This window comes from Uloborus diversus, chromosome 2 (assembly GCF_026930045.1).
Source record: "Uloborus diversus isolate 005 chromosome 2, Udiv.v.3.1, whole genome shotgun sequence".
In the NCBI taxonomy this organism is placed as follows: domain Eukaryota; kingdom Metazoa; phylum Arthropoda; class Arachnida; order Araneae; family Uloboridae; genus Uloborus; species Uloborus diversus.
In genome coordinates, this window is record NC_072732.1 from 51153932 (window position 1) to 51226020 (window position 72089).

The following is a 72089-nucleotide window of genomic DNA, read 5'->3' on the forward strand; positions in this document are numbered from 1 at the left end:
ATGACCCCAATGCAAATTCTGTTTGATATATTTTGTTAATCAACCATTTGTTTTAAATGGCATTTTGTGACTTTTATTCTTTTAGTTTTTTATACAAAATAATTTTGTTATTTTGTTTTTATTTTATTTTATTTTCCCCGATTTTGCATTTTTTACACACAAGACCCTTGGAGTCACTGGCGACCCCAGACATAATATTTTGTTTACTTACCAACTCCTCTATTCTTACCAAGACCAGATTTTCAGCAATTGGTCAATGGACACACTAAGTATAAAATACCATTTCCAACGTATATTTTCACTAATACGCCCCTAAGTGAAAAAAAATAGTTTGCTTTTTTAGAAGATTCTGATAGTAATGAAGTCACTTCTGTGGTAAGTGATGCTGATTTTTTTCTATCGAGCTCATTTTTGAATAGTGAATCAATCTTGTCATCATTTGAATCAGACTCTGATTTAAGTGATGACAAGAACCAATTATTTACATCGAACAGTGGTTTGCCTAAATATATCCTTTCAAAAAATAAAAAAATTGTGTCGCGTTGATCGTGATACTCCATACGCAGGACCTGGACGAACTTCGTCGGCAAATATCATAAAACTAAAACTGGGACCAACATCATATGCAACATCAAGAGCAATAGATGTAAAATCTTCTTTTCTGTTGTACTTTCCACTTAACATTGAAAAAGTTATTATAGATATGACGAATATTAAAGGTGCTAAGATAAGTGGCAAAAAATCGATTACAATGAGTTGCATTGCTATTTGGAGCTTCTAATCCTAGCTGGGGTTTTCAAATCACATGGCGAAGCTCTGACAAGTTTGTGAGGTGAAGAGTTTGAACGACCTATTTTTCGAGCTGCTATGTCTCTAAATAGGTTCAAAGTGATATCTAGAGCCGTTCGATTTTTTGACAACAGAGATACTAGAGCAGAAAGGTGACTAAGTGATAAAACGGCTGCTATTCGAGAATTGTAGGACAATTGGGTTGAAATTTTACTTAAGTTATACAATTCAGAAATCATGTTACAATCGACGAACAACTTGTAGGTTTTAGAGGCCGCTGTCCATTCCGGCAGTACATGCCAAAAAAAAGTCTAAGTATGGCATTAAAATATGGATTGTTTGTGACTCTAAAAGTGCATATGCATGGAATATGTTAGTATACGCCTAAAGATAGTCCAAAAGAGAAAAACCAAGCTTCTCGCGTTGTTTTGGATATGACATATGATCTGAGCGGGCATAATGTTACTTTTGATAGCTGGTTTTCCTCTTATGAACTTGGTCCATTACTACTAAAAAGAAAGATAACTATGACAACAATAAGAAAATATGAACAATAAGAAAAAATAAGCCGGAACTTCCCATCGAATTTACTCTCTCGAAGGGAAAGGAGGTGTACACCTCGATATTTGGATTTACAAATGACACTATATTAGTAGCATATACACCGAAGAGAAATAAACGTGTCACTTTAATTAGTACCAGGCACAATGAAGGCGATATAAGTAATAGATCTGATAAAAAACAAACAATGATATTGGATTACAATTCGACAAAAGGGGCTGTTGATACTTTTGATCAAATAGTAGCAACTTACACTTGTAAAAGAGGAACTGCTCGGTGGTCAGTAGTTCTTTTTTACAACATAATTGATGTATCTGCTTTTGTGATTTGGCGTGAAATTAACCCTTCACACCATGAAAACAAAAATAATAGAAGAGGGTATTTTCTGGAAGAAGAAGATTTCTCCCAAGAACTGAAGCAGCCGCAGCAATTGTAAAAAAAATCACAAATAGATCCTACAGCAGATCCAAATATGAGTAGAAGCAAGACTAATGCCAAAAAAAGGACTTTGCAATTTTTGTCCAAGAGAACTGGATAGAAAATGTAGGGAAAATGTCATAAGTGTTCAAAATTCACTTGCAAAAATCATTTGTTTCAGGTCTGTAACAGTTGTAAATAAATTTACAGTTATTGCTCTAAAATTATTATTTTTAATGCATGAACTAAATTTCACTTTAATTGCATTCTTTATATATATTTTTTATCATTAAAAAGTGTGTGAACTTAAAAAATGCATGTTACATTCAATAATCATAATAAATTAATTAAAGGAAACATTGGGGTCATTTATGACCCCAAGGGTCTTGAGTGTAACCGAAATAGGAGGGACCCACGAGGGTTTTTAAAAAAATCGCCAAATTTGTCGCCAAGTTGGTGACAAAACTTGGCGACCAAAGACTGGCGATATATCGCCAAGTATCCGCCAAATTATAACATCACCTGAGTTTACATTGAAATTAACAATGATTTCCCCCCAAAAAGGGGCAAAAGACCCCTTTATAAACACCCGAATTCAACCAAAAGGAGAGATGCACAACTAGATTCCACTAGGAGTCTACGTACTAAATTTCAACTTTCTAGGACATACCTTTCTTGAGTTATGCGACATACGCACATACGTACATACAGACGTCACGAGAAAACTCGTTGTAATTAACTCCGTAATTGTCAAAATGCTTATTTCGCGTGTCTATACGTTCTTAAGCACTTATCCACGTGTGGTCGGGTCGAAAACAAAGCTCAACATTCAGTCGGGGGTGAGCAAAATGGACATTAAGGTCGATTTTTGAGTGAAAATTTTTTCGCGAATACAATACTTCCTTTTTTTTTGTAAAAGGAAGTAAAAAAGAAGAAAGAATCATAAATGGAAGAATTTGCAAAACATGCAGTCTTTCAATTGTATTTATGTAAATGATTTATATATATATGTATATAATAGCTTCTTTTTCCATTAGTGTCCAAGATAACTAAGCGCAGAAAACTCTTTCCAATGAGATAGATGCGGCAACCACCGATTAATGCTGTTACTTTTTTAATAACTCCATTTTCTCAGGTATAACCATCAGAATTTTATGGAACTTTTTTTGCTCATTTATAAAGCATCGACATTGGAAACAATATCGACGGTAAAAACATGGATGCTTCCAATAAATCACATCAATGTCACACCACGATTACGTTTATTTAGCAGATTGCGTGTTCGTTTATTGAAACAAATTTTAAGAAGGAATATTTCATTATCATGAAATTATCAGTGGAAGCTGGTTTATTTTGATATTCAAATATGTTCAATATTGTTGCCTTACTTTTTAACCGACTTCTAAAAGGAGGCGGTTATCAGTTCATACCGTATGTAAGTTTTTTTTTTTTTTTTTTTTTTTTTTTTTTTGTCCACTCACAGCGTCTCACCTAGGTGAACCGATTTTGATGATTCTTTTTGTAATGGATAGGGGATGGCTCAACTTAGGTCCCATTACTTTGTTTGGCCATATTTGTTCTATAGAAAAAAAGTTATGAGCAAAAAAACAGTAAATCTCATGCAATTTCCCTATTAAATGATCTATATGGATAAAAATGGAGTTTGGTAAATTTGTTCCCTAAGATCTCAGAAACTACCCGGCAGATTTGGCGGAAACTTTCACCGTTTGTTCACTTTGGTGCTGGGAAGGTTTATAGACCAGTTCGAAAAAAATCCGATTGATAGTTCCCTTTTTATTCCAATTTTAGTCCCAATTTTCGCATAAATGCCCCAATATGGGGGTGGAAAAAAATGTGCGTATATTAACATTATATGTCCATCGAAAGCGCCAATTTTTCTGCTGAAGATACCATCTGTTCGAAGTTTCTAATTTGTATAAAAAACGAGTTATGAGCTTTTTTGTTCGAAGGCTTTCATCAATCCAAGTCATTATTTAGTGTGTCATCTCAACTCCCAAGAATTGTTGTATTGTTGAATATTTTTGCGTTTCGTCTGACTTTTTGAGGCTTTTCTCAAGTCAAATCTTAAACTAACGTTTTTCCTCAAGATTGGCTGAAAATAAATGGATTTGGCTGATCATTTTACTTTTAAACGGAACTTATGTAATTAATGGTTTATTATTATTATTTATGCTGATTGGGCACTTGCTCACTATATCCAACCAACCAGCAGAAATATCGCCAGAATTTTTTCAGAAAGATTTCAGTAGCTGATGCATTTCATTAAGGTGAAAAAAACAACGTAGTTCTCTCGCAACTTCTGGTTGTGTTGGTGAGCTTTTTGCACTGATGAAGAGGCTCCATTGTAGCCTTGAAATAGCTATATGCTGTATTTTCTCGAATATTTGTGCTTTATTTACGTTGTTTTTTTCACCTTAATCATATTGTAGCACAAAGCTTATATGATAATTTTTCATTTAGCTGATGCATTTGGCAGTTTTTTTTTCCACTGTCGCTGTTTTTGAGCCCAAAGACTACGTAATAATGTTTCTTAGCTTTCACCATATAAACAAAATATCGCCAATCAAAAAAACTTTAAAAAAAAATATTGTGTAAAATAATTCAACAACTAAATTAGGCAAATCCATAAACCGCACAAAAACTTCCTTTTTTTTTTTTTTTTTTTTTTTTTTTTTTTTTTTTTTTTTTTTTTGCACGATTTCAAACAATCGCCAAATTTTACTACTTATTTTGGAAACATTTCGGATGAAACCGTTTAGCGCCTTTTTTTTTTTTTTTTTTTGACCAAAAGTATCTCAGCATCTGGCAACAATATTTCTAGAATAAAAATTAGTAAGGAGGGGGAGTATTATCGAAAGTGTCCCAAAATGATTCTCGCAAATTTGGTAAGATGTTAAACCGCACCAAGTGCCCACACAAATTGAAATTTCTCAAAATAACTAAAGCAAGTGTAAGGGGAACACGGCGGCTACATTTTTTAAAACAGTTCGTACATCAATAGCCATACAGAGAAGGTTTTAGATTTAAAAAAAAAGTACTAACAGATAAATCTTTTTAAACATGTAAAGTTTAGTTTCATCTTTCGGAAATTCTTCTAATTTGTATATGCTTAAATGTCGTGCTTTCGTTTCTAATTTAATACTATTTTGTTCTTTATACTTAGTGCTATTTTAGTTTAATGAGTAAGGAAGAAGCTCGATTTTTAATCACGTCAAAAAGGTTTGTTTTAAATTCTTTCGCTTAAAACAGAAAACAAGGGCAAGTAACGATTGTTTTAACGAACATAATTATTACTGACCCAGGCAACGCCGGGTATTTTTGCTAGTTAAATATAAAACTCATTGTTAAATATAACCCCCCCCCCCAAAAAAAATAATAAAATAAATACATGGTGCAAGAAATGACAAAAAAAAAAACATTACCGCCCTTTATAAGTTGACCACCTGTCTAAGTTGACCGCCAAAGTACTGCACCACGAGGGGTCAATTACACAGGTTTCACTGTATTTGTTCTTTAGAAAAAGTTATGGTCAAAAAACAGTAAATTTCATGCGATTTCCCTATTATATGATCAAATATAAAGCCCATTGTTTCACAAATTTGGTGCCATACAACAGTAACATTAATAGTAATTGTAATGATTATTTTGAATGAAGGCTTCTCTGAAGCAAGCATCAAGTTTCTTCAGTGTCATTGTTTTCTAGTGGGGGTAAACTTAACCTGAAAGCAAGATAATGCTGTAATTAAGATCTGCTTAGGCCTTCACAATGCTAGCAGGTTAAGTTTGCTTCAACTATAGTTTAGTATTTTTATCGTTATCAACTATGCCAAGAACAGATGATCTGGGCTTAAGTAAGGATATACAGGGTTGCATCACAAGCAACTTGTATGCTGTGAAATGTACATTAGTTAGGGAAAACGTAATATTTAAATGGTTATAATTAAATTAACACACGAATGAATTCCAGAGAGGAACAAGGATAAATTTTTAGTGGCAATCGCTTAAAGTTTAAAGGCATGTTTATAATTTATTTTTAGCATGGAGCATTTTTATGAAAAAAATAAGGCGAAGTTTTGAGATGGTAACGCTTACTATTTCTGAAATATTTACACTAAAAAGAATGAAATAAAAAAATTTGGAAAAAATAGAACCGACTTCAGAATTGCTCTAAAAAGTGAAAAATAAATTTATTCTTTAAACACCATCGATAATACTTTTAAATATAATTTTTGAAGTCGGCGCAAAAACAAAAAGTAAAATCCAGTATAACGATGCTTTGTTCATATTTTTTCAGAAAACATCCAAAGTTAGTAACGAAACATTTATATCGTTACTACGTTACTAAAATATTCTGTCATCAATGCATAATGTATAAGTTAGAGAAGAAACTGGGCTTGTTTAAATTTATAGTTGAGCTGAGTTATGGTTATGAATAATTTTGTCAATCGTTTTTGCGCCAACTTCAAAAATTATATTTAAAAGTATTATCGATGGTGTTTAAAGAATAAATTTATTTTTCACTTTTTAGAGCAATTTTGAAGTCGGTTCTATTTTTTTCCTTTTTTTTTTTTCTTTTCAGTTTTTTTCAGCTTTCAAAAAGTTTTAGTTAATCTCTTTTACTTGGTCTGAAACGACTGCCCGTGAGCAAGACTCGTGTTTGTCCCAATCTGATTATCGTTACATAAATCAATCAGGAAATAACACTTGGTAGTACGTGGATTTCATCAGATAAATTTATTCTTTTTGATTATTAAAAAAAACCATTAAATTTGAGCTTCTCTCTTTGGCTTTTATAAATACCTTTTAAAGTTTTAATTTTGAATTTTATCACTTTATTATTGAACATTATATATAATAGTAATGGATCTACTTTTCTTTTTTCAGCAAAGCTTTAAGATTGCTTTGAAAATATGGGCAAAGGCATAGCTTTAAAAGATGCTTTGAAGAAGTGGGCTGAGAAAACAGGCGAATCTCCGGCGGAAGCTACAGTCGTGAAATTGAATGGTTGGATACCCTCCATCGATAAGTTAGATGCATCCTTAGCTACACTATGCAACTGTGAAAAACTATCGCTATCTACTAATATAATCGATAAGTTGACAAATCTTAATTCTCTTACTAACATCAAAATTCTGTCCATTGGAAGAAACAATCTCAAGTCCTTCAATGGAATCGAAAGTATTGCAGAAATTCTGGAAGAGCTCTGGGCTTCTTACAATAACATTGACAAGTTAAAACCTGTCGCTTCTTTGAAAAATTTGAAAGTCCTTTACATGTCCAACAACAATTTGAAAGATATCAACGAGCTGAAACACCTGGCAGAGTTGGAAAATTTGGAAGATTTAGTATTGAAAGGTTGTCCTCTAGAAAACAATCTTGGAGATAATTACAGAATGAAAGTTGCCGAAGTTCTTCCACAACTGAAAAAACTGGATGGAACCTCCTTGATCGCTCGCTCAGAACCTTTGGCGGATTTAGAAAATGAAGAAGTGCCCGACGAAGAACAAACATGACTTTAAACCTGTGTGAGCTGAAATAGATTGGCTCTTTTTCCCCCATCTACACACTATTTCATATTGCACTGACTTTTAAGCCGTTAAATAGTTAAATTGAACGTAAAACAACCCGCCTCAGAAAGTTTGGAATTTATATGAACACTGCATGGATGATGCTGACTTCAGCCTTTTTGCGAAAAATAGTAAACATACGCTTCACAACTCGAAAGTTTGCTTTAGAAAACAACATGACTGACAAGGAAGATAAACATATTTTCAATATTATTTATTCATTGAACGATTACCTTCCATCTTTTCACTTATAAACTGAAGAGTCAAAATGTTTTACCAGTAATATACGGATTTTCTTGCCTCTTGCTTTCAAGTGGAGTTTTTACCCAAAGTAGCTGGGCGAAACCACCTTCTGATACATCATTGCTTTTCACATGACAACTGCAAAATTAGGGGAAATGCAGGACATAAAAGTGCCTTTTGAAAGTGAATACATATTGTGATTCATCGTCCAAGAAGCGCTCTTGCATTGCTCTATTGTACCTACACTTACTATATTTCTGAGCTCAAAGGCAAAATGCCGATGATGCTAATCAGAGGAAGAAGTGAAGGGTTTTTCCTGTGTAGCTCAGCATTCAAGACAGTGCGTTGAAATGTGTGCTCAGAAATATTCCTTTCTTACATCCGTGCTGCATTAGGCTAAAAGCTGACATACTGGCTAAAGTAGAATTTGCTTCACCTTTCTTCTCCGTAGATGATTTGTTAATGTCTTAATGCTTAGCCTCTAGTAACATGTAATATCACCATCATTTACTTACTAAATACACAGCATTCATAACACCCTTCCAAGACGAATTTAATTACATGCCATCCATAGACTTAACCTAAAATCTGCAGCCCTTATCCATCCTTCTTGTAGGTAGACCCTATCTTGACTTTATAACTACCACTAATGCCAATGGAGAAAGAGTTCTCAAAGCTATAAATCAAGTTTTGAATGAAGGTGTTGAACATTTTACTAGTTTGCAGTATTTATTTACTGTGATAACAGAGGAAAATACTGGTTTAGGGTCAGAGCCCGATTCAGCTCTGAAGTGGAGAAAAGCTCCGATTCATTTTAGGGCCCCCAAAATTTTGCTTCAGAAAATTTTTAAAAAATTAAAGGCACATTTAAATAAAACTAATAGGACTCGACCGATGCATCGGCGCCGATGGTTCAACAATTTAGCCATCGGCATCGGCATCGGCGGCCGATGCTAACTTGCAGGAAACATCGGCCCATCGGCCTTAAAAAACATCGAAAGGCCGATGGAATTGGCCGATGTTTTTGAAAAAAAAAAGGACCTTTGTTGTTTTACTTTTTAATACAAAGTAAAGGGCGTTATTGTTTTCATATAAAATTGTTTACTTAAATTTCAGTATGAATTTCTATTTTAATCACCCCTGAAAGAGTTTTTAATACTGCATTCAGGTACTAGACAAGTTAATTATTGCGTTGTTTCTTGCGGCTGGATGCACGTATGGATCTCTCATAAGTCATAACTCGAAAATGGTAAGCTGCAGAACGCTAAATTTTCGCATATGGGATGTGCGTTCGTTCCAGTTGTGCACTTCCCTTTTTGTTTTCGATCGGGTGTTCAAAAAAGCCTATTTACTCATTTTTTGTGGCTATTAATTACTTATTTCAATGGAAAATTAATATAGCGCCTCAGACTGATGATCATTTGGTGATGTATTGTCGAATTGGAGGCCATGGAAAAAATATGAGATGGCGAAACCAGTTTAGTTTTATTTTGTTAGACTCCCGTTAAACCGACGGTAATTTTTAATTTTTCGATATTTGTAATATGAATCACAGTAATGCAGTCTTTTCTGTATCGCTTCGGCAGAGCTACAAGTTTGGGGCCCTATTTCTCTATCACAGAAGTTGTAAAACATTTATCATAAGCATTTTTGTAACTCCTACGGTGCCCCTATGGTTATGGGCCTCTCGCGCAATTGCAACATTTGCTATTTTTTAAATCCGCCACTGCACGTCAAAACAAACTCGGGTGCAAGTTTTAAAAGGGTTTTTCTGCTCAATGTTTATGATTGTTTTGAACTGTATTTTTATGACTATTTTTTGTATTTCCGAGAACACTTGCGTGCCCCTCCTCCCACTCCCTCAATTTCTGAAATTAAACTCTAGGTTGTACTTCTTAGTTGTTTAAAACTAACACCATTCTCAAAATTGGAATTTTTTTTTTCAAGCTTTATATATTGTTTAGGAAGAATTTAGAGCATTAACCCCTTCAGTCGGAATTATGAAATATTGGACCAAAAATGTTGATAATTGGTACACAGTGTACTATGGTAAAGGGTATCTTATTGACAAAATGTTGAGTTTGTAGGAGAAAAATTAAAAGAGTTATGGCACATCCAATATTCCTGACTTATATTTTTGAAATCAATATTTCATATACAAAAACGATAAAATACCGAACAAACTTCATTATAAAATGTTCTACAAACAATTATAAAACATAATATAAGTGTTTGAAACTATTAATTAAAGATTGTATATTTTTAAAAAAATCAGGAAAAAACCTCGCTTTTCAAATGAAAATCCATTGTTGGGCCACTCTCTATCTCTCAATCCTTATACGTCAGTGTTGTCAAACCCAAAACGTAAAATTACTTCAAATTATAATAAGTAGAATGTAAAGAGTCAACTACAAAATAATCAACTAATTAAATCAATCCTTATATATTATTTCTGTAGCATGATTTTGGTTTCTACGCCAGATTTTCCTCAATTCTTGATCGATTTCTTTGATTTACGCCTTATTTTAAAGCTTATGGTGCTGGCTACTGACGAAAAATAGACCCACGGTCTAAAAATTGTTTTTTTCAGCCGAAAAACCTGTTTTAAAGAACCAGAATGAGGTTTTCGGTTAAACTTATAACTTTAATTTGCGCTATGACCGACAGAGCTGAATAGCTTGATCGGCAGAGCGTTCTCTTCGTAACCAGGAGAATGCGCGTTCGGGCCCACGTCCGGACATTCTGCAACAAAAAATTAGAGCAATATCGCGCATTACATGAACACTTAATTAAGTGAATAACGACTATGAAAGAATAGAATAAATGAGAAGGAAACGCTCCTTGCTGATATGGAAACTTGAAGTGACTTTGGCTAAATTACTTCGGAGTTGTACGTTTTTTTTTCTTTTTTTTTAAGCATTGGCTCTGGTAAGAAAATTAAAGCATAATGTAAGCGAAAATATAAGTAACAGGCTTAAGATTTCAGACTACAATAGAATTGTTTTTTGTTCAGAAAAAAATAATAAATCGTGTACTGAAATATATATTCTCCTAATGAGTTTTTGACTCTTTGTACAAATAAAAAAATTACTACCTCAATTTGAAGGGTAAAATCTATATTTTTTCTTCTTTTTGCAAAAAAACAAATAGCTTATCATATTTTTACTACATTCGAAAAGCTACGCTTAAAAAAAGAGCATAGTTCAATTTATTTTGTATTTTAACCGTTCTGTTAAATGATGAACACGTGCTGCCATCTAAGTCATAACGGTTCAAGCAGCCTGCGGTAACAAATTGTAAAAATTTTCAACAATAAAAAAATGTTTCTTCAATATCTTATCTTATATATTATTCCCTTCTCATTTTAAAACTTATCAGGCTGGCTAATGAAGAAAAATAGACTTACGGTCGAAAAATCAAGTTTTCGAAAACGTCCCTTGCTGTTTCAAAACCTTGATGCTGCCTGTAGTTCTTATTTATTTTTTAAAACAAAGTTCTAATGCAGTTTTCCATTTTTTACGTCGCTTTCAGCAAAAAAAAAAAAAAAAGCCTGTGTGTGTGTTCATATTTTAATAAAGCTTAACACATCGTTCAATAAGTCCCAAGACTAACAATGAAAACAACATTTTTTTTAAATCATTTTTATTCGTCAATATAATCTCCTTTTAGAGTGACACAATCTTTCCAGCGCCTTTCCAATATTTCTATTCCATGCTTATAGAAGGATTTCTCCTTTGCCTCAAAATAGGCTTCTGTTTCGGCAATGACCTCCTCATTCGAGCCGAATTTTTTTCCCTGGAGCATTTTTTTCAGATCTGCAAAGAGCCAGTAGTCGCTAGGGGCTAAATCTGGCGAATACGGGGGGTGGGGAAGCAAATCAAAGCCCAACTCATTAATTTTTGCCATTGTTTTCATGGACTTGTGGCATGGCGCATTATCCTGATGAAAAAGGATTTTTTTCTTTTTCATATGCGGTCGTTTCGCCGCAATCTCCTCCTTCAAACGTACCAACAAGTCAACATAATAATCGCTATTGATGGATTTGCCTTTTTCCAGGTAGTCAATGAAAATGACGCCATTTGTATCCCAAAAAACAGACGCCAAGACTTTGCCAGCAGACTGCTGCGTTTTTGGACGCTTTGGGCGGCTTTCTCCAGCCATGCGCCACTCAGATGATTGCCGTTTCGACTCCGGAGTGAAATGGTGTATCCACGTTTCATCCATGGTCACGTATCGGCGCAGGAAATTTTTTTTATCGTGATTGAATATCGATAAACAGCTCTCTGAGTCGTCAATTCGTTGCTGTTTTTGCTCCATTGAAAGCAATCGCGGCACCCACTTTGAAAAAACCTTTTTCATGCTCAATTTTTCATGAAGGATTTTAAACACGCTTCCAGATGATATTTGTATCATTTCTGCAATCTCACGGACCTTCACTTTGCGATTTTTCATTACTATTTTTAACGTTTCACTCACATTTTCCGGTGTAACGGCTTCCAATGGCCTACCCGAACGTTCCGCATCATTTGTGTCCGTACGACCACGTTTAAACTCAGCAAACCAACGACAAATCGTTGATTTGGATGGACAGGAGTCCTGGTAATGTTTTTCAAGCCATTGCTGGGCTTCTACGGTGTTTTTACCCATTAAAAAACAATGTTTAATTAACACGCGAAACTCGCTTTTTTCCATTTTTCAAACTAATAACAAAATCACTTTACTCTAACCTCTATAACTCTGCTGTTTGTTGTTCAATCGACGTGAAATTTTTACACGTTTCATGTAAAGGTTATGTCTCTAGGGAAACGTGGCTAGTTTGGTACTACTAGCGCCATCTATGGGTTAGTCTCGGGACTTATTGAACGATGTGTTAAAAGCACTGGACTTAGTTGTTCGGTTAAATTGATAAGTTTTTTTTCGGTAGAGCGTTCGGCTATAAACTATTCGAACTTCGGGTAAGTTTGGGCTGTCCGAAAGAATATCAAATTTATATTAGTATTACGCATTACATGTACTCATAACATACAAACGTAATAAAATAAATGCAGTGAGATTGCTACTTGGTGTTTCGACTCCTTTATGCAGGCTACAGTTATCATTCGGATAAGTTGACTGTTAATCGAAGAGTGTTCTTCCTTTTTCTAAGCTTTGACTACATCCAGACCACTCAGCATAATGTAAGCATAAAAAAGTATTAGATTTACCAAAAAAATTTGTGCAAAAAAACATTTTCATTGTATGCTGAAATGAAGATGTTTCTAATAGCAGTGTTCGACCTTTTATACAAATGAAAAATACTACGCCAAATTAAAACTACGAGTTTCACCCAGTAAACCTTTAATTTTTTATTCGCGCGAATACGATAGAAAGCATTAAAATTATTATCAACTTCATTAGCAAGAAATCATTTTCTACTCCTCTGCTTTCTCCTGAAAAAAAAAAAAACTTTTTGTCTACGTTCGAAAAATTACACTTAAAAAACGGACTCAGTTCAACTGGTTTTGGTTTTGAATTTTAAGTATTTGATTAAAAGAGAAACATGTGCGGGCATTTAAGCTGTAACTGTTAAAGCAATCTTCTATGTGAAATAGTTCAATATTCAAAGATAAAAACACTTATTTTCAATCTAATTTATTACTTCTCTAGAATGTTCGTTTCAATCGCTACGTGAAATCTTCTTCATTCTTTAATCAAATTCCATGCTTTTCGAATAATTTTAAATTGTATCATGCTGGTTAATGACAAAATATAGAAGCATGATCTTATTATTATTATTATTATTACTATTTTTGGCAAAAAGCTTTTTTGCTGTTTTTTACCACGCATTCCTTCAATGAATAGCTTTCGAAAAGGAAGGCGCAATTGCTAGGTTTGTTGGGGTGTCGGGCTGTTACTCAGAATGGCGCCAATTCGAATCCATGCCAATAAATATCTCTTTAATATTTCTTTTTTCCCGTCAGATGCTCACATGGGCAAGACTCTGTTTGCCACAACCTGTTTTTTTACATGCACAATTATTGCTTTTTCACGAGTCACTACTCAGCCACACTTTTAATGATATTTATGTTTGAATTGAAAATATGTACGACCAAAAGGTGAGCGATGATCAAATTATCACAACGTTGTATTTAACGAGGTTTTGTTACTGATGTCTTTAAATTACATGCCTTCTCTTCTGCGCTTACTTTTTTTTCGGTTCTTCTTCATAATGCTCTTCCTTTGAAATTCTTAAAGAGCGAAATACCTTATGAAACGATTCGAAGCACAGTGCGGAGTTCCAAATGATTAGGAGCTGTTTAAAAGTATGTCCGGTATATCGGACACCAGATCTGAAGGGGTTAATGTAAGAAATTGATTAAAGACGTTTTGAATGGTGACATAATTCGGAAATCAAAAGCACTTTTGAATTTTTCCTTCGGAAGTGCTGAAGTAGATTCAGAAACTCTTCCGAGGCGTTGGTGGTAGCGGTTCTGTACTAAAAAAATGAGGCTGAAGTTGGGGCCGAAGTTTAAATTTGTGAGTTACTCCAAAATCATAGGGTGTCCCCCCAAACCTACCCTCGTCGTTTCAAGCATTTCTTAAATATTTAGCGATTAATTATTTTGGCTAAGAAATGTCATTTTGTGTATTTCTTATACTTGTTTCAATGATCCTTCAAATCCCTGACAATCTTATCAATTTATTTCTGTTAGATTTTTTTTTGAGCAATCACGATTGCTTATTGTTCTCATTTGACTGTCCTTGACGTTAGGCTGATTTTATTTCCTCCCCTCCCCCGCTTCCCTCTGCCGCACTCCCGCCCACCGTCCTCTGCTGGCGCGGCTCCTCCGGTCCTGAGCAATGTCCCCCGAAATTCGCTTCTCCTGGTCAGTGGCCCCTGGTCACACACACGCCCATGTACATACACAAAAGTATGCACACACGAGCCTACACATGCACAAGCACCTACACACAGAGAGACATACACGCCTACGTGTGTGCACAGGTCTACGCACTCACAAGCCTACATATGCATGCGCGCCTACACACACACACACACACACACACACAAACACACAACTATACACGCGTAACCGCTCAGGAGAAGGGCAGGTTTGGGGGGTCAGGAGCAGTTTCTGGAAACAATAACTCCAATAAGTAGGGTCCTGTCGCAACTCGTGATTGCGAAAAACATAATTTGAACTAAACATATCAGAATTCAAATTAATCTTTTTATTTATTTATTTTTTTTTGCCATCGGCCAACGGCATCGGCCATCGGCCATCGGCAATCGGCCATTTGGAGGAAAACTATCGGCCATCGGCCATCTTTGAACAATCGGCCAACAATCGGCATCGGCCCATCGGCCAAAAAATGCCATCGGTCGAGCCCTAAAAACCAACTGATGCTACAAGCGTTATTCTTGATCGCTGTTCAGAAGTGATCTTGCAAAATTCAGATCAATGTTTATCCCCTCCTCCTATCCGACTTAATAGAATTTATGTACATTACATACGTTTGCACTGTAATTCTCAACAATGTAGGGTACAATTCGGCCAAATGTGATTGAATTTGTTCGAATGTTTGCAATCGCTTTAAAAACTGAATCTGGAATTTTTCAGCAGGTTTTCAGTCATTATTTGGATTTCCTGAAAATTCTGAGGGGAAGCTCTAATTTTATGAGCCTTATGGGTAGTCATGCCTTGTCTAGGGCAGATTATAAAGTGATTTTTGGGAGAGCATAAAAAATATACATGTATTAAACATGTTCGAAAAAAACTATCAGGCTATCAGTTTCCCATCCACCTAAAAGCAATGGCGCGCCCCTTCAAAAACTGCTAAGCCTCCGACCCCTCCTAAGAACGGACCATTTCCCTAATAAGCCGTAAGCTCAATGACCCTCAAATTTACCTCCACCCCCAAATGTCAATACCTCAGTTTACGTCACGTAAAGGGAAAAGGGGGCTAGTGGGGACAAGGGATTAGTGTGGACATCTGGAATAATTTTATTATTTGTTTTTTTTAAATTTCTCTGTCAATTTATGCATAATGACAACATCAACATGCACTTCCATGAGTAGTTTCATGACAACACACTTGATAGTTCAGTAGAAAATTACAAAAAAAGGTTTTCATAGAGGAGGAAAATTTAAATTTTTGATTTACTTTTAATTATTAGATTATACTGTTTTAATTTATTATTTCAAGAAAAAAGAGGTAATATATCATAAATAAATGTACTAAACATATATTTCAATATTCAGTTCTGCTATGAATAGTTTTCATTAATAATTAAAAGGCTTTTAAAAGAAAAAAATGTGCGTCCCGGGCCGCTCGGCAGAAGTGATAACTTTCATAGGATTAAATTATTATCATTATTTAATCCTATGAAAGTAACAATTTGCTTATGTTAGCTATAATAAGCAACGAAATTTTTGCATTGTATGTTATCTAAAAATCCTGCGAAGACTGCATCAAATACAGTTCCGTCACTTGTACTGGCTTCTTCTGGCTGATTAATCATTTGTAACTGCAATTTGGATTGTAGAAGCGATACTAAATTTTTAGCTCGATCAGAAGCAAAAGTAACATTAAAATATCCGGTTAAAACTAAAGGAATTGTATAATAATCTTCATTAACTAAAGTAGAACCTTCTTGTGTATAATTTAAAAGCTGTTTTGTTTATGAATAAATTGAATAATACTTGAAATACTTTTGTTTGGAGATATATATATGTTGGCAATAATAATTTGTTGCTTTGCTTCCTTGAGACATTCCACTATACACATTTCACCAATACCGTTTTGTGTAGCCGTATTAAAGCTTGTAGCATTAGTAACATGTAATCCTATATTTGAGGTGACAGTATTTATGCAATCAAGATCATTCTGATAAACTGCTACGCCTCCTACTCTTATATTTTGACGCTTTAATTGCACAGTGCGTTTAAAAGATCAAATAATTTTAGTATCATCATTTTCAAGCCATGCTTCCCATAATAAAAGAATATTACAGCGTTGAGAGACCGAATCAATAAGATCGAGACTATGAGCATTAATCCTTTGATAATTAATTGAAAAAAGTGATATTCCTCTTAGTTAGATTTTTATTTAAAAAAATTTTTGGAAACAAAATAGAACCGACTTCAAAATAGCTCTAAATGAAAAATAATTTCATTTGATCTCCATTCAGACTACTTTTAAACATAAGTTTTGATGTCGGCGCAAAAACAATAGATTCAATGACTCGTCGTTTCTAAATATTTCGTCTATCAGAAAAAACACTTAAACTTAGGAAACATTTCAGATTTTACTCTGTGATGAACAAATTAAATGGTTATTTATTATTTTCGTTTTCTCGGCCGTCCCCAACCCCCGCGTTGCGAAGCCTGCGGGGATGAAGTTCGTTTAAAATATGTACACCTTATCACAGTTCAAAACCCTAAATGAAGCGAGATATTTTTAGTATAACTAATAGCAAAAATAGTTTTGTTTTGAAAATAAATTTAAAGATTAAATGCTGTTTTGGATATATATGTTTTAAATGTTATTGATATTATATTGTATTGTTAAACTCATCTTTCGTTAGGAGATTGCGTTACGTTGCGCCGATCATCCATCTTCCGTTAGTTTCATTACTTTTTCTACAATCACTTAACGCTTAAAGCTGACCCAAAGAGTAAAGAAACAGAATTTCCCCGAGCATGCGCGAACGAAAGGAATGCCAGACGAGAGCTGCGCCGTTACACGTTATATCACAAATCGATTTACCCTCCCATAAAAAGTTATCACTTCAAAAATGCCCTATAGAGTTAAAGTGGACACACGGTGATGGGGCTACTGTGGACACATGGTAATGAGGCTTCTGTGGACTCACGTCCACACTGATCCCTTGCAGCTTTGAGTGAGAAAAAAATAAGGAGTTAAATATAATATATTTTATGTTAATTGCCTGTTTAGATTAATTTTGACAAGTATGCATTTAATGACAAAGGATTTTATGTCCTGTTTTTTCCTATTTTAGGTTTCATTTACAAAACAAGATTGATTCTTGACCCCACCCCCACCCCCACCCCCCTTCAGTGGATTTTAGAAACAAAATGAAATTAGGCATTTTTGCATGTATTTTGTTGTTTTTTCCCTGTAAAACGTATTGAACAAAATCCATTTTAGATGACGGGTCTGGGGCACCCCTGTCTTGTACAAGTCATTTTAGAGGATAAGTATACATCCCATCACACAGTGTAATTGACAGAATGATGCCGTAAGAGAAATCATTAAATATTGATATGCATTCCGTCTTGTTTGTGGTAATTACTAATATAATTAAGTCATAACACTAATTCTACATCTAAAATTCATCCTCATTCATGTAAATTTTCAACTTTTATCTCATCAGTCTTTATCAATTTATCTCGAAGTAATAATATGATGCTGGTACATATAAACAAAATTATGTGTGGAATAACCAATACCTTTTTTTTTCTTCTTTTACCTTTAATTTCCGCAGTTTAGTTCTGTTGGTTTAGTAAATGTGATCGTTGTAGGAAATTTTCTTGTTGTAGGTCTAGAAACATTGATGGCGGAGGTAACTCGGGGCAAAATTACTATTCCAAAATTATTGCGAAAGTCAAAACATTATTACAATTAAAATGTTTCCTTTAGTTTATTTATGTAACAGATAGCGATATCAGACGCGTGCTTTGCGGTTACAATGAAACCCTTTTCCAATACGAATAAACGAGCTTGTGGGTGAAAAGACGATGCGTTTTAAACGTTGTTTTAATGCTTTTAAACAGATGTTAGTCAGTGACAAACAATCGTGATTAGAGAGTGAATATTGAGCTAAAATTAAGTGTATCGTCGGAAATGTTTAGTGAATGAAGATTTCATGTGAGAATTGAACTTGAAAAGAATCACTTGTCTTTTCTCCCTACTCCAACTATTCAATGTTTTCCCCCAAAAGTTGTTCTAATGATCAGGAGGTGCCCAACTAGAGGAGGATTGGGGGCTCATGCCACAGGCAGAGCCACTAAAAAAATTATTTGTGATTTTTTAGTTGTATTTTTCTCTCTTTTTATTGGGTCTTCGTGGTTTTTTGAATTTCATCTTGCTCATGGAAGGGGGAGGGGGAGACACCCTTAAGGAAATTTTTGTTGTTTTTTCCTCCTTGTGTCGTGTCTCACACTGAAAAATATTTTTATTTGGACGCCCGGTAAGAAGAAAAAACATTTGGAGTTTAACATTTTTAACAAAAAATATAAAACATGACTATTTTAAGCGCAGTTTTGTAGTAACGAATTTCTTTAGTTAAATATTTACTCTAAAATAATGAAACATTAGAAAATGTATCCTGATATAATGCTAAAAAAGAATGATAACAATACAAGTGTTTTATTTACAATAAATGTGAGGGGAAGAAACATTTGTGTAAATATTTGTAGACTGGATTTTAAAGAGATAACACATATTTAGAGATTAAAAGATATTGCATATTCTTTGAATTTAAAAGAGATAACACATAAAAATTTGCATTTCTTCAAAAGAAAGAAAACATAAAATCGTCATTTCTCCAAACGAATGTCAACAAGTTCACCACTAAGCTCTTTTCTCCATCCCGTGTTCAACATTCATTCTTAAAAGCAATGATCAAATGAAGTGATTAAAGAAAACAAGTTTATTTGTTATGTTATATTGCAAAACGGTCTCATTACAATCTGCAATTTCTTCCATTGATACCATCGAAAGCCCTTTTATCGTGTGTCATATTTCTTCCTTATACGCTAAAATGTGTCACCTTGGAAACCGTACCCAATCATATAGTAATGAGAAAAACAAACATCTAATCAAAGACAGTTTTGATTTTCGATCAGTGCTTGCACTTATATGGTTGTAAATTGATGATTATTGCTTTTTTACAGCCTCATAAATCCTGTTGTCCTATATTTCGAATGCTAAGTATCCATTTACACATTCAATAGATGAAGTTGACGCTCTCAAGGTAATTTCATCGAAAGGAAATACGTCAAACTCAAGGATATGATTTTTTTTTTTTTTTTTTTTGTTCTCTTTACACTATCAAAAACTAAGCAATTGTTTGATGAGTTTTTGCAAGGAAAATTGTCTTTTTATTTAATTGCATTCTTTTAAACACTGGTACCGTTTTGTTTTCTTTTACGAATTAATTAAACTAGAAAATATGCACACAAATGTGATCCCTCTGTCAAAATTTTTAAAAGTCAAAGGAATGTAACATTAGTATCATTTTTATAGAACTCATAACTAAAGATCATGCACATGTACAGTCAATTATTGTGAAACCTCTCAAAGATATAAAATTACATGTGTGTTGCAAATTTGTAATTTTATTTTGTTTGAAATTAAAGTTTAAAAAAAATCGATTGTGGGTAAAAACGGTTAGGTGCACAAAAACTGATTTAAAGCACCTGAAACGAAAATTTCGCTCCTCAGGTCCTTTCAATGAGTCAATTTGAACTGATATGCTCTCTTGTAAGCATGGATCCAAGGGCGTGTTTATGAGGGCCGTGACCCCTCTTCTTTAAGCGATTAAATGCAACCTAAAGCTGCATTTCGGGAACATATTTTGAAAACTCGCTCCAGATCTCTTATAAGTTATCCAATATAAGTATTAGTATATCCCTAGTTATTAGTTATGACCCCCTTTTCCGATAATGATCTCCTCCAAAACAAGAAACTAGATCCGTCCTTACCCCTTGAAGTTTCGAAAGTAACGCCATTGTATCAAATTTAAAAAAAAATAATAATAAAGTATTATTTAACTTCACAATAGAGAACTTTGGGGGCCCGTAGCAATTCATTTTTGGGGATCGTTAGTCAAACAGAACTGGGTCAACTACTCATCATGTACCTTTTTGATCACTTTTGGGCAGGTCCGTCATTTCGACGTTTTTCAGGGAAAGGGGTCAAAGGATGAATACTCAATGAAAATTGTACCGAAAAACAGCTAAAACCACTTCCGCTTTTTAGAAATTTAGAAATACATTAATTGCTGAAAGCCAAAGGGGTCAGTTGTCCCTTCCAATCCCCCCCCCCTCCAAATGACGGGCCTGCCTTTTGGGCCCATACGGCATGGGGGCTTTCGCAATTTCTACATGGTAAGTCCAACACTAACCAATTTCCGTTAGGAAGAATAATTTTTTGCTTACAAATCATCATCTAATTCTTGACGTATTAGTTTACCCTTTGATTGTCACAAATCTTTCATCGCCTTATTTTTGAGATACTGTTTCAGATAGGAGAGACCACACAACCTAACTTTTTAATTTATTTTTCTTTTCTAAGATTCGATTTCTTTCCTTTCAATTTATTTCTCTCTTCTTTTCTTCCCTTCCAGACGAATAAACTGATCGAAATAGGGCGGAAAGAGGTCATAGGTTTCGTAACGTGACCTTCCTTCCAAGTGTGTGACCTTCGGAATGAACTCTCCAAATTTTAATTACTTCGCTTTTTAACGAAGCGCTTTTAGTTAGTTAATGGCTTTGGATCGCTTAATTTTCGCTTTTGAAGAGGCAGGTTTTCATTGGCGAAATGTTCGTTCATCTTTCGCCAAGTTGGCTCCGTATGAAGACGCAAGCCCGGAAGATTTTATTCGGTTCTACTGATTTCTCTTGAATGGATTGTAAGCAACAGGTGAAACAAGAGTTCGCGGAGTGCTAAAGATGCTATGTTAGGACAAATCGTTTATGAGGAATATTGCAATTGTTTGCTTGAAATGTTCCACGGAATCTTTGGCAATTCACAACGAAACGTGCGACGGAGTGATTTATTGATTTCGTTGTGCAAAAGAGATTATCTGTTGGGTGGATGAAGAATACCGAATCTCTACCCCGAAATAATTTTTAATACTGTATTCGATTTTATTTTTTTTTTCTAACATGAATGCTGTTATCGGCTGGATGCATTAAAGGAAATTCGATATTTTTAAAATTTCGAGCAGCACTAAAAGTTGATATTGCGTTTTAAAGCTCAGTAGTTACTGAAACGTACTTTTACCAGCAGTATTAGTGGTCCTAATCTTGTGTGGCAAATAAAATTTAGGTATTTATGGAAAATTATCTAATTTAATTTAAAAAAATTAATAAAAGTGACAATGTGATTGATTTGCACTATTTCGAAGTGTACTAAGTGTTTCGAAGTGTTTAAATTTGAAACTCTTTTATCTAACTGTTGCAGCGGAAGAAATGTAAAAAAATTTCTAGTTGTGGTGATAGAACACCTAACAAGATTTACAAATGATGCAGTAATATATTACTGGTTCGGATATTTTGTAACATTTGTAGCCTTTAAAAGTTAAAATAAGAAAAGCATATGACTTTGTTTTTTACTTATTTTGTACTTACGAATTCCTTCAGTTGAATAATTGCACTAAAAGTATGAAAACTTAGGAAAGATATCCTGATGTAATGCCGAGAAGGAATAATAACAGTACAAGTGTACATTTACAATTAATATAAAGTAAAGAATAATTTGCGTAAATAATTGCTTACTGCTTCGTTAAAATGTTTAATTATAAACGCTAAACAGGTTTAAAACATATTATTTGGCTTAGAAAATGTTTCAGATTGATATTTTCTTCAAGTAAAAATTGTTTTCCTAATATCTACAAGAGGATCAACGTTTATTATTAACTTATTAGTGCCACAAAAAATGGCATTTACCTGTGTCACAATTTTGATTGACTCGTCAGTGGGATCCTGCAGAGAAAATATGCTTCTAGGAACACAAAGCATTTTTGTCATTGGCTCTACTTTTGATTGAAGATCTGTAAAAAGATGGCTAAGCTTCCGACGTTAGTTCGAATTCCTCTCATGATGATCTTAATTCGTCACATATGGTGCAGTGAGCTTCAAAGGAAAGAGTTGATCGAAGAATCTGTTCGAAAATTCCTGGGTGTGAAATCTAATTCTGAAGGAATACCTTTACAAGGGAAAGATATCTCCCTACCCCCAAGGTATATGATGGATCTGTACGAAAAGTATAGATCAGGAGAGAAGCCAATGCAGGGAAATACCGTTCGAAGCATCTTAGCGATGAAAGGTAAGTCCAATATTGTATTTTTATCAATGAACGAAATGATCAAGAAAAAAATAAAAATAAAAAATTTAAATTAATTTGAATTTTGACATCTTGAATTCAAATTATGTTTTTCGCAATCACGAGTGTGTGTATATATGTAGGCGTGTGTGCTTGTGTGTGTCGGGTATGTGTGTTTGTGTGCAGGGGGTATGTGTATGTGTGTGAAAAGTCAAGTACTTGCGGGGCAAAGTGGACACTGCAATGTGAATTATAGTTCATTTCGTTTACTTATTTTATTTACACACTGTATGCATGTGTGTTTGTGTCTGTGCGCAGGCATGAGTGTGTGGGTAGTTGTGTGTATGAGTGTTTGTGTGTGGGGGGCGGGGTATGTGTATGTGTGTGTAGGTATATGTGTTTGTGTCTGTGTGCATGCATGAATATGTGGGTAGTTGTGTGTGTAGGTGTCTGTATGTATGCGTGTGTGTATGTGTAGGTGTCTGTATGTATGCGTGTGTATGTGTTTGTGTGTGTGTGTGTGTGTGTGTATGCGCGTGTGTGTAGGATATGAACGCAACCTGGAGACGGTTTTCGCTATAGGAGCAGCATCGTGAGGAGCCGGTCGACGGTGGTGCTGGCAGAGGGTGCTGGTGGGAAAATAAAATGATAGCACATCAAAACAGTCAAATGCAATAAGCAATCGTGATTGCTCAAAAATATATATATTTATTTATTTATGAGTCGTAAGTTTGGTAAATTTGCAGTCAATATTTTTTTCTTAAATCATCACAACTTAACAATGCATAACAGATATAGGGTAATGTGGGGCAAAGTGAAATAGCGAGGCAAAGTGGAATGGTAAAATATTCACACTACTTTTAACACTACCTATCTGATAATATTTTAACTGTGTATTAATCTATGTAGCCGATTTCAGTCAGTAAAAAGTTATCTTTGAAGATCAAAGCATATGACTTAACAAGCAATTTTCCAAAATCTACTCATACACAAAAATTTTTGTTTTTGGTGAACTATTTATTTCGTTATTAAAAAGAAACTACTAATGTTCGGTGCAATATTTATTTATTTATTTAATATTAAGTTTATTTTTAGTTAAAATGTTTTGTTTAGTTAAAAAGTCAAGGGCTTGCTGGCAAAGTGGACTGTGAATTATAGTTTATTTCGTTTACTTATTTTATTAATTTTTTTAATCACTTGTGCATTCATTTAAATTAATTAATTTGCATTTCTTCATTTAATACTTATTTATTCATTCATTTATTTATTTTCTTATTTATTCATTACTTTGTTCATTGTTCAATCATCTATTTTTTCTAATACATTAACTAATTCATTTATTTATTCGTTACTTGTTTCATTATTTATTCATTTCTTTATTTACTCATTCATTTGATCAGAAGTAATTTTAATAATCAGCTAGAAAATATTTCAACAGAAAAATATTTTATTTTTCACTTTGACACCATAAAAAAATTTTCCCACTTTATTAAAAGTACAAATTGGTTGCATAAAAAAAAAATCTTCCAATGCAATTTTGATTATAAAATACATCGTTCGTTGTTTCAGTACAGTAATGTCCAATATTTTGATTTTGAAAAACGTTTCACTTAATTCCACATTCCTCTACTGTTTACAATGAAAAATATGATAAAGTATCTGAAACTGGTTTACAAAGAGTTGCTTTGATGATAAGTTTTAGGTGATACAAAGGCCGATTTCAAATTGATCGTTGCAAAAAATCAGTCTTTTTTTTTTTTTTTTTTTCAGACAACTGTTTTTCATTAAAGGGAATTTAAATTAAAGTAACTGCTACTTGAATGCTACTATAACGAACACGGATACTGATTCGACTTAGAGAAGTTAACTCAACAGAAAATGTTATCATTTAAAAAAATATTTTAATGCACAGCTGGGTTTTTAAATAATGCTTAAACAAAAACAGAAAAATGCAGAAAGATATTTAAAAAAAGACAACAATAAACTTACCGCTGCAATTGCAACACACAAAAACACACGCAGAACAACACACGCCCTGAAGTAAAATTTTTGGGAAGTAGGCAATTTTCAATTGACCGAATGAAACTTAGAAACTTTCCCTAACGATGAAATATGAATATAGCATTATTACATTTTTTTATTAAAAAATTGCAATTTTGCCATGCTGTTTCCAAAATTGCCGAATCTTCAGACAAAATTTGCCGAATAAGGAAATTTTTGGGAGGTCAGAGTGACCTTCCATGACTTCCCACCGGGGCACCCTTGAGAACAATTTTTCATTAGTTTTTGAAATTTTCGTAAATACTGACCGTTTTCGTAAGAACCAATAGTCACTGAATTTGCGACAAGTGGCAGCTTCTAGTTTTTTTTTTTTTTTTTTTTTTTTCTTTGGTACTAGTTCGTTAATTCAGAGAGTGGACCTTGTGCTACATGGTGTGGTTACGTTTTGAAATGAATTTTATGAATTGGGTAGGAGATTGAACGGTATGCGCCCTAGACAGGGGCGGCAAATAGGGGGGTCGAGAGGGGGCAGTCGCGCCCCAAATGTTTTGAGAGGAATGATAAAAAACGAGCGAATTCAATTTACGTAAACCGCAAACTAATGTTCATGTAAAAAGAATCTTACTGGTTAAAAAAATATAAACATGAGCAAAAGTAAATATTTCGAATTATTAAAAAAAAATATCGCGGCTATGCATTACTGTAGAGCAAAAATATCCTTGACAGCACACCATGTCGTGGCAAAGTTGTCATTGCAAGTCACAATGGTAGCAGTCACAAAGTGACAGTAGGGACGTCTCACACGATTCACGCTGTGACACATTTGTGACATCAAGCTTCAAGCAGGGGACGCGCTTGCCTGGCCTGCGGGCAAGCGCGTCTTTGCCCTGCGTGCCTGCTAGAGATGCGCTTGCCTGGCCTGCGGGCAAGCGCGTCTTTGCCCTGCGTGCCTGCTAGAGATGCGCTTGCCTGGCCTGCGGGCAAGCGTGTCTTTGCCCTGCGTGCCTGCTAGAGATGAGTTCGGGCTCATTTTTGAGAGCCCGGGCCTGCCCGAGCCCGAGTGATATTGTCTGGGACCAAAATCCGAGCCCGGAGGAAACTTTCTTGTATCAAAAACTGAGCCTTCTACAGTCTGACATGATCTCTCTGTTAATGAAAAATATTACGTCAAATGTTTTCATTAACAGAAGTTTCTAAATTTTCTTTAAATGCTCCACTTCAAATGCATTACTGCATGAAATATTGCAATAGTAATCACAAGAAAACACTATAAATAAGCGTTAATTAATTAATTAATTTTTTTTTGGGGGGGGGAGGTGGGGGGTTGTAAATTTGACATTGATTGAACTGTTTTAAATGTTCCTTTCATTTTCTCACAGTAGGAAAGTGTTTATTTGCTTTGAATTTGTATGGAGATTGGCGATTGACTATCTGTGCTTGAGCCCAATCCCACCCGAAAACGCCCGAACCCGAAACCTATTTTCGGTTCTAGAGCCCGAGCCCAGTTCGGGTCCGGGCTCGGGCTGTCGGGCCCGAGCTGAGCCCGTCTCATCTCTTCCCTTCGTGAGTTTTTTTTTTTTTTTTTTTTTTTCCCTCAAACTAGTCGGGCCATCGCAGATTGACCACTGGTTCTACACTGTTTTGTTGATCTACCCAGTAGTCAACTGCGTACCTAATATGGCTTTTCTAATATTCATCAAATATAATCAAAATAAAGTATTGACACAGCGGCAATTCAGCTGTTTTGAGAGAAAATTCCCTTTCGAACGTTATTTCTTCTAAAGAAAATGTTTAAACTTTCTGCCTAAACTTTTTTTGACAAAAGGGGGTTATTTCGTCATTTTATTGCCTCTAAAGTTGATTTCAACTTAGAATTCTTGAAAACTGGTGCTGTAAATTTAGTCCATCGTTCCGTTTAGAAATAAATGTTCTATTCGTGAAATACACCGCCAGCTCAGTCATTTCCAACCGAGGACTGCAATTTCGTGCTTATTAGCACTCATCAGCCCAGCATAGGAAAGTGACTGAGCTGGAGATGCTTAACAACTTAACATGCCATTACCAAATGGTGATTTATCGTCTTTCTTATCAAACCATCTTACATTTATAGTTTGATTTTACTAAGGCTAATTATTTCAAATGTTGATAGCACTTTTTATTACTGTTTCCATAACCAAATATTTATTTCCTTGGCTTTTCTTCTCTAGGAAATCAAAATTTATTTCTTGTTTAAAATAATGCTGACTTAGCTTCAAAATTGCCTTACGTAGCGCACTAGTTCCATTTTAGTTTATTCATCGTTTACTAATGTTCTTTTTGAAGGATGTATGATTATCTTCATGACACCCCAAATGTCTGAATTTCAATTTACCTACATACAGGCCCGTCATTTGGGCAATCAATGGAGGGGAGGGGCAATTAAATCCCTCTGGATTTTCACAATATAATGCTATCATGCAAATTTGCTTGTATTTTGATGCTTTTTTTCCTTTCAAATCAGCTGAATTCGTACCCTTTGCCCCACCCTCCTCTTCCCGCCGAAAAACTTTGAAAATACGGACGAGCCTACTTAATTCATCTTACTGCAGTTCGTTTACAACGAGGTGCCATTGTTTTTTTTGAAAATTTTTGCTTTAGACGTGACCTTGATTGCTATGTTTTTAAAAGTAAAAGGATTTTTACTTTTATTGTTTTGAGGTGAAATTATTTCCAAAACTACAATTTTATTTTGTGTTCCGTATGCTGAAGTTTCGTTCTAATGAACGTAGACTAGTCAAATATCAATCATATTGATCAATAATCCGCTCTTTATCGGTCATGTGAATTCTATCAACTCTTTCGTTCAGTCTTAATGGTAACATAAACAGCTAACACTGTAACCGTTTTGTGCCAGGGTGTGGGGAGGGGGAGTCAAAATTCTAATGTTTTGGAAGTTTTCAAAATGCCTCCCCCCCTCCCCCATCAAAAAAAATCCTGCTTAACCCGGGTCTTTTCCATTCATCAAATTTCTTTGCTTCTTTCGCAGCATGTGATATCATTTTAGTTAACGACGTAGAACAGGGGTTCTCAAACTTTCAGGCCCTGTAGCCCCTATGAAGACTGACATGTGGTCACCCCCCCCCCTTCCTCCGTACGTGCTTAATACAAGCAATCTAATTAGAAACTGGAGTTAATAAGGATAGCTGAGAACTAATAAATAAGGAAAAATCTAGATAGTTTCACACACAAAATTTAACTTCACTATTAAAATCATTATTTTGAACAGCTTATTCCTGAACATATGAAATCCAAGATGAAAAGAAGTAAATACATTTTTTTGAGGTAATTTAGGATCCAAGTGAGGTTGGCGTACACATTAGTCACTTCCACAATATTAATGAGAGGGTTGATTTTATTTTATCTGATATATCCTAACGCCCTCCCCACACCCCGAACCGCTAATGTAGAAGATAAATAAAAAATATATATATATTGCATGCGCTGCATATTCAAACTGATTGCAGTTTAAAAGATAATATAAAGATAAACGTTATGAAGACATCCAGAATGCAAAATTCTATTGTAATTACTGGAATAATTATTTTTAAGTACACTGCTGTGCTGTAAGTTTCGCATTCAATTTTGTTCAAATTCATTTACTTACACCTCATAAGAGTAGCGGTATGAAACGATCGACTACTGGGCTCATGCATGGCCGAGCACTCTGTTTCTATATGACCGACTACTGTAGCATTTTCTCATATTAACAATATAGTCCAGTCATATTACACATTAAAATCGCAAAGTGCGATGTAGTTCTGATTTTTTAATGTTGTTTGGGTCAGTTAGGGTAGTGTAAACCTAAGTTTGCAGTTTTCAAAAACCTGTGCTAACTGCGTAATTTGCGAAAAACGGAAATTTTCGGACTTTTTTTAGTTTTTCCTTTCGAACTCCTAAACTATCCAATTTTTGATGCTAAATGTTGCTATTTTTTTTTTCTTCCTAACCGGCGTTTTTTCCCAACACAGATAACTTATATAAACACACATTAGAGTCTTATTATATCATTCTTTGCCCCTTTGTTTAGCAGGGCCTGATTAACGCACGGTCCGGCGGGTCCGCGGACCTGGGCACCAAATTTAGGGGCACTAAAATAGACTAAATTAACTTCCTTCCTTCCTTTTTTTTCTGTTAAAGTGAACGTTCCTTTTCAGCTTTGAAAAGAATCAAAAATTGTTTGAGAAGCTGCGTTTCTCAGGATAATTTACAGGCGTTTTTCTTATTGACCATTGAAAATTCTGTGACATCAAAATTAGATTTCGATGATGTGATCGACACATTTGCCTCTGTTAAAGCTAGAAAGAAGCCTCTTTAAAGCTTAATGTCAGAATTATTTTTTTTTTTTTTTTTTGCTATTTTTGCAGTTTTAAATTGTTTTTTAATTCATTTTCACCTTAAGGTAAGGCAATTTTAACTATGATTAGTATGGAGACTATCAAGTGTTTGGTATTCAAATCCCAGGTTTCTGTAGTAATGTGTAGGTTTCTAGTGTATTAGGTTTCTAGTATAAAACATTGATTTTGAAATTGCTGATTTTCTCATGGGGGGAGTGGCACCAAGTTTTACTCAGAACCTGGGCACCAGTTTGTCTTGATCGGGCCTTGTTGTTTAGAATAGAATCTTCCATATTGTCTGGAAAAGTGTTTTGTCTTATTCCTTCAAAATCGAATTTTCTTATTTATTTGTTTGTTTTGCGATTGCGAAAGAACTAATGAAGCTACAGACGTCGCTTTTGGCTTAAAATGAAAGCCAATTAAATTTGCTGTAACTGTCTGTCCAATGTCCATTTTATTTCTTGTAGAGTATGAATTTATGTCGATATTTGGCTTGAAATATGATCAAAGCATATTTTTTATATTTTTCGCCAAAAATGGCCAATTTTTAAAATACGATATCTCCTAAACTATTGGTCGCACAGAGCTCCACTTGAGCTTAAATTGTTCAAATTTTAATGTACTTTAAAACTGGTAATCACATTTAGCATCAAAAATTGGATAGTTTAGGAGTTAAAAAGGAAAAACTTAAAAAAGTCCGACAATTTCGCAGTTTTTCGCGAATTACACAGCAAGCCCAGGTTTTTGAAAACAGCAAACTTTGGTTTATACTACCCTAACTGACCCAAACAACATTAAAAAATCAGAACTACATCGTGCTTTGCAATTTTAGCCCCTTTTTTGTATAATATGACTAGACCCATAGCTTAATTTTTAAAATAAAATTTTTTTTTTTCCAGAAACAAGTTAGTGAATCATTATCAAAAAGGTACAGCCTAAAGGTTTACATTGTTTTTATTGTAGTATTGATAGCTTAAACTTATAGGTAAACAAAACTCAACAACTGATCTCTTAAATGGCCAACTACTGGAGGTTTTACCCTATATTTTTTTCAAATGGGCAGTTTTCAAAAGTGGAAACTTTGGACTCTTTACAAAGTAATCCAGTTACAATTTACAAATGAAATACTATCGAACTGTGAGGAGTGGTAAGAATACAGGTTTAGTGAACGTAATAACAGAGGAAATTATTCAAATAGTTGGTTCTTAAATGAAAAAATAAATAAATAAAAGTAACAGGATAAGGATGCTGTTATAAATTAAGATGACAATTGACAAAATGATTAACGCTCAAGACATATAAAAGTTCAGTGCTCATCAAAGATTCAGCTAAATAGCTATTAAATAACGAAACTAGTGTTTCGATTTCAAAACATGGTTTTTATCAAAAGAGCACTAAAACGCTACCTTTAAAAAAGTAACAGAATTTATTCGGAATGTAACTTTTTTTTTCTAAAATCAAAATGTCTTTTTGGGTAAACGATAACAATAATGAAACAACAAACAAGTTAGCTATTTTTTTTCTTCTGAAAATAAAGATGCCGTCTTATGTGGAGCATACTAACATGCTTGGCATTCGAGACAAATCTCGGCTACACTTAATCTCCTAATTTTCTATCATTATATTTTCCCTTATAAGTCTAACTCAAGTCTACGTCATATTTCCTAAATTCATACCCGTTGCCATTATCAGGAAACGTTTTAAAACTTCAAAGAATGAAAGAGAACATGTTTTAAGAAACTACTAGCTGCGTGCCCGGCGTTGCACGGGCTACCTAAAAAATGTAAGAGCAGTCCAGTTGATGCTTTTGTAGTACACTGACACTAGTTTCTAACGCGTTAAGGAATAAATAAATGCGCGTAAAGCAAGGTTTGCAAAACACCAGTAAAACATATTTTTGCCAAAACACCTCATCAACGTTAATAATCGTTATCAATGATACAAGTTATGAGTACATTTTCAGTCAGCACAAAAGGGGAAAATATATGCATTATCAACTATAATCTTTACTCACGTTAAACTGAATTACATCTGATAGACTATATCGGAAATATTTATGCACAATAACAATCCGCTTTTTACATAAAATAGTCTACTACCCGGCGTTGCCCGGGTGTTTATTAATGCAACATACCACTCAGATAAATATTTGGATGGATTCTATCCACATGGTCGTACAAGAATTACATCAATCCGTTTTCCAGGTACAAACCCTCAAAGAACTCAAATAACTTGTAAATCACTCATTTACTTTACGACGTGCACGGTCCTCCTCGAAAATGAAAGTTATGTCATGTGACGCGTATTTAACAATCAGGCTTGAAACAAAAAAAAAACTAGTATGTTGTGGCCATCACGAAACTTTCTTCTATATTTTTCCTTTTTCTGATCCCTCCCCATGCTTGACGAGGAAGCAATATTCTTAACGAAAATAAAATTACACATGCAAAAACTTGACGACCATCCCAATGTCTGAATTATTGTAAAAACAAAACAAGGAGCGAAAATTGAAAGTTACTTTAAAAGCCTTTTTTTTTGAATTAATTACAAATATTTTATTTATTAACAAACATAAGATGGCAACAGTTAAAAATTTTAAATCATTGAGATAATATTTCCAATCATTTCCATACAATTAAAATCACGAGAAATACGCAGACGACAATCTATTACGATTTATCTTTCTTATTGTTGCATTAATAAAACTATTTTTATTCGCAAAAAAAAATCAACACCTCTTGGAGCGATCGGCGTCAAAATAGAACCAAAGTCTGTTTAGATATGGATTCACATATATTCCAAATTTCAACCAGAACGTAGCATTACTTCTTGAGATAGGGCACTCACAATGGAAAAAAAGAACGGGCGATTGCGCTACCCCCTTTTTAGCTGTTGACACCAAAATAAAATCAGCTCTTATACCCACTAAGGGCTACTTGTCAAAAAAATTTTGTTTGATTCCGTTCGTTATTTCTTGAGATACAGCAGTCACAATTGACGACAAAAAACGTTCTATAACTCAACCCCCATTTGAGCTATTGACACCAAAATTGAATCAGCACCTGCTCCTTTTAGGGGCAACATATGGACCAAATTTTGTTTGATTCCGCCAGTTACTTCCTGAGGAATAGCAAGCACGCGTAACTCAAAAAACGTCCCATTGCTCCACCCCCCTTGGAGGAATTCGCGTCAAAAACCAATGGGCACAAGTTCACATAGGGGCACATATGTGTACCAAATTTCGTTCAATTTCATGCGGTAGTTTTTGCTGTAGAGCGGCCACAAAAAACTGGTCACACACAGACGTGACACACATACACACACACACACACATACACACACACATACAGACAGACAGACATTTTCCAAAAATAGTCGAAATGGACTCAGCACACCTCAAAACGATCGAATCCGTCAAAATTCGAAATTCGAAAATTTGCACGAATCCAATACTTTCTTCTATATATTAGATATAGAAGAAAGTAAAAACAGCAAAATTTTGCTGCAAATTACGGCAAAATAATCGAAAAGTAAACAATTTAAATCCCCTGATTACAGGAAAAGCCTCAAAACAAAAACAAGAATTTTACCTGTTCATATTCGAGAAAAAGAAATGGCAACAGATCTTTCATCTCAATGATTTTCTTCACGCTGTAAATTTTAATAAAAGCGTTCATCCGGAAAGTTGAGTTGAAGCACTGAATAATAATTTGAATGGAGGAAAGCCTTCGAAAAATAGTGATTTGATTTTGAAATCTAAGAGTCATAATTAAAAGTTTTTAATTGATATCTCCGCTAATTATTATCGGAGAATTATGTTAAATAGCCAAACATGAAGACGGGAGGATTACGAATCCATCGATACCTGGTTCGATGGTCAGTTCACTGTCGTTCGGGAGAAGAAGCTTGGACATAGATAGATAGATAGATACTCAGATTTTATATGTATAAGACTAGCTGCGTGCCCGGCGTTGCACGGGCTACCTAAAAAATGTAAGAGCAGTCCAGTTGATGCTTTTGTAGTACACTGACACTAGTTTCTAACGCGTTAAGGAATAAATAAATGCGCGTAAAGCAAGGTTTGCAAAACACCAGTAAAACATCTTTTTGCCAAAACACCTCATCAACGTTAATAATCGTTATCAATGATACAAGTTATGAGTACATTTTCAGTCAGCACAAAAGGGGAAAATATATGCATTATCAACTATAATCTTTACTCACGTTAAACTGAATTACGTCTGATAGACTATATCGGAAATATTTATGCACAATAACAATCCGCTTTTTACATAAAATAGTCTACTACCCGGCGTTGCCCGGGTGTTTATTAATGCAACATACCACTCAGATAAATATTTGGATGGATTCTATCCACATGGTCGTACAAGAATTACATCAATCCGTTTTCCAGGTACAAACCCTCAAAGAACTCAAATAACTTGTAAATCACTCATTTACTTTACGACGTGCACGGTTCTCCTCGAAAATGAAAGTTATGTCATGTGACGCGTATTTAACAATCAGGCTTGAACAAAAAAAAAAAAAAAAAACAGCAAAATTTTGCTGCAGATTACGGCAAAATAATCGAAAAGTAAACAATTTAAACACCCTGATTACAGGAAAAGCCTTAAAACAAAAGCCTAATTTTATTTCTTTATATTCGAGAAAAAGAAATGGCAACAGATCTTTCATCTCAATGATTTTCTTCACGCTGTAAATTTTAATAAAAGCGTTCATCCGGAAAGTTGAGTTGAAGCACTGAATAATAATTTGAATGGAGGAAAGCCTTCGAAAAATAGGGATTTGATTTTGAAATCTAAGAGTCATAATTAATAGTTTTTAATTGATATCTCCGCTAATTATTATCGGAGGATTATGCTAAATAGCCAAACATGAAGACGGGAAGATGACGAATCCATCGATACCTGGTTCGATGGTCAGTTCACTGTCGTTCGGGAGAAGAAGCTTGGACATAGATAGATAGATAGATAGATAGATACTCAGATTTTATATGTATAAGATAGATCCATGAAAAAATAATAACCATGCTCTATTAATTGATAATTGTGAATAAATATACATATTGTGTGTAAATATTATTTAAATTGATCTTTTGTGAATCGCTTGGTAACGTGCCCAAAAGCAGTACTTGAGCAATGAACGATGTACAAAATTAAATTATAAACAGGCGCATCGAACTAAAATTGTGGGGAGTAGGAAAATTCTAATTTAACCGAATGGTAAAATATGAGCTTACACGCATGTCATACATATGTTACATAACATCTAATGAGAAGGAACGTTAGGTATCATTAAAAGTTTTGAAAAAAAAAAAAGAAAAAAGAAACTATTTGCAATATTATCTCCAAATTTTCCGAATCCGGGAGATCGCTTTGACTTCCCATTGGGGTTACCCTGAATGTGAAGCGTCATCTTTTCTTCATAAGCTTGACAGTTGAAATTTCGGGAACACTTTTTTGCGTGTTTTTGAGTTTTTGCTTCTTTTAGGGGGTAGAGGGCGGCAGATTTCAAATCTGCCTAGAGGCGGCATGGGACTAAATTTGGCCCTGAACTGTGCGCTGTTTAAGAGTCAAGATTGTCCCCCTCTTGGGGGAACCAATCCGTCCCTGGTTCATGTGACTTCACTGCGACGTCACTTCAGCTATTAGTTTATGACATTAGGAAACCGTCACCTAATAACGTCGCTGTAGACTGACAGGTATTAGTTGCTGCAACTTGATGAATTTACCCTGACATTTCGTGACCATCACGTGACTTTTACGTAAGAGTTCCATTTTAGTTACTATGCTATTAGAAATGTTAAAAGTCAGTAGAAAAACTAGTCACGAAAATGTGGCAAATGAACTTGCTTCCAAATAAATGCTTAAGCAATTGCACGATCTCTATTAAAAAGCAATTTTTGTCAATAACGTTATGCTCTATAGTTGGGGCAAATCTAACCTGGCAGCATTGTGCAGGCTACGTAGACCCTAATCACAGATTTACGACGCTGTCAGGTTAGGTTTGCCCCACCTATAGTAAATGGTATGGAGTTTGTGATCACTAAAATTTTTAATACCTTATGTAGCAGAATAGCAACGGAACATATCACGCTGTTAAATTTACCATTTATCATCAGATAACTTGACCTTTTTCTGGTTATCAATTTGTTTATTTCGTGTAAGTTGAAGATCACTGTCAAAACGCACTTTGATCCAAACTGACCGTGATTCGCACTTACAGATGGAAACCGAACGGTAGTCTAAAACAATTTTGATGAAAAGTTACATCATTTTTGGGAAAGAAAACAAGAAATTAAATTGTTTTCTAACTTTGAAAATTCACGGCGAAAGATTTCAGAATGTTTCAGTGGAGAAATACTTATGTGTTTCTAGCTGTAAACTACGAACAGTGAAAGACGAAGTTGTTTTTTGGCTTAATGATAGATAAGACTATCTTAGATAGATAGAGATAGATTAAATGAATGATAGATAATAAGTGATAGATAATTAACATGAATAAAGGAAGGAGAATTGAACTGTAAAAGAAGGTGATCTCTATTTCATGTGTTTTTTTTCCTCAAGGGTATGTAGACCATAGAAAAACAATTTTGTCCTGCACGTGAGTGCTATACATGTATATTTCATTTTAAAACGTAGAAAAAATGTTTTTTTTTTGCCTAAGAATTCACACACACACACACACACACACACACACACACACATATATATATATATATATATATATATATATATATATATATATATATATATATATATATATATATATATATATATATATATATATATATATATATTAATTACAGTGAAATCTCGTTACAACGAATAAAATTTGCAGCCCCTTGAAGTTCGTCGTTACGAGATCTCGTCTTATAACTTTTTGAATGAAATATAAACTGTCACGTGCAGCACAGAATGTCTGATGTTTCATGGAATGGCCCGCCATTTGTTTCTTTTTGAAACAAACACTAAAAAACAATGAGTAAGAAAGCAATATTTTTTTTTTTTTTTTTAATTTCAACAATAGACTCGGCGGATGTTTTTTCAAGGATTAAAAACCTGAAATTGGTATCCTAAAGTGTGGGGGGAATCAGTCTTGTACGGAACAAATAAGCATTATTTAAAAAATAACAGTTAAAACAGACATGGGGGAGGGAGAATTTGCTTAACAAAACACTCAAGTAAAGTACTTTCATTAGGTCAGCAAACTTTATAATTTTAGTCCAAAGTAATGGATGCATACGTAAAAATCAAAGAAAAATAGGCGTCCAAAATTGTACCACACGTGACGGTGGAATCACTCAGGCTCAAACTTTACCTTGTGCGCAGGCATGTTTACTATTTATGTGATTGTTGGCACTTGACAGATAGTTGCAAATAGTGATTGCAGTAACAGATCAAAAATGTTATACGATATTTAAAAAATACCGATTGTGATTTTAGGGATTCCGGTATTAGAAATTTCTCGAAAAAAGATTAAAATCATACTTGTTTCATTGCCATTTTTCATAATTTTAAGCAAAAAGTGCATAAATTAAGAAAATGTATTGTGAACAAATATAAAATAGAGGAACAAGTGTTATGTCAAAAAATCAATTAGTAATGTAATAAGAAATATATCGCACCTATTGAATTGTCAGTAAGCCTGGAACCTAGTTAAATGTACCAACTTTCTGCTGCTGTGGTACTATAAATAAGACGTTATATACCTCCTCTAATTGCTCCGAAGCAGTGGCGTACCCAAAAATTAATTTGGGGGGGGGGGGTATATTGCTATTGCAACAAAAGAAACCAATTTTTCAGTTTAGAATTACCATTTGGGAAAAACTAAAGAACACGTTACTTTATTATTTGTAGCTCTTCAAGAATTAATGTAATTTTAATCAAGTTAAAAAAGTTACAAAAATATATATCATTTAAGAACCAGAAGTTCCGTCCAGAACTAAACGAGCCAACTTTCCCGTAGACCAACATTGATTTTCTAGTATCTAATCAACGTTCTATTAACTATAGCTAAGACCTAGCTATGGAGTCGAAGTCAAAGAGCCGGAGTCAGACTGATTTTGGGGTCAAGGGGAGTCATTAGAACACATGCCGACTTCGGACTTCTTTTTGTGTTAAAGTTTCACTGACTCTCCTTACATTTAAAAAACTGACAATCAATTGGTTCGATGACATGTACAAATACATACTAATAAGAAAATAACTGCTATTGGCAAGCAGCTGGATTGATTATTCATCGAACTTTCTGAAACAGTTATTCCGCCGACCCGCGCTAGTTAGCTTGTTGTTTATAACTTTCTTTAACTAATAGCAACTGTCAGTAAACGGTTTTGTTGCGTAATAGTTTCTAAGTAGAAGTAGTTTTTGCATCTGAAGTAATCACTTTTAGATAGAAGAATTAAATGTTTATTTTTTTTTTATCTCAGTTATAAAATAGTGAAAGATTTTATCCATGGGGCAAAGTCAGGGCCCGTAACCCTGCCGAAAGCAACAAATCAAAATTGCCAAATGCAAACAATCCAATAAAATGTAGCAAAAGGTTTTTTTTTAAATGTAAAATCTACTTCTATAAGCTTGATTCTCATTATAAAGTATGAAATAAAATAAGACCATGTTTTCTTGATTACAACAATCAATTGTTGCAGTTAATCTTAAAATCTTTACATTAAGATTAATTCTAAAGCAGCAATTAAAATTTAAATCAGCGGTTCCCAACCTTTTTTGCCTTGCGAGCCCCTTTCAAAATCTGATCAAGTTTAGCGAATCCGTTGTGCACTAAGTACTAAGTGACAAGCACCCCCTCCCCCCCCCACAGTATTTTTTATTTATTTTTTTTTAAACAAAAATAATAATCGCAAAATATAGAAGTAAAAACATTGCGACAAGCATACAACGAAACAAACAGAGTGATAAATTCTTTGAGGTTTCAAAGTTTGGCTCAAATGTCTTGTCTGACAGTTTCAGTCTTACATTAGGTTCAGCATTTAATTTCCTTCTGCATTTATCTCTACATGCTGAAATTCATTTTTCCCAAGGAAATTTTGTTTAAATGGGGTAATAAAATTTAAAATGTCTTTTTCTATCACAACAGTACATTTATTTGTAACGATAAATCAGTCAATCAAAAAAAAAAATGATCAGAAAAATATTTTTTAGAGAACATCTCTCAGATTAACAAAATGATTGTTTTTCATTCAGTAAAATCTAGTTGTTTGATACGTGTGTACATTAATAGTTTTAGTGCTGAAGAATTTTCTTTTCCTTAAGCTAAAATGCGGAATAAAATGCATAGTTATTTTTTATTTCATTTTTGAAAAAAATAGAAACGTCTGCACTAAACTCTAATTATTACATAAACGGTAAATTTTACCAACAAAAATATTTTTATGCTCACTTATTACAAGAGAGTTTTTCTGCGCGAATTTCTTGAGTTCTTTTTTTTTTTTACATGGCGTGCAAATTTTCATATTTTAATTCCATAGGGTTTTTTTTTTTTTTTTACGACGCGACGTACCTCCTTGTAGCATTGTAGCAACTGACAGCAGCGCCATAGCCCTTTTGTGTCACTCGCATTTCAGGAGAAGTACAAGAGAATGGGGTGGTTTCCAAAATTTTAAAAGTATTTTTCTCTGAAAGAGCATGCTTAAAAACATAGAACCTAACAATTTTTAAATCATGTGTTAATATTAAAAAAAAATACTTAAATCGGAGCGCTTTTATTGTTTACGGCTTCTGCCGATGACATCACAAATGATGAAATGCCAATTCTGTGTTGCCATTCACAGTGCAAAATATTTAATTCGCATCTTTACTCACGTGTATTGGCAACGATATGGTTGATAGCAAGCGTAGAGCGCAACATTTAATTCGCTTCTTGATTATCATAATGTGGAAACGTGGTAGAATGATGCGGCAAAGTGACGTCATCGAGACCACGCCTTGTTTAAAAAAATCGGACGTTTAAAAAAAACTGTTGGGAAAATGAAAGTATTTTCTGGGTCTTTGTTATTTTTTTGGCTCATCCTATCAATTTCAATGACTAAAAGTAGTACTTTTGACTGAAGGAAACCACCCTCGTCGCACTCAAATGGTAAAGAAACTAAACATAAAAAATTAAGTAAAAATAGTTTAAACGCTAGCATATGCTCCATTTAATGTTTCAATCAAGTTCGATCGAGCCCTCGACCAATCGAGCCCCTTCAATCAAACGGAGAAAACTTAAGCATTCGCATGCTTTCATCTAAATACATTGAGTTCAAAAGTTGAATTTTTTTTGGCACGGGTTCAATTCTATCATGATCAACGAAAATAGTAAAAACCCGTTCCTTGAAATGACAGACTTAATTCTTTAAATTTACAAAATAAAATGTCAGCAAGGGTTTTAACATTTGTATCCAAGAAGTATCGAATGGGATGCAAGAGACAAATGAATCAATGACGAACAAAAAACGCTTGAACTTGAGACTTCATCTCAAACAAACATGTTAAATTTCCGCCGTTACGATATTATTTTCGCGACTCCCATCGTACCTCTCGCGAAACCCCAGGGATTCGCAAACCACCGGTTGGGAAACGACGATTTAAATTAAAAATTGAGAGAAGAAGAAATATAGTTATAGTAAAAGCTATTCGTACAAAACTGTATTTATACTGTCTTTTTTTGTGTAAAAGTTGTTTCAGACGTATATAGCGGACACAAATTAATCACCAAAATGTAATGGTTACAAAATTCATCATCAAAAGAAAACAAAATTGTCTGCACGGCTCTTTCTGTAAAAACATAAAGGACTCCGAACTTCCTTTTATTTCCCGTTGTCAGAAACATAAAAAATAAATTTAAACTTTCGAATGAAAATAAAAACGAATCATTATTTCACACTAAAATTAGGCTGCGGAGTCGGAGGTTTAAAATTCCCGAAGTTGGATTCTGTCATTTTCCCTCCGACTCCACGGCCTTGGTTTTTAGCCTACTTTCCCAGTAAAAGTCAGAAAAAGAAGAAAAAAGAATGAAAGACGGCTTAATGCATCTTAAAAATATCGCAAAAAAAAAAAGTCAAAAATAAATAAAATAATTAAATAAGTATCGAAAAATTAAAAATTGGAAAGTAGGGTATTGAGATGGGGGAAAATGTCTGTCGGTCTGTCTGTAGGTCGGTCTGTCTGTCTGTTCCCCCTTAATAACTTTTGAATAAATAGTCCGATTCGAACAAACATTTTTGACCGAAAGATTTCGGCGAGGACACCTCATTCCCATATTTCACTTTTGATTTGAACTATTTTTTGTTCAGTTTTGAACAGTTCAAAAAAACTTAACATTAGCGCCTACGGGGAAATTCAAGGCAATTCCGAACTGTGAGGCGAATTTGCTTCAAACAAACTTTGTAGGAAAAAGCTTTTGATGATAAACTTGTATATAAAATATCTTTTTGATTTGAACAATTTTCCGTTCAATTTTGAACAGTTCAAATCCCTTAACATTAGCGCCTACGGGGAAACTGAAAGTCAATGTAGATTCCGTACTTGAAGGCGGATTTACTTCAAACAAATTTTGTTGGAAATAGCTCTTGACGCCAAGCTCCAGACTCCGACTCATAGAATTTAGGGAACCTGACTCCGACTCCTGTACCCGACAATTAATCGGATTCCGACTCCCCGACTTCGACTCTGACTTCGTAGCTTTGGCAAAAATTTATACACGGAGGAGGACAAATGACTGACTCCGATTCTTAGATATTCGACTCCGACTCCTTTACCCCAAAATGAGATTGACTCCGACTCCGACTCCGCAGCTATGGTTTTGACTGTGAAATAATTATTGTTGATTTGACTTGTTTTTATTTTTACGCTAAAGTTTTAATTTAGGAATTCAGTTTTCGGCGAATAAACTCGAAGTCATTTATGTTTCTACATAAAGATATGCGCAGACGATTTTTTTTTTTTTTGACAGTGAAAATTATTTCTTTAATTTGACGTTTTATTGTTTTTATTTATTTTGGTAAGTGCATTAATTCATTTAAAAAATTGTTTTTGGCAACAGGGGAAAAAGAAACGATTTTTTTTTTTTTTTTTTTTTTTTGATATGATGTATTTATTTTAATGAGCTTATGAATTTTAATTATTATTTTTTCGTTTTGAAAGCTGTGAAAGATTTTTTTAATGGAAAAAAGTGTATTAGCTGCTTTGTTTATTTTATTCCTAGAAATCAGCTTAAAGTATTTTAAAAATATGTTTGAAAAAATTTACGATTTTAGCTATTTTTGAGAGTATTGATCAGGTACTAGAAAGTAGTATGGGTATGCGGGAAAGTAGGCTCGTCTAGTTCTAGACAGAACTTCTTGTTATTAGGGCTATGGATGTCGGGGTCGGGAGTTGGAGACATTAAAATTTCAAGAATCGGAGTCTGTTATTTTTTCTCCGATGGCATTTCTGCATGTGTTTATAATTCTACCGTTTCAGGTCATATTCTCACATTCTGGTACTTAATTATTTCTTACCGTTGCAATGAAAAAAAATAAAAATACAGCTCTGTAGAAAAGCAAAAAATGAGCATGGCAAATTTTTTTAAAGAGAATCCAACAAAAATGGGAAAAACAGCACCATCGGAAATTTAAGAGGGAAAAAAATCAAGAAAATGTTTAGGGACTTTAAGCGAAAGTGCTGGGATAATATGTATTTTTAACCCCGACGCAAAAAGAGGAGGTGAGGGGGAGTAGCACGTGTTTAGATGTACAGTGGCTCCCAAAAGTCTTCGTACACCTACGACTTTGAACGAAATAGGCCCCATTCCATTGGTTAGAATTAATATTTCGAAATAGGTATTTAATTATAAGATCTATGATCCATTTTTAACAAAACTACACGAAAAGTTTTTAAAAAATATTAAAACTTAATTTTTTAAAAATCAAAAAACCAAAAAGTGCCGGAAATTTTATCTTACAAAAGTCTTCGTACACTTTATAAAATGTCTATATATTATTGAATAATCTAACTTTTGATTAAGTTATTAATTAGTGGAATGTCATACAGTATTCATAACACCTTTTAAACGTCTGGGAATAGAATTCATTCTTTTTCTTTCTTTTTTTTTTGCGTAATTTCTGAGTAAGTGTTTAACCACACTTCGAGTCTTACTGTTTCTAGCTCTATTTTCGTTTTAACGCCCTATTTTCGTAATCTAGCCTCCAGATATCTCTAAATACGTTACATTAAGTTAAAATCTGGAGATTGAGGGAGTATTTTCTAAATTTTAGGACAATTTTCGAGGCACTAGACGCAAACGTTGAAGACCGTGTGCTTCTTATCGTTATCTTGATAAAAAAAACAAAGTTGTTTCCAATAACCAAATTTTTGGCTCAGAGTTCAAAATTGGTTTTTAAAATATTTAAAGGAACAGCATAATTCATTATTACATCAAAAAATTACAAACTACCAAGTCCTGATGTTAATATGCACCCTCACACTAGAACACCTCCACCGTCCTGATTAACTGATCCAAATAAGTTCTTAAGATTAAGTAATTTTTTCTTCTACTTACAATTATACAAAAAATTAACCAAAAATGTTGAATTCATTTTTATCTGTAAGTAATACGTGATTCTAAAACGTTTTTAGCTTATTTAGCATTGATTTGCGACGAAAATCGTAAGATTTCTGTTTTTCGCATGACCAAGAAAATTTCTGCGGGAAGAGGTCCAATTTAATCCAGCTAATCAGGGAACTTGGCGAACAATTTTAGGTGAAAATTAAACGTAAAATGTTTCATTTAACTCTGCAGAAACTTTTACAGCACTCAAATGTGTATTTTTCATAAAGTTTTCAACTTTAAATCTCCGATCACGTTTTGTCAACTTGCCGATTGACCTTTTCTTACCTTGTTTTCGGTCCAATTCCTTTCTTTAAAGCATTTTATCAAGCACTTTACTGTACAAACAAATAAATCAACTAATTTAGAGACATTTCAAACCAATTTACCACTACTGTGGGAAAAAAAATTCAAATTTTGAATGGTGTTTGCGGTTTTTTACGAATACCAGCCATTTTACAGTAATAAGCACAATATTAAGGAATAAATAAACAAAAAAAATAAAGCCAAATGACTTATAAGGGTCAACACAATGCAAAAATATTAATAAAACGGCATATGATAATTTTAATCATGAATTTACTCGAAAATATTTGAGTGTACGATGACTTTTGTGGCGTGTTATTTCTCTGTCTCTTCTTTTTCTGACCCATTTCAAAAAGAAGTTCCGTCAATATTTTGAAAAAACCAATGGGTTGTATTTAGAATGACATAGGAATGATGTGAAAAAATATTGGACTTAATATTCGAATTCAGTTTCGAGTTATTTTGGTTTTACTAAAAAATTTCAAAGTGTACGAACACTTTTGGGAGACACTGTATGTCTTTGGCATCAAGCTCCTTAACTGATAAAGTTTTTTTCTGTTTTTTTTTTTTTTTTTTTTTTTTTTTTTTTTTTTCAATTTTACTTGATCAAGAGTGTTCTCAGTTGTAGTTCATTTGAGTCCTTTCTTTTTTTATTATATTTTTTAAATTTTAATTACAACATTAGTTATTATTGAGATCGAATTGGTTCGAGGCCTGAAATGTTAGAGAACTTGTCATGCCAATCAACTTTAGTTACGTTTCTGATTAAGTTGGTAACTATCAGCTCTTTTTCAGAGACCTCTTGTTCTTTCTTATTTATGCATAAAATGTTTTTACTTAAACTAAAACCATTTCTGATAATGCATATCATTTTGCTTTACTTTCAGACTCAATTGATGGAACTGAAATACTCATATTCAATTTGACTGGAATTAAACCAACTGAGCAAATTTTACAAAGTAAACTTTTTCTCTTAAAGCGACAGAAGTTTAAACCCAAAAGGAAAAGAGATTTCTTTAATTTCAGATTACAAATTGGATGTCTTCCAAACATGTCTTCATTTCGTTCTATCGACATTTCATTGACGCGGCAAAAACCCGAGTGGCAATCGTACGATATTTCAAGCTCTGTAGTTTCTTGCAGAGTTTCAAGAAAAGACGGTGATCAACTACTGGGCTTGATTCTTCAGGTTAAGCGACCAAAAGGAGTTTTGCGACCTGTGAACTTCAGGCGGCTTATTAAAGCTACTTCACAACCTTTTGTTCTAATATTTTCCGAAGAATATGAACTTCAAGCAAAGCAATCTAAAAAGATAAACTCTGGTGATTCTTTTGCAGAGATTGGAAGTCTTTTTAGACCTTCAGTAAGTTCTTCGGATGAAAGTGATAAAACTGATTCCATGAAACATTCTCTTTCTAGGAGAAAAAGATCAGATTCTTTCGCAATACGTCATGAAGCGCAGAAACGTTTCGTGAAAAAAAATATTTTATGTGATAATAGAGATAAATCATCATTAGATGAACTCTTCTATTCTTTCTTAAAGAATTTGACTCAAATAACTCATTCAGAGTCGAAGGCATCAAAAGGTACTGATGACAGATTGAAAAAACTGCAGATAGTTTCAGTACTTAATGGAGCGAAAACTGCTTCGGAAGGAAGAAAAAAATATCATTATCTTCAATCGAACGACAATGGATGGCTTTCTTCTGATTTTCCAACAGTCGGGTTAACTACTGATACATTTTTAAAAGTATTAAATGAGGAAGAAAAGGACAATGTCAAGAAGTTCCTACATCCATTTTTAAAAGCTATGGCTGAATCACAAAGAACATTGAAAAAGAAGCGCAGAAATTCAAGTCCACTGTCTCCACTAGCAAAAAAATTACATTCGTTGTCCATAAAAGCTGAGACTGATTCTCCACAAAGTATGCTGAAAAGGAAGAGTAACGTATTAAGTTCACTGTCAAACAAAGTGAATGTTACAGGGTTCAAAGCTGAAACTGGTGTATCAACGAATACAACTAGGAGTAAACGCAGCGTATTGAGTGCAATCCAATATTCCGCAAAATCAAAAGAAAGCGATTCTTCAGCAAAGTCCTTGCAGACGTTAGAAGAGAAACCTTCCCGTAAATCGAACTCAGTATCACAATCTCGTCACCGTAACAAAGAAAGAAATGGTGGTAGAACAGACAGAAAGCGCAAAAGAAGGCGTAATCGTAAATTACCTTCATGGTGGACAGGGCACGAGAATCGTCTCCATTCTCAGGATTATGGAAGACTATGTCAGAGGAAAAGCTTGATGGTGGACTTCTCCGAATTAGGCTGGGATGATTGGATTATATCGCCTAAAACTTTTAATGCTCATTACTGCGCAGGAACCTGTTCATTTCCTTTAATTAAGGTAAGAAATTTTTGATTCCTATATATACATATTGAAAATTCAATTATTAAAATGGTTTTGATTCTAAACGTCTCATATCTTAGCACAAATGTTTTCCTAAATTCATATAGCATATAGCCAACTGCTTCTGCTTATAAGGAAATTTAATGTTGAATATATCGGGAAAATTATCAATCATATGTCAGTTAAAATGTTAAAGGAAGCAGTGTTGAAGTAATATCCTAAATAGTTTGCAAAAATAAATTTACGATCGTGAGTTTCAAGAGGGAAAAAATACCGATAAAAATTTGATTTTGACACTTTGAAAAGACGCAAAGGAAAACTATCATTTTCTTTTTGTGATCATGATTGATTAGCAATAAACTTAAAATGACAAATGTTATTTTCTTCATGGTACTTTGCAGCTGCTGTGTTTCGTTAACTGACTTATTTGCAAGTTGTAAAAGAGGAGGGAGAGCTCAAAATCGTTTTGAGTTTAAAAAAAAAAGATGCTAAAAGATTTCTCTGCATGTTCTTTTCCCTTCCCAAGAAGTTGAATTACGATAAATGCATGAAATGTCTGTGTGAATTTGAAAAAAACCATTACTATAAAGCATTTGAACAGATTATACAGTGGGAACAAAATTATAAGGACAAAAGAAAAATCCCAGATCTTGGCTGCTTTTGGTCGGAAAGTTATGCAAATTTTATGACTAGAAATTAATGGGTAAAAGACACTATTTCAGTACTTTTATTGGAAATAAATAGAAATTTCGTATTTATTCAGTGAAGTTTGAATTTACACATCCCTGTTATTTGGGCAAAATTGTAAGGAGAATTAGATTTTTGTGTTCTAAAAACCAAAATTTGTTTTTTGTTCTGCACACTGCACCACATAACACTATAAATGCTCAGTAAACGATTGGGGACGTCACATTCTATTTTTACAGTAGTGCCGTTAAGGTACTAAATTTCAAGAATTTGAGAAAACGAAAGTGGTTGCTTGAAAAACTTCACGACCTACTGTACGTCAAATAGCAACAAATCTGAATAACTGAAGATCGGTCATTTAGAGCTTTCTCAAAAATCCCGACAAATAAGGACCACAAAGACGAACAGGTAGAAAATCTTCTATTTCTGTACATGTGAAACACAACACATGTTAATGAGACGAGTTTGCTCCAAAAAACAAACATCAAGACATATTAGATGGGAATTCAAGTTACAATGCACTTCTCAACCTGTTCAACATGTTCTACAAAAAAAGAAAAAGTTTCATAATGAGAAACTAATGTTACGACCGACCCTAAAAAAATTCATAAGAGATCAAGGGTTGAGCGTTGCCAAAAATGCGTTGTTATGGGTAAAAAGTGGGAGAATGTAATCGTTTCTGATGCGAAAAAGTTTAATTAGGATGGACTAGATGGTTTTTTCTACTTCTGGTACGATATCTCTGTGAAGGGGGGGGGGGATTTCATCGCGTACATTTGAAGGCGGCTCAGTAATGGTTTGTGGAAGTTCGCTACGGACGGAAACTACAGTAAAACTCTTCCTAACGGACACCCCTCCTATGCGGACAATATTTAATTCCCCGATTCTAAGGCAAATAAAGTTACTAAACCCCTATCCTGCCGACAAAAAAAAATTTGTCCTGTTAGTGTCCGCGTTAGAGGGGTTTAACTGTATAACTATGTTTTTTGTGCATGGCAGAATGAATTCTCCTCCGAGTGATGTTGATGTACTGAGCAGTATTTTTTTTAACCAAAAACACCATTAATTACTATTTTAAACAACTTGCTCCAGCAGGATAATGCCTAATTGCATGTTTCTTAAACCTCCATCAGGGCCGTAACCAGAAAATAATTTCGGGGAGGGTTTAAAAACTTTCAAGCGGAGTTTTGCGCTAATGTTCCAGTCGTCGAGTTATCAATTATGAAAGCGTTTTATGCAATTAATATACATATGAAAGGCATTTGAGTTTTGAAACAATATTTATAGGAATTTTTTAAACATAAACGGGCATTTAAATGTCAAACCGAACTTTTCGGGGAGGGTTTGAACAACCCTAAGAACCAACCCCCCCCCCCCCCTTGTATACAGCCCTGCTCTAAATCATTGTTTAATGCTTATTCCGTGAAATTGCTGTACTGGCTCGATCTATGGCAACTTTTTGAAACATTCTCGCACCCGAAATATGAAAAAATGGCACTCATTGTCGAAACAAGCAAGGACTTATTTTCTCCATCGAAAACGCCAGGATAAATTTTTTCAAGAACGTTCTTCAACTTCCATGACATCAAGACTGATGAAAAAAAGGTTGAAATTATTGATTGCTAGGGTTTTTCAGGGGGGGGGGGGGGAAATGCTCGTTATACTTTTGTCCAGTATTAACGGTGACAGTTTTTTTATTAACCACGGCAAAATATTTATATTTTCAAATATTCAGCTTTCCACAACAATTTCTAGCATAAAAAAATTATTAAATAAAAACAAAAACCCGACTGTGTAAAAACCAAAAAAACTAGAAAGAAAAATATATAAGTCCAGTAGTTTAAAATGTTATTAAGTACTACTGAATAACTACACAATTCAAATAGTTTTATTACCGTACACAGGTAAGACAAATGATAAATTCAAAATCAGAATAGAAGGATCAACAGTCGAGCCCATTCCTTTCTGAATCAAGGAACCCCGTAAAATTTAAATGGGCCCCGTCTGTTGATGCTTCTATTCTGCTTTTGAATTTATGATTTGTCTTATCTGTGTTCTATTATAAAACTATTTCAATGGTGTGGTTATTCAGTAGTACTTAATAACATTCTAAACTACTGGGCTTATACATTTTTATTTGCAGTTTTTTTTGTATTTACGCAGTCGGGTTTTTAGTTTTTATTTAATAAATTTTTTAATGCTAGAAATTGTTGGTGAAAGCTGAATATTTGAAAATATAAATGTTTTGCCGTGATTAATAATAAAAAAAATGTCACCGTTAAAACTGGACAAAAATATAATGAGCATTTTTCCCCTGAAAAACCCTAGCAATCAATAATTTCCCCCTTTTTTTCACCAATCTTGAGTCGGAGTTTTTGTTTCTATTTAATAAATTTTTATTTTACACTTTAGTTAATTTTTATTGACTTAGTTATTGTGATTATAAGACGGTACATTTCGCAATCTTGTCCTTTCATTGAGAGAGTTTGTATCGTGAGGTTTATTAAGTAACTTGCGGTGGTCTAAACAACTGATAATTAGTCCCTCCAGGGACATAACTCGGCTTAAAGTTACATGTGCTGACCTTCAGCAAAAATGCGCGAAAATAAGTCAACCACAGCACAGCTATATAAAGTCTGTATAACTCATGATGACGCGAGCAAGGAAACGTCGTCAGTCAAATCTTTTTCGCAGAACTAAAACAGCCTGCCAAGTACACGTCGTGAAACTCAAGTCCCCTGAATCACGACAAAAAGAAATGCAACATGCTAGAGATGAAAATCGAATTAGTAGACTTTCTTTTGGTGCTTATTAAACGGGATTATTTTGATGAGGACTACAATCTGAGTGTCTTGCCTCCCTTACGCATGATAATTTTTTTATTACAGTACAGAATACATATAAACAACACAGAACCCATGAAAGGCTTAACATCAGAAAAGGGGAAAGTACATCCGGAGAGAGGGTGGGAGTCGAACCCACCGCCTCAAGTGTGAGAAGCAATCGCTTAGACCACTTGGCCACTGATGCCCGAATTAGTAGACTTAGTAAACAAAAAATTCAGGCAGGGAAAGCTAACTGCATTTGTCGCACATAGGTAGCGTGCTACACGATCCCGAACTGACAAAATGGTATCTGGTTGTTAATATGGCTAGTTTTGATTACTGTCATGTGTTTAGTGACACTCTCAAGGTTAAGAAAAATCGATTGACGTAAGAATTATCAAATTGGCCAAGGCGTTTATCCCCTACAACGCCACATAGGAATAAACATACATACATAGACTTATAAACACGCGCAGTCGGGTAAAATGGCACTTTGTGTATGAATTTCACTGAATTATTCCAGAAATAACTTTTTTCTGTGCAATTTTCTGCTGTCCTTATAATTCTGACCACCACTGTATATACAGGTTTGTTAGCATTTAACGCGCTGATGCTAAATTTTGGGTACAAAATTAAAGTGCTTTTGAAGCAGATCAAACGCTTCATTGATAATGATTTGGTGCTTCGTCTTGCATGAACTGCATGCTTTCGAAATCCGGCTCACTAGGAATTGCTGGAAAAAACTGGTTTTTTATAAATATTTCCACGTATTGTTCAGTTAAGTGACTCGGACCTGTTGTCTTAAGTTAAAACTCAGTTGCAAACTTTCTTTGAGTCACAATTGGGCTGTTGTTGTCAAATAATACGTTCAAACAATGAAATTACACTCAGAAACGCTATACCTTAACATTTTCACTAAAAAATTAACAACAAAAGCCAACTCAATAAGACTGCGCAAAAAAAAAAAAAAAAAAAAAAATCCGCCAACGCACTAAATCTAACCGTCAAGTTTGGACTTGATACACCAAATAGATTTTGAAAAATTGACATTCGTTTGAATCATTCATGAAGTGAATTATACCTACAAAAGTTACCAAATCCTTTCACTCGTGAAGTTAACAGCCTTTTGCACAGGCTCCTAAAAATATTAGCAGAATTTTTTTAACAAGCCTCATTTTTGAAGGCATGTGGAAGGAGAAATTCTGCAAGAAATCGTTTCAGTCAGGCAATTTAATTTTACTTATTTTGATATAATGTATTAAATTTTTTTTTCCAACAGGAAGCGAAACCATCCAATCATGCTGCAATACAAAGCCTGATTCACGCCACTGGAATTAACCCTAACGTTCCATCCCCTTGCTGTGTTCCTTCAGTAACACGCTCACTGACATTACTTTATTTTGATGAAAATGGTGGACTTGTACTTAAGAACTATCCCAATATGATTGTAGAAAAATGTGCTTGCCGGTGAGGGCCGAAAAAAGTGTACCACGTTGAAGAACATTTCAAAATGAAAGCATCTTTCTGAACTCTAACATAATCTTGAACAAAATACTCAGTGTTAATAACCATTTCTTCCTGTAAGTATTGTTTCATTTTCATTTGTTTGTGTATGTGTTAGATTAAAGTAGAAGTTTTAATTTGTATGTTTCCTAAGAAAAGAAATTCTAAATGAAAAATAAATAAATAAACAAATAAAAGAACTCTTCGGTATAGAAGTTGAATCAATGCATTACAACACTCTTATTCAATTCATTTATTTTTTTAAATCCACATTCAGCAAAATTGTTTTTAAAAGACAGCATTAGCCGAACGAATACTAAAACTGTGTAATAACGAAGCTAAATTTTAAAAGGGAGATACAAAATGTAAAGAAGTTAATAATCAAGTTTCATTGTTAAACATGAAACAATTTGTAGCTAGAAAGCTTAAGGAATATTAAACCAATGGAAACATTCAATAACTAGTATGTTGTGGTCATCACAAAACTTTCTTCTTAATTCTGATTCCTCCCCATGCTTGACGAGGAAGCAATATTCCCAACAAAAACAAAATTACACACACCAAAACTTGACGACCATCCCATTTCCCGATTTATCTCAAAAGCAAAGCAAAGAATAAAAATTGAAAATTATTTTAAAAGCCTTGCTTAAAATAATTACAAACATTTATTTGTTAACAAACACAAAATGGCAACAGTTAAAAAGTTTTAATCATCGCGATTTTCTGGTCATTTTCCAACAATTAAAATCATGCGAAATACGCAGACGGCAGTCTATTACGATTTATCTTTCTTATTAATGCAATTATACAGCTATTTTTATTCACACAAGAAGAAAATCAGGCCCCCATGCAGCAGTACTAAAAGCAAGGAAGTTCAAATTTCAAAGGGGGGTTCGAGCCCCCCTTGCCCTCTCCCCATATGGGCGCCTTTGTCAGCTCTTATACCCTCTAAGGGGTACTTGTCGATAAATTTTTGTTTGATTCCGTTCATTATTTCTTGAGATACAGCAGTCACAATTGACGGCAAAAAACATTCTATAGCTCAACCCCCGTTTGAGCTATTGACACCAAAATTGAATCAGCACCTGTACCTGTTAGGGGTAACATATGGACCAAATTTTGTTTGATTTCGCCCGTTACTTCCTGGGGAATAGCAGGCACGCATAACTCATGAAGCGCCCCATTGCTCCACTTCCCTTAAAGGAATTCGCGCCAAAATCCAATGGGCACAAGTTCACATAGCGGCACATATGTGTACTAAATTTCGTTCGATTTCATGCCATAGTTTTTGCTGTAGAGTGGCCAAAAAAAACTGATCACACACATACGTGACACACACACGGACAAACAGACATTTTCCAAAAATGGTCAAAATGGACTCAGCACACTTCAAAACGTTGGAATCTTTTGAAATTCGAAAATTTGCACGATTCCAATAATTTCTTATATATATATTAGATATAGAAGAAAGTAAAAAAGGAATGTCTTTGCATACTGTGGTATGCCCTGACAACCCTAAAATTATTTGGCCCAAAATTTGCACACCAGTGTTTCAGGAGTATAAGGAACTCTTTTGTAGCAAGAAACTGGAGCTATATGAGGAAAATAGTACAGAAAAATTATCATCTATTTCCTTGTATAAAGAATTCTTCAACATAGAAACTTTGGTTGTGTTTGCAACTTCTGTCGTGAATTTGCACCAAAACTGAACTTTTCATAAAAGCTAGCTCAAACTATTTCATATTTACTACAGTATATGAATTGGCCTCCCTACTCAGTCAAGCTTATTCCCTGTGGCTACTTTCTGCAAGCCACATTACAAATCTCTATAACATACTTGCCAACCTTCGAAGGGAAAAAAACAGGAGATTTTACTAGAGGTATATAGATGATTCACCATCGATATATCCTCGCTACAGAATTATTAAATTATGCTTTTAAATAACATGGATACTAAATTTAAAGTGAAATGTGGATTTTTCGCAGATGTAAGCAAATTGGTAGTACGAAGAAAAATATACTGCAAAGGAAAAATTAAATAATAAGGAGTGAGTTTGCTTAAAGTTTCGTACATTCTACCAGAAAAGTAGTTACAAAAATTTAATTCCTAAAATCCGGGAAAAAAAGGAAATCAATATATAAAGAAAATAAAATCTAAAATAAGTAGGTATAGGGTAGCACACGTTAAACTAACTTCAAACATTCAAAATAATTGAAATATTTTCAAGATGCAAAAGGATTGAAATCTGCTGCCATTTTCGGCAGAGCACGTGCTTCGTCGAACATGCAATGTGGAAAGCTTCTAAAAAATTATTTTTTACTAAATGAGTTATTAATTGGAAAAATTCTTATTCCCTGACATTGGTAGACTAGAAAAGGGCGCCATCTATTGAGAAGAAAGTGAAACTTTTTGATGATTGACTGAAAAAACTACAGAAACGGGAGAAAATCGTAAAAAACGGGAAATCGGGAGATGGAAGCAAAAAACGGGAGTCTCCCGTTAAAAACAGTAGAGTTGGCAAGTATGCTATAATGATCTCAAAACACTGAATGAGCTCAAAGAATTAGTGACAGACATCAACACACTCTAGGATCACCCATACCTAAAACTGCACACGGTTTAACTGGCAGCTTGAGGCCCTGACGCTCTATTTTTTTTATCTAGACCAGGGCCCAAGCAACCCCTGATCCCAGCACCCCCAGAAGGTAGACAATGACAGACATATGTGCCCATTTCTTTTGAAATACAGTATAAATTAGCATCCATTTTTAATCTTTATTTTTGTGTCCCCCCCCCCCACTGCAAAATAGACATTTTTATTTTCACTCATATGCAATGACTTCTTTTAAAGAATAGTATCACTAATTTAGAGCTAATTTACTATATTGATAACGTAACAATGACCTCTCAAAACAATAAGTGTTTTGATGAAGCAAACCATTTTTATAAAAGAAACTCAACAAGCAAAATAAGTTCAAAAGCCAATCTTACAATATTACAAATTCCACTGTATCATTCAGAAATTTAGTACTTGTTTGCATTGGAATGCAGCAACAAGAAGCAATCTTAACACTTTAATACCAATGGCCTGTATGCAAAGGAAATGCAACGTCGCGGTTTACTGCCAACATTATTGATTTTTGGTAACATCCATTTTCATAACAATCAGCAATTGCTTAATACCTCCTCTAAATAGGGGCATGCACAGAAATTTTGGGGCTCCTCACAAATGACTTTTACATGCCCGCTCCATATGTTTTATCTCTACATCCCTACATATATTTCACCCCTCATTTTAAAAATCTCAGGCCCCCTTTAGGCTTCGGCTAACAGGTTTCCCTTTTCCCTCCCTGTGCAGGGCCCTGCCTCTAAACGATCCTGCTTTCCACTTGGTTAAGAAGTAGGTTCAAAATTCTACCAGCAATGATCCATGTGTTTTTCCTTTTTTAGAGAATTTTTTCTATATATAATATAAAAAAATGGTAGAGCTTTACCCTTTTTTGAAGTAAAAGAAATTAAATCTAAGATCAAAACAAAATAATTTCATTTGTTAAGAGTTTGAGATTTGAGATACAAGCTTCTTTATCATACCACATAGTAAAATTATAAAAATCTCGAATTAATCTTCTACAACTGAAGGAAAGGAAAACAGCACCACTTTGCATCAAAGTTATTCAGACCAAACAATTCTTTACAAACACAATTTGCCCACAGATCTATTCTAATATACAACTCTATTCGCTGGAAACATATGTAACTAATTTTGAGGCTTCTGCATCAGATTTTTATATTTCTCCTTAAAACATACAACTAAAAAGTAGAAATTTTAACTTTTGAGCTAAAATAAAGAAATAAAAGTCCATGTTAAGAGCACAAAATAGCAATAAAGTTGAATTCAGGTTATGGGATGACGTATGACAACTTTATCAGGGCAAAAGATGTACGCTTTTTCCTTCAAAAAAAGAATTCTGTGTAGCCCTGAAACATGTGTATGCAATTTATATTGCTACTGAGCTTATATTAATGTTTACTTTTTTTTTTCATTCTTATAACAATCATCATTTTGAAATTAATCCAAAATCATTGAAAAACAAAGGGTTTAAAATTATATTAGAACAATATTTTGCAAAAATAAATAAATAAATAATGAACTTAGAAAATAATTTTATGTCCTTAAATCAAATAAACAATTGAGGCAGTGAGAAACAAAGGGATGTAAGTGGACAATTTCAAGTTTTGAGTAAAATGACTATAAAGATAACGTCCTAGATAGGCTTTCATTGAATTTTTTTTCGAAATCATGCTATACAGCAGCACCTACCAGGGCTACTAGTGCCGTCGGCTGCCCCAAGACAGAGGAGAGGTTCACATACCATTTGTATACTGGTTATCTCCAAATTTTTTAATTTACCACTTACATCTCTTTGCTTCTCACTACCTCAATTGCAGAAAAATGTTGAAGGTGACTGGGGAAAAAAACACAATGGTATTTCTCAATATGGCTTTACTTTAACAGCATTTTTCTTGTAACAGCATTTACTTCCCGAGGGTCCCTAATCTGGGCAAGTCATTACTGTGATAGGAACAGGGGACCCCGGGTGTGATGATGATGATGATGTAACAGCACTCAGATAATTGTATTTGAAAAAAATGACTTATTGGTAATTATATTGCTATTAAAATTACTAAATAAAAAACTAACTGCTTACAATGCTTACTTTTTATAAACGGTCTGACAATTTATTTGGCAAAACTATGATGATCTTTAAGTACTTAAAATCTAGTAAGATTTTCTATAATTGGTCATGGCTGTCATTTGAAGATGTTGCAAAATATTTCATAGCAAATTGCTGCAGACCACAAAATACCTTTCTCATAAGTAAGCAGTAATAGATATGTCAATATGATAAATGCCTTAATCATAAAGATTCAACTAGAACACTCAGCTTTTAAATAAAATGCAATAAAATATTGTACATCATATGTACAAAATCAATAGTTACAGCACAAAAAAGTAACAAGCACTTAACAGAAGCAAAAGAAAAGTAATGAAATTTGAGTGAAATCTTCACACTCCATTTTAAGTAATTTGAAAATTTCACTTAACTTCATAAAAAGACCAGGGCTATTGTTTTAAAAGGTTTCATCACTGTGGACTCAGTTCGAGATCACTATACATCTGTTCTTATGAAAATATTTAATGAAACGTAATTCATAATCAAACCGAAATAGCTAAGACTTTCGACTTGATTAATAAAAAAATTATAGATCAATTTAGCAGGCAAATAAACACATTTCTTGACCAATAAAGCAAGCAACAAAAAAAAGGCACTCATTACATTTTTATACAAAGCTTGGCAAAAACACGCTATCTCAATAGTTTGATAGTTAAGCTTCTGAAAAGCTAGCACTGCAGTTTTTACCATTCTTCTTTTTTTAACCGATGCGTAAATATTTATTTGGTTCATTAAGGCAGTAAGGTTTGTAGGAAGGAGGTGGGAAAATATAGAAGTAATTCAATAAAATATATTTAACATCATTTGCATAGTGTTCTGTATCACATTCAAAGACAAATTTCGAACAAATTACAATTACCTACCAACAGCACTCAAATAATGAACCATAATGAAATTATTTTTGCACTAACTATAGATTCTATGCCTAAAATATAAGGGTAACATGCAACAGCATACTGAAAATTGCAAATATATTGAAGGGAGTTAAAAAGTAATATCATTGAAGTACAAATTCAAAAAATATTGCATAAATGTGTTTCAAGTTATAAGCAGCTAGATTTTTGATGTAAAGAGCTTTTAAGCTAGTGAATCTAAACTGTAGTTAGAAAGAAAAAAAAACTTCCTTGCGACTTACTGCTATTAGCAATAGCCTGATACATCTGAAACACATTTGTGCAACATTTTACAAATTGTACTTCAGTTATTTTGTTCCCTTTAACCTTTCTGCACAAAGTCCGCTGAAACAACATTAAATGTGATTTTTTTTTAATTCAAAATTCTGTACATCAAGCCAGAGCAATGTAAGTCACATAATTGCTCATTTTTAGAAGAGGGTAAATGTTTGTGTAGGGCATGCAAAGGATGGGATGAGTGCTCTTTTAACACAGGTAAAAAATTACAAAGGATTTTTTTAGAACAACATTCACATGGCTTGATGAGGAATAGGATTCTACTTACAAATAAACCGAAAATCTCAGTTTTTGGATTATGCTAGTCTGGCTCTAAGGTACAAAATTGTTTTTCTGGTGAAATAATGTTGGTTGATTTGTTAAAATACGAATTTGGGTTTATCTGTATTTTTAGGAGGAAAACTTTTATTGTAGTAGAGCACCGTTGGATGTGATATTCTCTTAGCAATTTTTTCAAATTTAACTTCGCTCTCGGAAAAAACCTTCTTTTGTAAAAATTGTCTTTTGTGTGTGTGTAACATCCAATGATGTTTCAGCCGATCATTCAAAAGTACTATTTCTTATATGCAAATACACATTACATGATTATAGGAAATCAAATCTTACATGGATATAACTTCAATACGTTGTTTTTTTTTTTTTTTTTGGATACACAGAAACTGTGCTCTGCAACCAAGAACCATGCATCTGCATTTTCATCAATTTTATATCTTAATTTTGCAAAAGGCAAGTCTTTTTCAAAAGACAGCTTATCTTTTGTAAAGCTTTGTAAATTGATTAATAAACAACTTACTTCAAAATGTATAAATTAAATTTTTAATTGGTACAAGAAAACTGGATATTATTCTCATGAATATACCAGAGAACCATTTTAAAATAATGAATTTACAATTGTAGTTTGAATGACAGCATCATTTTGCACAGGTTACATATAACAAAGCACATAAATTTTGTATAGTTGATTGTAAAAGATTTTTTAAAACTATCACAGATAAATAAAGGCAATTTCACCGATATCAAAGTAAAAAAGTACATAAATAGAAAGGCCAAATCTTTCAAACATTATTCACACATATTCATTTAAATTATAGTCACTTATAACTGAATTGGCAATCTAGGTAGCCTTATACATAAAGTACTTAAGGCTCGGTCAATATGCATTCTAGGACGTAGCATCACAAGACTCATTTCCGTAACAGCTCTACAATCTTCAATTTTCAATGATTTCAACTTCTTGCAGTATTCTCCAACTAGTCTAAAAATAGCCATAAATTAATTGCAATCTTACATTATGAAACTTTCCAAAAGATACGTATTTGTAACACAAATCAAAATACATAAGAATTATTTTCAATTATACTGAGGATCTTCTAAAAAATATTCACTTCATTTTTTTTAATCTTTCCGTTTAGATAACTTAAAAATAATGCTTGTGATTTTTATTTTTCCATACTTACAAAAAGGATGCATTTTAATTTTAGTTTCAATGTTTTTTCAAACATTTTAAGCTTTTCAGTTTTTTTTTTTTTTTTTCTAATTAATGAGTTGATAATTTTGAAAGTTTGTTGTAAGCAAATCTTGATACTGTCTTATTAAAACTTTACTTTTTTTAACCGAATTTTACTTTATAAGTAGAAATTTTTTTCTCCAACTTATTTGTTGCAAAAAAAAATGCATATGTTTTTTCTACATCCTAGTACATTTATACGTATGAATGTGTATCGATGTACATTATATTAAAGAAATATATATACACCAAGAAAAAAGTGAGCTAGTATTGAAACGATTAACAATTTAGTACCGATGATTAATAGAAACGTAGGCAACACACACATTTAAAACTCAAAATAGATAACACAGTTGGCTCTCCCTTTAACGACGCTCTATTTAATGACGGCTTTTCACGGTCCCAGATGGTCCACTATAGTGTTAAAAGCATTCTATTTAAGGAAGATTTTTTGTGGTCCCTTGAAAGTCGTTAAACAGGGAACCAACTGTATTTAATAGATCCAACTGGTGACATGCAGGATTCAAAAACTAATAATTCTTGATTATTAATGCACTTCATTTAGAGTAAATCAACACAAGTATACAATAAAAATCTTCATGAATATTATTTCATATCAATTTAATATTATCTTTAATTTTTGTTAATTTATTAAGCATAACTCCAGAAAATAAAAATAAAGAAGTATAGTACAAATTAAAATGTTGTAATAGTTTTTTTAGACTACATTTTTATTCATCTCTCATTAGGACCAGAAATATATTTTGTTTTGATTCTGCAATAAAGGAGTAGCATCAACATTTCACAGTAAGAAGAAAAATAAAACAAGCAGTATCAATGTTACATAACCGAGTTTATGATGCAACAATGAATAAAACTCTTAATCATGAATTGGTTTCCAATAGAACAGAGAAATTAAAAATTTTGATTTACTTCGCTTAAGTAAATGATGAAAAACAGGCGAAATTGAACAAATGATTTGGAGAAATGTAAACAACCCAGACCACTCAACACAATTCCAACCTTGTGTTGAATTAGCTGTTCAGCCAAGACAATTCAACACAAAATTTGTCTCGGTATCCCAAACTAAGAATATAAGAATTACTCATTTAATCTTATTTCAGCCTTATTTCAGTATCTTGTATGGACTCACTGTGTAAAAGCTTGATTTACTTAAAATGTATTCATAGCCAGATTAAGATATGGGCACATGGGACCTGGACCCAGTTCAGGACATTAAAATTTGGGGGACAACGAAGCTGTAGTAAAAAGTTTTTAAATGTGACGGGTTTCATAACGGATTATAGCAAGATGTAAGTATTAAATCTACTAGGCACATATTTTTAGGACCATTTTGAAATTAAAAAAAAAACAAGAGCAAAGAAATTTATTGGACAAAAATCTACCACCCTTATTACACTATTTTATCAGATTTATGGGGGGGGGGTAGGCAAACTGACAAGTGACCTTGGCTCTCAGCGGCATTGGCTGTTGGAAGCACAGGAATGTGTTTCTGAGATGTTGCTCTTTAGGAATGAAATGTGCCTTAGGTTCAAAACTAATGACAGGGATATGTTGAAATTTGATGTTTTTTTCATGCTTTATTTTCATCAGAAACCAAATAAGCAAATCTTGTATGTAATAAAGCAAAAGGAAAACAGATGACATAAATGAAAAAAAAAAAAAAAAATGAAAATAAAATAAACTGCAGTGTGTTTTACCTTCCCATGGCAGTACAATTTGTAAGCTTTGCATTCCTATCATGCTATTAAAAAAAACTTATTACACAGCTCTTTTTCTAAAACTATTTGTTACAGAAATGTTTACCAACAAAATTGGGAAACAAACAAAAACACAAAATGCAGCTGTCAGCAATAGGATCTAAACTCAAACTGAAGATGGAGATTTAAATAGTGTGATTTGTGTAATCAACGATATTTATTTTATAAGTACATGATAAGAAAATCAAGGTATGGATATTTCATTATGATAGCTCAAAATGAACAATTAGAAATAATCACTTAAACATGTTTAATCATCTTACCTTATACCATAATCTGTAATTCGCCAGCAGCCAGCCAAATTTAAAGTTTCTAAGTTATTTGACTTATGTGCTATCACAACAAGGCTTTTGTCAGTAATTCCATAAATTCGAGAAACAGATAAATTCTTCAAGCTTAAATATAATATTAAAGAATTTTTGGAACAAAAAACATAAACAAACAAACAAGACATACAATGAAAATCCTGCAAAAAAAAAGTCAAGATAAAAATGAATTGAATATAAAAAATGATGCAGCATAATAAATTTCTTTAAATAATCCTCCCCCCCCCCTGCATATATTTTTATGCCAAACTAGGTTTAAAAAAAGTAAAATTTTTTTGGATTTTTTTTCACTTACTATTAACACTTTATTCTTTACACCAACAAAAAACATATTATACAAAAAGTAGGTGAATAGATTTATTAAATCACAAACAGCTTTTAAAGACTAATTAGTTCGCTTTTTTTTTTTTTTTTTTAATTTTTCTTGCTAAGATATTTTTTCCATTTCAAACTGCATGGATTTTGAGTTGTTATAAATTTAGGAGTTTTCAAAGAATATTTTGCTACTTTAAGGAGTTCTAAACAAAATTAAACTCAGAGGAATAACAGCACATGGAGCCAAGGCTCATTGTGCCCATCTTAATTTTCTTGACCTACGATTCTAAAATGCAAACGCAGATGTTCTGGCTAGTTGGGAGCAGGGACGGATACAAGGGAGAGGCAATGGGGGCAATCGCCCCTCCCTTGAGGGACTCAGAACTGGCAATTTTTCTGAACTGAAGTGCTGAAATGCAATTGTAGTGTAGGCCACCCCACGGGCATTTCCAAAATTAAAGTCTTGAAGACGTGATTTCAGATATATCTGGTTGTGTTAGGGCAAGTAATGGGGTTCAATGACTTTCCTCTGGTAATGTTTTTCCAAAAAGAGCAATTTTAGATGACTTCAATGGTGTTAGTAGGAAAGGATTTTAGAACATTCTTCCGGAATTATTACAAAACTGAAGTTATAAAACGAAATTTTAAAATGAAATTTTAAAATGCCTCTTTCAAAAGAAAAAGTTCGGGGGAACCTCCTCGGCTAAATCTCTATATTTCAGTTGTTTTAGATAAAATGCTGTAACACCCCCCTCGTTCCCCCCTCCCTCCCGAGCATGAATAAACCAGATACGTAGTGAGAGGTAATTTAAAAAATCAATCCCCCTTGAAACATTTCTGGATCCGCCCTTGGTGGGGGGGGGGGGGGGGCTGGGGTAGTGTTACACTAAACTCCCAGTGTTGTGTTTCAAAGTACAGTGAAACCCCTCCTAACGGACACCCCTTTAATGCGGACACCCCTCTTATGCGGACAGTTTTTAATTCCCCGGCAGAGAGACATTAAACCTAATGTATAAGGAACCTCTCTCGTACGGACACCCTCAAATACGGACACGGACACCCTTTTCGAAGTCATTTACATTGATATATCCTTTTTTGCGGACAGTATTTAAAACTTGAGAATTAAATAGCTACTCCATTGAAAGGCTTCATTTAATGCAAAGTCGACCAGCTTATACGGAGATAAAAAAAATATTTCTTTGCAATTTTACTTTGCATCTACTGCGTAGCAAAAAATTTTCAGCTTGACACCGAAATGCATTTTTCATTCCAAAAAACATCATCAAATTGTCAAAAATAAAAGAAAAGAAAAGAGAAAATGATTATTCTGCAAGTTTCTGTCTGTATACCCCCCACCCTCCCGCGTTGCCTTGTTCCTTTTCAGATGACTAACAAGCAGGCGTGTTGTGTCTAAGTGGAGCCGAGTTGAAGCACCATCTAACAAAAATATTTTATAGAGAGTAAAAGTAAAGCCAATGCAATATCATAAAGTAAACTTAAGGGTAAAAGCATTTAGTTGTTTCATCGTTCTCATTTAAATGGCTCTGAATACCCATCGTCAGCGTCGTACTCTTTCTCTTAAAGAAAAAATTGAAGTTATAGATTTCGCAGAAAAAAATAAAATTGGAATACGGAACATTGCTGAAAAGTTTGGTGTGGGACGCACACAAATTTGCTGTATATTAAAAGGAAAAGAGAAGTTTAAGAAAGAATGGTTCATAAATGGAAACCAAGAGAAGAAAAAAGATTTTCCTAAAAGTAATGCCCTTGCAGTGGATGAAATTGTGTTTAAATGGTTTGTGTCCGCAAGAAGCAAAAATATTCCGATTTCTGGCCCTATTTTACAAGAAAAGGCGAAAGAAGCAGCTACTGAAATGGGTATAGAAAATTTCAAAGCTTCCAATGGATGGTTAGATCGTTTTCGAACGAGACATGATATCGTTTTTAAAAAAATATGTGGTGAATCCATGGATGTGGATGCTGACGTTTGCGAGAAATGGTTTGAGAAAGTGCCTAGTTTGATTGAAAATTACGAGCCATGTGACATTTATAACATTGATGAGACCGGTTTGTTTTATAGAGCTCTGCCAGATAAAACCTTAACTTTACGGAAAGAAAACTGCTCTGGTGGCAAAATCTCCAAAGAACGCTTAACAGTTTTGTTGGGTGCCAGCATGGATGGTACAAAATTAAAACCAGTTGTCATCGGAAAAGCAGCCAGACTTCGGTGTTTTAAAGGACTGGATATAAAAAAAATTACCTGTAGACTGGTATTCAAATAGAAGAGCGTGGATGACAACCAGTGTCATATCTGATTGGCTTGTAACTTTTGCTAAGAAGTTGGGGAGAGAAAAAAGGCATATTGTTATTTTTATGGACAACGTGCCCGCCCATCCCAAAGACTTTCACTTGAAAAATATAGAAATAGTCTTCTTGCCAGCAAACACAACATCGAAATGCCAACCTATGGATGCTGGGATAATTCAAGCATTTAAAATTCAATACAGATAACTAGTTATGAAGCATTTAATCAATAAAATGGAAGAAACTAAAACAAGTAGCGAATTGTCCAAAACAATTGATGTGTTAGATGCAATCAGCTGGGTTAAGCACGCATGGAAGGAAGTTAAAAAAGAAACAATAGTAAGTTGCTTTAATCGCGTTGGATTCAAAAAAGGATCTGCCACAGAGGAAATTGACAACGAAGTTGATTGTGACAATGATGGATCCGATTTGCAGTCGTTAATGCAACAAGCAGGGTTCACAAATGTGACCGCTGAAGACTATGCTCCCATCGACGACCAAGTATTCACTGAAGAAAGCGAAACAGAAATTGCAAGCATAGTGAGCGAAATTAACGAAGATCATACAGTTGAGGATGACGATGAAGATGAACTGTCCGTAAAAGAAGACGTTAAAACAATTAAAAATGTTAACGAAGCTTTAAGCGTATTAGATGGACTCAGGGAATTTTCAATTAAACACAACGATCCTAAAGGACTAGACTTGGTACAAGAACTTAAGATACATTTCGAAAATGAAAGACTTTCATCGATCAAAACATATCAACAGACATCAATCGAACAATTTTTTAAAAGTACAAATTAGGTATGTAATTTTTATGCGAACCTGTTATTTAAATCTCTTTGAGTGTGCAAAACTGTAATATTTTAATTTAACCTGATAAAATAATTGTTTATTATGTATATGTTGGTAAAAACTAGTAAATTAAAAAAAATCTATGCATATGAAAGAGTAGAATTCACACATATTTCATTTAAGATTTCAAAAAACATAAACAAATAACTAAAGTTAATTAAATTAAAAAAACCTCTGTAAAGCGGACACCCCTCTCTTACGGACAAAAAAGTTTGTCCCGTTAGTGTCCGTAATAGAGGGGTTTCACTGTATACTTGAGTCTTATTTTATTGATCCACTGATGGAATGAAAGGCTAAGTCGAATGTGCTTAGCCGGGGTCTGTGGCAAAGAAACGCTAAGTACTGCCACTAAGCCAGTGGAGTTCTAAGCACCTTAAGAATTGATTTCAGTAACTAAAGAGTGTTTTTCAAGGAATTCTATGAAACCTGCAAACATTAATAAAATAGTGCATTACAAGTTTAAAAGAGAACCATCAATTTTAAGGATGAAAGTGCACTAAGGAGGGGATAAACAGACTAAAAAACTTTTTCAATATACAAAATTTTAAAAATTAGAATTTTTAGGAAATTAAAAGTATATCAGGGGAAGAATGACAGGGCAAAATTGACTTCTATGAATGCTACATTTTACACTTAGCTCAGAGTAGGCCCGTTAAATTTTTTCATGGGAGGGGGGGGGCAACGGTTTTATTCAATGCATTTTATAGGGAAGAAACAGTAAAATACATATAAAAATGCCCAATTTAACTATGTTTCTGATTTCCAAAATGACCGGCCTAGCTCAGAGATAAAACTCAATGTATAAAATCTGTAGAGGGCTAAGGGGAAAACAGGGAGTAAGCTTTATTATCCGCAATAAATTTGAGTATGGTAACGAAATTGTTACACAACACAGTAAAACCTCTAAAGTTGACCACCTGTCTAAGCTGACTGCTATAGTCAGGAGCAGAAATAATATTAGTCTGGGCATGTCAAGGAATTTGCCTTTGATTATTAATTATATTTTTCAACATAATCACCTGGTTGAGATTGAGCACTGTTATTAGTTACTAGAAAATCGCATGCCAAGGTATGACGGGTGAAAATTGCTTCTACATTTGAACAAAGCCATTGCCTGTTTGATGATATTTTGATAGTTGAAATTGTAACCCTAACTCCAGTGAATTAACCCTAAACTCCAGTAGGTAGCATCCATTGTTGACCATTTTCTCGTCTCTTTATTCCCCTGAAATAACATTCTTACCAGTAAAACAGTTAAGTTACTCGATTGAGTTCAGCCTTGTCACAATAAAGCCTTTCCCTGCATGTTAAACATTACCAAAACATATTATTAAATTATCATGTTGTGGTGAAAGTTTCATTGTTGAACATTGAGGGTTACTCGATCATTGGCTATTATATATATGAGAATTAATCATTAACAAACCAAGTCATAAATCATGAATAAATCATACTTAGAACATCTGATAGCCAAGTCACTAATTGCTTCATCTGTAACTTCCCAACAACTGGTCAAATCTATTGATTCAAGGTTTGGACAGTTCATTGCAATTGTAATTATACTGGCAGCACTAGTCCAATGGCAATTACTTAGATTCAGATATTTTAATTTTGGAGCATTCATTGCTAGTACCTGTAAGCAAATACTTGTAACCGAAGAACAGTGACTAATGTCTAAATAAATTAGTTTCTTATTTCTGCTCAAAACTGAGTTTAAATAGTTTGTATTTAGCCATTTGCAATTGCTGAGATTGACATGCCTTAAATTAGCAGCATCTTTGGTGTAGATCTCAAAGGAGCCAGGAGATATTCTTTTACATACAGCAGAAAAGTCTAAGTGTTTGTTCCATTTCCAATACTCTGCAACTAAATCTTTTAATTCTGTGCACACAGCTCGCAAATTAAATAAGTCTCTAACATCCAGATGAGGGAATACATAGCAAAACAAAACATCAGCGCATGGAATGTTGAAAATTGATGGCTTGATATCAATATTCATAGCTGAAAAGGACCAAAAAAGAAAAGACATTCAAATAACAAAAAATATGATTTTGAATAAATATAAAACATGACACTATATTGAAATAAAAGTTTGTATCTGTATCTAAGTAACAAATTTCTAACTATTTGGCTTCAAATTTTCAACCATCATTTTCAATACTGAATCTGAGTAGCAGAAACTTTCTTGCCAGTCTGCGACAGTATTTTTGACAGTTCAAAATAATCTACAGCATTATTTTTAGTTTTATTTTCAGTTTTCATAAAATACACAAGTCCTTTTTACAGGTCAAGACTCAGAAATTTTCCAACTAGTCACTAGATTCGAAAAACTTAATGGCCACCACTGTCGCCAAGTTTTAAAGTATAAAACGCAGGAGAGGGACAGTTTTCCCTACTTTCATAAAAACAAATAGAACTCTGCGCACAATGAGAAACAATTATTCAATATATATTTATTTAAATATGAAAAATTTAAATTAAAATAGATTTTTGAATTTTGCTTTCAAAAAATCAATAAATAAATGAATTAGTAAATAAGAAGTTGGCAGGAAACTGCATTTTAGAAGATTGCTTTAGTTTTTAGCAAAGCTTCCAAAGCAATGAGGATCAAATACAATTGTGCAGATAATAATTCCTTTTTCATGAAAATAATTTAAAAAAAAAAGACTTATTGTACTTTTTATGTATCTTCAATAGTTTGTATTGAGATAAACATCCAATTCTGTTTTTGGAAACTTGGGCAAGTAATTGTCTCGTATATTTCTATCTTGCGAATGACCAAATATGGCGTCTACGCAAAAAATTCATGATTATGAATAGATTTTTGAATTTGTTACATAAAAGTAGTAATAAATTCAAAATCCTTAAAAAACTACAATTTAGAAGAAGTAGTCGGTTTTAAGCATATTAGCCTTTAAAGCAATGAAGATAAGATAATATTCTAAAAATAAAATTTTGCATTTTTCAAAACAATTATTAAGAATTATCCGGACAAAATGGCACATTTTGCATAATTTTCAACAGTTTTCATTGCAGTAAACATCCAATTCCGTTTATGTAAACTTAGGTAGACACTTAAAGAGTTGCGAACCAACATCTTGGGAATGACCTAACAGGGCGACTACGCCAAAAGTTAAAATATATCTGAATTTTTGCAAAAAAAATAATTTTAAGATAAAAATTCTCATGAGCTAACACTTTAGTTGAAAAGTTTTTAGCGCTTTTGGTGTCTAAAGCAATGAGGATAAGGTGAAATTTTTCCTGTAACTTTTTTTTTCTCAAGAAAATTATTTAAAAAAAAAATATTTTGCTCCACATTTTACGTTATTTTCATTAGTTTGCATTAAAATAAAACATATACACTTCTGTTTTGTTTTTGAAAACTTAGGCACTTAATCATTTTATCTACTTTGATCTTGAGAATGACAAGGATGGCGACTATGTTTCTAGCTGAAATGCTGAAGCATCCATCGCCTTTTCGGTCAAAAAACAATCTCCAAACGATCTTTTCCAAGTTATATTTCTTTTTTTTTCTTTTATTTATATATTTTTCTTTCTTTTTGTTCTTTGGTAAAATTATCTGCAGGCCACTGAAAAATCTGCGAGGTATGTCTCAGTTTCTGCTACCGGGTACTCAATAAAGGGTGTCTCCCCAGTTTTGCCGACATTTCATCCCCTTCCCAGCTTGTTTCTCAGATATAACCATACCTTTTGAAAAAAATAAAGGGGGAGAAAATTTGAAGTGTTGGCTTAGCTGGGGATGCATTAAATAAAGGCTATCTTTTCTTTTGGAAGGTTCCAGAACATATTTTTCAGTTCATTACATTGAACATAACAATGAATCACGTGAATTGACTTTGCGGGTCACATCTGACCTGTGGGTTGTAGGTTGGGCACCATTGTCTCAAATTATAGTATGAGAATTGTAAGGTATCATGTAAACTAAATGTGAAGGGGCTTTTCTTTTTCATAATTAATTTAAGATTTTCCATTCATACTCTAAATGAAATTCAGCATAATAAATAAATTTTTTTCTTTGGAATAGCTATTACTTTCAAGAAGCAGTCAGCAATTAGTGCTTCATTCTTGTTTTTCCATTTCTTCAAATTTAACAAGCATTTGTGTCAGTTTGCTTCATTTTCAGTGATTTTTAACGATCAGAATATTAAGCATACATTAATAAATTCAATACATTTCAAAAAGGTACAATTCAACTAGAGACTCAGCATTTAAAACTTTATGAGACATGAAGGCTTATATTTTAATAATGAAAACAATTCCTCGATTTTGGGTAATTTTCCAAAATTTCCATGATTTTTCTAGAACATTACAAGCTCACTATTTCGTAATTTCTCCAATTTCTATGTTATCACCACCCTGACCTTAAAACTTACAGTGCAATATGAAGATATTTATTTTACACTAGTTGTTGTTTCAATTTAATTATTCGATTGTCTTTTTTATTTTTCTAACATAAAAGCATCGAAATTTATACGCGATAAAGTGTCTTTTTTATAAACCTTTACTTCGTGAGAGTTTGTTAAATTACCTGATTAAACTCATGACTGAAATCGCTGGTTTGATCATCTGACCTCATCAATTACAACCTCCTATAGATTAAATTATTGATGGTCAGATTCCCCTATGCTTTTGTGAAATTATATTAAAAAAACTATAAAAGTTCCAGATTAAAAAAAATGAAGGCACAAAATATGATAATTTTTACAACGTTACAGAAAAAGTAAAAATTCAAAAACACATAATATGAGCGACAGAAAAAATAACCAAATACTAAACATGTCCCAGAATAAGATGGCGAAAAGAAAATACATTTTTGGGGGGGAAGAAATTTTTTTATGATTCTAGTTGAATGTTTAAAAAAAGTTCAATCTTACTTTCATTAAGTCTAAATTTCGAATTAAAAACATTGGCATTCCGCGATTTCAAGATTATTTTGTAAACAAAAACATTCGAAGTTGCCAATCGGGAATCGATAACTTTTCATCTGTACGTGTAGAGTTTTGCTTCATGAATGTGGTCAACATTAGAGTCCCTTCTAGTCAACATCACATCGAGAAAAGCAGCTGAAGACCGCTTCGTGTGTCACGTGACTATTCAGTTGGATGCGACTTTTGAACTGTTTTAAATAACGCAAAAGCAGGCCCGGACTGAGGTCGGCTAGTCGGCGATTGCCGAGGGCCCCAAGCTAGGAAGGGCCCCAAAATGAAGCGAAAAAAAAATTCGTAGCAAAACATGATTTTACAATTCTTTGATTTCCTTGTAATGTATGTACGTGAAATAGCACAAAAAATCTATAAATAAATAAAACAAAAAACCACCGAGTTTAAATTTACAAATTTTAGACGAAAAAACATAAGTTATTGATATTTGTTTTTTACTGTGAAAATACATATGTTTCTGATTTTGACTGACTCGCGAATAAAATGCTGTTTTGTGCATTATTTACATCAACTTTGAAAAAAAAATTGATTAAAATTAATTATAAAAGTAAGACTTTATCACAGTGAAAGATTATTTTCTTTCTGAGATAAGGTGACGTCCCTCAGGACAACGACCCAGCGGTTTGAGCAACCTCTTAGGTCTGGATGGAATGCTCAAATCTTCTGTTCTGTAAAACCCTTTTAGTTTCAAAACAGCACATTTGATCTGAAATTCATCATTTGACTACTACAAATATTTGCTGCTGTGCGGAAACATTCATTGCGGAAATGCGCATCTCGCGATAAACGTTAATAATGTGGTTTTCCACCTGTCCTTTTTTCCTTCTGTTACAAATATTACTGAAATCTAATAATCCTCCCTCCTTCTCTCCTATTCATCAAGTGGTGATAAATAATCAACTTTTTTCATGTAGATTGGTATTTCTTTTTTTTTTTTTTTTTTTGGTGTTCATATCAAAAACAAACGAACCTGTGGCTTTAAACCTTATCATATGGGGCCAGCAAGTTCGCATTTACCGTATTTTTGAAAGTTTGCTCCGCACCCGCCGTAAACGCTGCATCGCAAAATTTTTCTTAAAAAAGGGAAAAATTTTACCTTAACATTATGTGCCGCATTTAGTACAAAAAATGATGTTTAAAGCTGGAGATTCTGACTTAACCGCGAAATAAAAGTTCCAAAATTTTTCCCGAACTACACTCGAAAATTTGGACATTTTTCCGATTTTAGCTCAACACTTTTCATTAAAAACTAAAGAAATAAATACCAACATATTCTGACACAATTTTATATTATCTGCCCGTTTACGAAGCTAAACTGTGTGCAAAAGGCGCAACACGTCAATTATGAATTCATCAATTTTTACTTTCTTCTATATCTAATATATAGAAGAAAGTATTGGATTCGTGCAAATTTTCGAATTTCGAATTTTGACGGATTCGAACGTTTTGAGGTGTGCTGAGTCCATTTCGACCATTTTTGGAAAATGTCTGTCTGTCTGTGTGTGTGTGTGTGTATGTATGTATGTGTGTGTGTGTGTGTGTATGTATGTGTGTCACGTCTGTGTGTGACCAGTTTTTTGTGGCCGCTCTACAACAAAAACTACCGCATGAAATCGAACGAAATTTAGTACACATATGTGCCCCTATGTGAACTTGTGCCCATTAGTTTTTGGCGCGAATTCCTCCAAGGGGGATGGAGCAATGGGACGTTTTTCGAGTTACGCGTGCTTGCTATTCCTCAGGAAGTTATTGGCGGAATCAAATAAAATTTGGTCCATATGTTGGTATTAACAGGAACAGGTGCTGATTCAATTTTGGTGTCAATAACTCAAACGGGGGTTGAGCTATAGAACGTTTTTTGTCGTAAATTGTGACTGCTGTATCTCAAGAAATAATGAACGGAATGAAAGAAAAATTTATCGGCAAGTAGCCCTTAGTGGGTATAAGAACTGATTTTATTTTTGTGTCAACAGCTAAAAAGGGGGTAGCGCAATCACCCGTTCTTTTTTTCCATTTTGAGTGCCCTATCTCAAGAAGTAATGCTACGTTCTGGTTGAAATTTGGAATATATGTGAACCCATATGTAATAAGGCTTTGGTTCTATTTTGACGCCGATCGCTCCAAGAGGTGTTGATTTTTTTTTTTTTTTTTTGCGAATAAAAATATTTTTATTAATGCAACAATAAGAAAGATAAATCGTAATAGATTGTCGTCTGCGTATTTCTCGTGATTTTAATTGTATGGAAATGATAGGAAATATTATCTCAATGATTTCAAATTTTTAACTGTTGCCATCTTATGTTTGTTAACAAATAAAATATTTGTAATTAATTCAAGCAAGGCTTTTAAAATAACTTTCAATTTTCGCTCTTTGCTTTGCTTTTGCAATAATTCAGACATTGGGATAGTCGTCAAGTTTTTGCATGTGTCATTATTTTGTTTTTGTTGGGAATATTGCTTCCTCGTCAAGCATGGGGAGGGATCAGAAAAAAAAAAAAAAAGAAGAAAAATATAGAAGAAAGTTTCGTGATGGCCACAACATACTAGTTTCACGATTGCTTGGAAATTAGTTCGTTAAAAAGGCGTGTTAATAATGCTAAAAGAAATTCAAAAGGCTATTTTTCATTGCTATTATTCCCCCCCCCTTTTTTTTTTCTTTTTTGCTACTTTCATTCAATTAAAAGGGACAAGCAACGTTAAAAAAAAAAAAAAAAGATCGCGGAAACTAATCCGCTTCGAAATTCGGGATTGCAAAATTAAAACCTTTTCAAAAACAAGATGAAAAAAATTGAACACATTTCCGATCATTTCGAAGCAAGTTCCTCGCATTTTATTTTCCTTCTTTTCAAAATAATTAATTTTCTGTAAAATGTTATAAACTAAATTAAAACAAAAAAACATCGTATGTGCCGCACCCGCTGTATCCGCCACATCGGCAATAAACTTTTTTCCCGTAAGCTCCGCGGCGCTTACGCCCGAAAATACGGTATAGTTTTGGTAGTTTAGATTGAGGGACTTCCTTGCTCCTTGTGTTATACCTCCTCTTCATAGATAACACATTTGTTGCACTTGTTTTTGTTCCCTCCCTTAACAGAGCATTTCCAAGTAGCAGCTACTGGGGAATTGCGAATTTTTCCTTCTTCACACGACATCAAGATTAATTTCAAGCCCACCACTCAACTTAGGAATTGTTATCGCCCGGTGAAGGACCCCCGTGACCCTTTCTCCACATCTGAAGTTTACAAAATTTCGTACTCCTGTGGATCAGTTTATGTCGGAACTACGAAGCGCAGCATCAAGACACGCCTTTCTGAGCATGTTCATCATTGCCGTTTAAGAAACTATGATAAGTCAGCCGTAGCCGAACACAGCCAACAAGAAGGAGTCCACAACATCAAATTTAAAGACACAGAAATCTTGGCTACAACATCTCATTACTTTGCCCGTCTTCATTGCGAAGCTATAGAAATTTTCAAACACCCCTTTAATTTCAACAGAAAAGAGGAGAATTTCAATTTACCAAAAACATGGGACCTTGGCCTTATATCCAATCGCCACAACAGTCAAAAACATACTGTGGTCCCATCCGATCAGAAACCGGTAGCCACCACGGCTTGTGAATCCCATCCAATCAGGTACCAGGATCACCCAGCGGCTTGAATCTCATCCAATCAGGAACCTTATTCCACCAGCGGCTTGAGAACGCCTCCCAATCAGGACCAGCAGCCCAGCAGCAGTTTGCTTAAATACCGGA

At 33.8% G+C, this 72089-nt stretch overlaps 3 protein-coding genes across 3 annotated transcripts; 2 read left to right on the forward strand and 1 right to left on the reverse strand.

Annotated features, from left to right (window-relative positions):
• The first annotated feature begins 6698 nt into the window (after nucleotides 1-6698).
• Nucleotides 6699-7301, forward strand: LOC129216313 (dynein axonemal light chain 1-like). The gene has a single exon (XM_054850523.1). The coding sequence runs from the start codon at nucleotides 6699-6701 to the stop codon at nucleotides 7299-7301; it is 603 nt and encodes a 200-aa protein (XP_054706498.1).
• Nucleotides 7302-21270: 13969 nt separating this feature from the next.
• LOC129217026 (uncharacterized) lies at nucleotides 21271-51092 on the forward strand. The gene is made up of 3 exons (XM_054851260.1): nucleotides 21271-22655; nucleotides 43828-45341; nucleotides 50136-51092. Exons 1-3 carry the CDS (start codon nucleotides 22391-22393, stop codon nucleotides 50325-50327), a joined length of 1971 nt encoding a protein of 656 aa, XP_054707235.1. The 5' UTR covers nucleotides 21271-22390; the 3' UTR covers nucleotides 50328-51092.
• Nucleotides 51093-56230: 5138 nt separating this feature from the next.
• On the reverse strand, nucleotides 56231-68342 carry LOC129217028 (F-box/LRR-repeat protein 15-like). Its single transcript, XM_054851261.1, has 4 exons — nucleotides 68270-68342; nucleotides 64829-65375; nucleotides 59838-59969; nucleotides 56231-57541 (listed from the first exon to the last, which is right to left on the reverse strand). The coding sequence occupies exons 2-4, from the start codon at nucleotides 65371-65373 to the stop codon at nucleotides 57382-57384; spliced, it is 837 nt and encodes a 278-aa protein (XP_054707236.1). The 5' UTR covers nucleotides 65374-65375; nucleotides 68270-68342; the 3' UTR covers nucleotides 56231-57381.
• Nucleotides 68343-72089: the final 3747 nt, after the last annotated feature.

Coding starts and splice junctions, on each gene's coding strand:
- LOC129216313 (XM_054850523.1), top strand. CDS start 6,699: ATGGGCAAAGGCATAGCTTTAAAAGATGCTTTGAAGAAGTGGGCTGAG.
- LOC129217026 (XM_054851260.1), top strand. CDS start 22,391: ATGGCTAAGCTTCCGACGTTAGTTCGAATTCCTCTCATGATGATCTTA. Junction 22,656..43,827: donor AAGCATCTTAGCGATGAAAG/GTAAGTCCAATA, acceptor CTTTACTTTCAG/ACTCAATTGATGGAACTGAA. Junction 45,342..50,135: donor GTTCATTTCCTTTAATTAAG/GTAAGAAATTTT, acceptor TTTTTCCAACAG/GAAGCGAAACCATCCAATCA.
- LOC129217028 (XM_054851261.1), bottom strand. CDS start 65,373: ATGAATATTGATATCAAGCCATCAATTTTCAACATTCCATGCGCTGAT. Junction 59,970..64,828: donor TTGGCTATCAGATGTTCTAA/GTATGATTTATT, acceptor ATTATATTTAAG/CTTGAAGAATTTATCTGTTT. Junction 57,542..59,837: donor ATTACAGATTATGGTATAAG/GTAAGATGATTA, acceptor GGCTATTTTTAG/ACTAGTTGGAGAATACTGCA.